The sequence below is a fragment of the Rhinolophus ferrumequinum genome, assembly GCF_004115265.2.
Source record: "Rhinolophus ferrumequinum isolate MPI-CBG mRhiFer1 chromosome 5 unlocalized genomic scaffold, mRhiFer1_v1.p scaffold_110_arrow_ctg1, whole genome shotgun sequence".
Classification (NCBI taxonomy): Eukaryota; Metazoa; Chordata; class Mammalia; order Chiroptera; family Rhinolophidae; genus Rhinolophus; species Rhinolophus ferrumequinum.
In genome coordinates, this window is record NW_022680355.1 from 14,984,352 (window position 1) to 15,056,440 (window position 72,089).

Below are 72,089 nucleotides of genomic sequence, written 5' to 3' on the forward strand. Positions count from 1 at the left end.
CCAATAGGGTGTATAACAACACCCTATAATGTACGTGAAAGTTGCAAAGAGACTAAATCTTAAGTGTCCTAATCATATACAAACAAAAGAGGAAATTATGTGATGTAATAGAGGTGTTAGCTAACGCAACAGTGTTAATCGCTTTGTAATATGTGAGTGCATCATTTCAACATGTATACCTTAAAATTACATAACGTTATATGTCAATTATATCTTGAAAAGGCAAGAAAAACATGAATAACAGACATTTTCTGTTACAAAGGCTAGTTCTCACTGTTAATTTGTTTGTGTTTGATTTTGCACCCTTTTTATGTTAGACCAACTTTTAGCTGTACTATTATTATCATGGTTTGATAGGGAAGCAAATCCACTATGAATGCTATGGGATGTTAGATTTAGTATAGGGAATAGGTCTTACAAAATTCTGAGAATTGGCCAAGAAATCAATGGAAAGCTGATTTATTTGCATCTGTAGAGTTGGTGTGATATAGCAGGGCTGGTGGTCAGGAAGAAAAGCTGGATGTGCATTTGCAGATGGTGAGAAGAAACTGAAACTCACAGGGACAAACTGGAACATCTGAGAGCTAACGGAGGCAACAAGAACAAACTGAAACCCATGTCTGTCTCCCACCACCTCCAAACCCAACAGATGCAGATGCCCAGCCAAGAAGCTGCCTGTGTACCTGTCCTGGGACTCGGGGAGGCTGCAGAAGACAATATGCAGGTGTGAGAGAAGCTGTGGGCCTGACTGACAAGGTAAGTGAGGCGAGTCACGGCATGCATGGATGTCATGCTGCCTTCAGAGCACCCTGGATGTTCCCTCACTTTCATCTGCCTAATCTTCTCCTAACTTTTCTTGTGGCCAGACCTAAGTCTGAACCATAAAGGGACAGAAATTCTGGAAACTATAATTTTAGCTTAGGTGAATTGACCTAGTACAAAGTCACAAGAGTCTATCACTTGTCAAAATGCCATCTATGCATACTTCATTTGAATGATACTTAACTTCCTAATAAAGGCAGTAGAAAAGCCATGATTCTGCCTAATATGACTCAACCACTCTTCATATAAATGAAACATACTAACTCACGCTGCAAAATGATTTACACACTCACATGTCTAATTTATCCACCTTTGAGTAATTTTTCTTTCTGTGATTTTTCTGAATCACATTCTCCTTATGATATCCTGTGACATAAATCCTGAGATGTAAAGTTAAATAATACCAATACACTTTATGTAAGAAGATAGGGGAATAGAGCTATTGAAAAAAAAAAAAAGAAAGAATTAGACGTACATACACAAAAATTTTGCACCCAAATATGAAGGCGATAAGCAACTTTATAGTCCTCATTTCTGCACTGATCACAAGGTCATAGCTGGTAGTTAAAACTCTCTTCTTCTACTGCCCATTCACGGTCCCCTTGCTTTTAGGAAGCAGCCACGTGGTCAAGGTTCCTTGTCTAGTAAGGTATTTCAAATCTTCATTTATGAAGGATCTGAACACCAGCAGTCCTTAGTTTTCCCATTAAGTTTTATCACAGGACATGGTGGGTGTCAAACTGTGACACAGAGGATCTTTTGCTTTTGATGCTAATCTTTCTCATACCCACCCACACTCACATTGTTTCAGAAAATCAATAATCTCTTCTCCACAGTAGGGACCAATCCCCCTAGTCATTAAAATAACCCTCTTCTTTCCCTGTGGTTTCACGGGCAAGAGGAGTCCAACATATTACGCTTCCACATTCTACCTCCCACTGGCTCCAGTTCCATGGAACCATTACTGTGTCCCTTCATGTTATTTTTTTCTCCCTTGGGAACTAAGATTTTTAGATGATAAGAGCACAGGTTTGTGAAGATAGATAGGAGAAAAAAAATGTAAGTGGATTTCTTGGAGTAATAGAGGAAACATTTCCATCTCTAACTCCTGATTACCCGGACCTATAACATTTTCTAACCCTGCACGATGTTGCCACTGAGATGGCTCATAGCTGGACCTTCAAAGGCCCTTCACACAATTCTATTAGCACGTTGCATCAGAGTAATGAAGAACCTAGTGAGACAAGGAAATTCTACCAGCATCAGCTCATTGCCAGACTTAATTTTCTTTAAAATAACTTTCCTTTTCTTAGTCAATGCTAGGAGGAATATTATGATGGTGAATAAAGCATTTACGAGTTCACAGATAATGGTGAAGAGAAATAATCTTGACAGAAAAATCAAATTTCTGTCTAGTGTAAGAGTAGTTCCAGTGAGAACAAAGTGTTCTCTTGAATGATGGGAGTGGTGCAAATAATCTATGTCACCCTAGCTACCCCACTAACATTTTTGTTTTCCTTTCTGTATCTAGAACCCGATGTTCTTACAATCTAAAAGTCTTACTCATGTAAGAACTGATACCCTTGAAAAAAGTCACTCACTTCAGAATCCTAAATTCTCTTCACATGTAAGAGAAGTGATGTGAACTCCAGGATCCAACTGTAGCTTTTGAATTTTCTTTAAGCACATTTTAATTCCTTGTCTTGTTTGATATTCTCCTTTTCTGATTCATGTAGTACATTAAAATATTAAAGTGTTTTCCTTTACAGATATATGTATTTTGTAAATATGTATATATTTAATTCCCAGATTTCTGTCATATTGAATCTGCTTATTTTTAGGCCGGGGACTACTAAGAAATCTACTTGCTCTGGCATAGCATCTCACCCACACCATCTATGATTTCTGAGATCAGGTATATCCCTTTATCTTATCTATTTTTCATCCTTTGAAAAATCTTTGGGAAATAGGGAACATGACCAAGCAGAAGAAGTTATATAAATTTTAGAGTTGGGAGGAAAGGAAATGTCAGTTCTGGCTAAAGAGTGATGATAAGAATTAATGATGCGCTGGACTTATAGTTCATTTATGCTGTGTGAGCTGAGAGACACTGACTCTTCATAAAAATTCCACCATCTGTGTGAAAACTTGAACATTTATTCATAGTCTTTTAAAGGGAATTGGACATTTTACGTAAGTATTGCCAATATTCCCTTCTCGTATCATGTTTCCCCGAAAATAAGATCGGGTCTTATATTAATTTTTGCTCCAAAAGATGCATTAGGGCTTATGTTCAGGGGATGTCATCCTGAAAAATCATGCTAGGGCTTATTTTCCAGTTAGGTCTTATTTTCGGGGAAACATGGTACTTCCACCCCCAACTACCTCATTTATTCTACACTCCCAAATGATGACCAAGCAAAGTTTTCTTTTAAGTACCAGTGTAAAAAATGATCAAAATTTTTCGAATAGCTCTACCAAGCTGTGGTTCTGTGGTATTATCACATCACACTCCTAAGTTTATTCAAATTTTTGACCAGCGTTTCTTGCTAAAATATTTACACTCTGTCATTAAAACAGAAGGTGTCCTGTATGCAAGGCGACTTTCCAGAAATGTGAAGAATCACTGTGGTTTCATATGGGGATTGCAGGACTTCATATCTTAACATCAGCTTTCACTGAGCCATCGCATATCAAATTTTAAAAGAATAAACAAGTTTTTCTGCCAGGTAGTAAGTTAGTCTATCAGAAGAAACAACTATCACACTGTAGCCTTCCATGAGATGCTACCTTTTGCCCCATGGTGCACGACTGAAGGTACTGCCATGGTCTCAGGGTGCAAGAGGACTAATCCCTGAGCCATTCTTTCTCCTTCCTGTGCTACAGTGGGAAATAACATCCCAAAATATATCTTGCCTGTGTTTACACAACCCCTTCCCTTATTTTCTTTGTTTAGATATTATAAAACAGGAAATTTTGTCACTGGTTTTAAAATCGGAATATTGTTAAGTCAAAATTTAATAATCACATTTTAATCATCAAATTTCTAAGTTCAGAACTTACTAGATCAGTCTCAGGAATAAACAGAGGAAATTGAGTCAAGGTTAAGAAGAGATAAGAAACTTTCCTTTTGCTCGATATATTTTCTCTTTATCCAGAAATTAGGTCTTAATAAAATGATTACAATTGCATATAAATATTTAAGTACTAATATGCTTATTATGGAATTCTGCATAAGGGTTAAAAATGTTTAAAACAAGCAACCTAAATATCTAATTAGTTATATGTGAGTAATACATATATAAGTGAGAGTGATATTGTAAAAGTGTATCTAATATCACTCTCACTTATATAAGTATTACTCACAGGAAAAATTATACTTTCTACAGTATTACTAACGTAGAACAACAACAAAAAAGGTTGTACACATTACAATCCCATTTACTATAAAACTACACCCACACATGCACACACCCTAACAAACATTTACGTATCTATTATCAGCAAGGATTTGCTACAAATTATTAAATTCACTAACAGCACATGGATTAGACTATGGAATAATTGTTTTTCCTTTTCCATATCTGCAATTATACTACTAGTACTAATAATGATCTTTTTTAAACTTTAATTTTGATACTTAATCTAGATATTTATCCAGATTCTAAGGACAAAGTCTAACATTCTTAGTGTCATGATGCCTTTATTGATGACACACAATTTTATAAATGGATCTCTTTTATGGCATAAAAGATAAATTGATCTCTAATATGGCATAAAAGATAACATCGGCACCTAAAATCAGTTCAGCTACATTCAATGGAAAACACAGTGTTATATTGAGAAGTTAATATTTATGCTCTCATTAAGAACAAGAAATGAAATAATATGACATCAAACGTTTAACATAGCAATGTTGTGTTACTTTAATATTTTCCTTTTATCACCAATTACTACAAATCTTGTACTTATTCGTGTCCACTAATCTCCAGTTCTCCCAAACAAATTCATAACATATTTAGTTAATGGTTACTAAGATTATCCTTCTTTCTAGAACTGAGAAATGTAAGATTTTTGGTGCTGTATGGCATGACCTAGTTCTGTGCAGAGAAGATCATTCTGCTTTATTTTATTTAAAAATCAGCATATAATTTGTTTAAGTTGTACATTCAAAAAACGTATTCTTCTTTAAAATTTTTAATTTTGGTTGTAATCCATGCTGCTACATTTATACTTTAGCAAATTCCAACACCTTTAAGAGGCTGTTGATTAAAATTGGTCCCATTTAAAAAATTAATTATATGACATTAACAATTAAATCTCATTTATAAGTTTAATATAGTCACTTTCGTTCTAAAGTTGGTACTTCAATGATCTGAGTGATAAAACTTCCAAAGTTCTTCAGTAATTCTTTTAGCCCCTAAAATTAAACTTAAATGTATGGAGAACCACTTGTATTAAGTGTTCAACACTATATTTCAACTTAAGATTTTCTACTTAAAATCACAAATTTAGATCAATTATTTTCTAACAACTTTAAACTGGAATCATGAAACTCCTTATAACTCTAGCAAGTTGAACTGATTTAAACACTATAAGTAAATAACATATAAATAAGCAATTAGTTTTATATTAAAGTATGCATTAACCATATGGATTTACTTCAAAATATTTCTGTACCAAATTATAAATCTTTCTTGGGTCATGGATCTTAAATCTCTATGAGGACAATTTCCTCTTACCTCTTGGCGGTTACTTATTAAACAAAATCTCTGATAAAGGCTATGGCTGGGTAATTCCTTTCATTTCACTTAATAGGCCACACTAAGCTATAGTCTATTACAAAAACTTCATAACTCAAAATGAGATTACTCTTGGGGATTTTGAAACACATAGCCCAGGCTCCTGGTCTGGTCATGGATGTTTACAAACTACCCAGGCTTCTACATTACTTTAATTTATTGTACCTTTCTTGGCAGTCAAAATATTTAATGATATTTAAACTAGACATAATCCTACATATTTTCATATTGTTCATGGCTGGTAGGATAACACAACAAAGATATTAAGTGACATTTAAATGAATTCTGAAAAAAAAAAACAAATTATGGGGATCTTAACAACTTTTATGGTTATATTTCTTGGCAAATACTTTAACTAGTAATTTAGTACTTAGACACAATGTCAAGAGAAAGGAGTAATGGCTTTCACCTAAGATGTGTAAAGTTGGAAAGACTATCACTCCCTGTAACAAGGAAAAGCCAGATGATTCAGAAAAAAACGTATATTTTCTTAAAATAAAGATTATCACAGGGCAACCAATGTCCCTGAAATCTGAGGGGAAAAAATAAACAAACAGGTGTTTGCAAGGGGCAATGAAGTATGAACACTGACTCACCTCTGGCAGAGCATGTGGAAAAATTGTAGCTGCCATAGAAACTGGCAAGAAGAACTTGGGTAAAATTGTTAATGATTATTAAAGGTTATCATGAAAGTATAGAATTCCTGGACGCTGTAGACACAAGGGTAATTTACAATCCACTTAGGTTTCCTTGTCTTCCCAGAACACACCAAGTGCTGCTGAGGAAGAGTGGGTATATAAAATTGGACACAAAAGCGACTTTACTTGTTGGTGCAGGATTCAAAGAAGGAAGCAAACACCACGATGTAAATGGCTCACAGCCAGAGCTCTCTCTGTCTCCCCTATGACACACAAGCAAGTCTTCATTCACTCCAAAAGGGACGAAAATCCCATGGTCTACCCAGAGGAAAGGTAAACCACTGTGGCTGGGGAAAGTGAAAAGAAAATAGACTATTATTGGAGGGGACCACGACAAGTTTCCAATGGTAGAGGGAGAAACACAACCACTGAAAAAGTCAGGAAACAATAAATAGCACGGAGCACTGAAGAACGGCAGAAAATATCAAATGATCTAACATACGTGTAATTGGAATCCAAGAAGAAGAAGAAGCGAGAGAGAATGAAACAGAAGAAATGTCTGAAGAGATAATAATTAAGAAGTTTCAGAAACTAGTGAAGACACAAAATCCCAGATCTAAAACATCAAAGAACCACATCTGGGAAAACATACACACAGGCACAAACCACACACAAACACACACTCACTCATAGTCTGATACACACAGACACGTGCACACACACCTGGACACATTATATTCCCAACTACTGAAAAGCAAAATTAGAAAATATTGAAAATAGTCAGAAAAAATAAATAAAATAAATACAGAGGAACAAAGAAAATATTTACAGTCCACTTCTTAATAGAAATTATGGGATCCAGAAGTCAAGTGCTGAAAGAAAAAAAATCTGTCCATACAGAGACCTTTTATTTGGTAAAAATATCTTTAAAAAATAATGGAGAAATAGAGACATTTTTAGGCAAACAAAACTGACAAAATGCATTCATAGTGTAGAATTGCACTATAAGAAATATTAAGATAAGTTTTTATGGCAGAACGAATATATGAAACATACACTACTACAAATAGATCTGCCTAAAGAAATGGCTATTCTTGGAAATGGTTAAAATGATGGTAAATATGACAGAATTTACTTATTGAAATTATTTTTAAAAATTGTCCTATCTAAAGCTGAAAAGGTATCAATGTACCAAAGCATAATTGATTAATAGCATATGGGAAAAAAAAATTAACGGCAAAAATGCCACTTAAGATCTAAGAAAAGAACTGAGATTAAACAATTATAAGGGTTTGAAACTGCATGTGATGCAGTATAATACTATTTGAAGTTACACTGTGATTGATTAAAGGTATATGCTGTAAATCATATAATGGACCATGAGTGGATTTGAGGTGGTAAAGGAAATCTTTATCTTAACTGTGGTAATGGCTACGGGATTTTGCCTCTGTGAAATTGATGGAACTGTGCACTCTGATGAGAGTATGTTTTACTATATGTAAATAATACCTCAATAAAATGAGAAAAAAGTAAAATTGGGAGGAACATGTCTGACTGTTACCCTATTGCAGGGTTTTATATCATCAGAGGGCTTAGAGCTACTTTGATAAGATCTGTGGTCTTTAGCTATGAAAGATTTCAAAGAATAGAACATTCTACCTGGAATGTGGATATTCCCAAGCTCCTTATCAGATACACTTAAAATGAGAAGGATCTGGTGGAGGGCCTCAGAGGATATGAGAAACCTTAAAGGACAGAAGTCAAATACTTTTTAATGCCCAGGAAAAATGTTTCTTTCATTTATGTAATATTAATGATTTTATGGGCCTGCAAAGTCATGATGGTACTAAAAATGTGCAGTTAGACTACAAAAAGGTTCTTATGACAAGTATGATCCTTTCAGATTCCCCATACTGTTTCTCCCAGCTCAGATGTAGATAGTGACAGAAAGCCTGCTCTTAAGAAAGAAAACAGGGGCTGCTGGATGGCTCAGTTGGTTAGAGCACAAGCTCTGAACAACAGGGCTGCCAGTTCAATTCCCACATGGGACAGTGAACAGCACCCTCCACAACTAGATTGAAGACAATGAGCTGCCAGCGAGCTTCCGGAGAGGTGGCCAGATGGCTCAGTTGGTTAGAGTGCGAGCTCTCAACAACAAGGTGCTGGTTCAAATCCCACATGGGATGGTGGGCTGCGCCCCTTGCAACTCAAGATTGAAAATGGTGACTGGACTTGGAGCTGAGCTGCACCCTCCACAACTAGATTGAAGGACAACAACTTGGAGCTGATGGGCCCTGGAAAAACACTGTTCCCCTAAATAAAAATTAACACAAACAAACAAACAAAAAACAGGAAAAGAAAGAAAGAATACAGAAATGAGGAAAATCTGAAAGGGGTGGGGTAGAAGAAGCTAATGGAACGGAATGGTTCTTAATTTTACTTTGACTCCTCTTACAAGCAACATGTTTATTCGAGAGGCACTGTGGGAACTCTGATGTTTAATTTCCTGACATTTCTGAGAATTACATCTCACAGGTACGGTTTGATTAACATAGCTTAGTAAGGATGTTGTTTTTTTGGTCTCTTCTGACATGGAAGAGGCCAAACTAATACTAAAATCTAAGCAGGTCTTTTGTTAAAACACATATTCTAAGCCAATCTTCCCGTAAGGGAACAAATCTCAGTTTAATCACTACAGTTGCTCCCCTTCCCTCCCACCCCAATCCATGGGGATAAGACCCCCAGTGGACGTCTGAAACCGTATGGATGGTACCAAACCCTACATGTACCATGTTTTCAAGATAAGCACTTAAATATATACAATTTTAACAAACCAAAGAAATCTACAACCATGTCCATCTATATGGCCTTATTGAGGTATACTACACATACCACCAAATCCACCCATTGTCAGGTACAATGCAATGTTTTTAGTAAACTTATAGATTTGTGAAACCATTATTTCAACCCAGATTTATGACTTGTCAATGAGCCCAAACATTGCCCTTGCACGGGTTTACAGTCTGCCCCCAACCCCACACCCCATATTAGGCCATCACTGATCTGGCCTCTATGAATGCGGAACATTTGACCTCCTTTTGGATCATTTTATATAAATAGAACTTCAGGGCTGTTTTGGAACAATCGTCTTACTGATAACTGTCTTAGTTGAGTCAGGAAATTTTGAAATCACTACCATGCTTAGCAGGCCACGGGAGAAACACAGGTCTGCAATTGGGCATGGGTGCTGCACCTTCCCTTTTATGCTTGTGGAAGGGCTGTCAAACCAGCTTCCTAGCTACTCTACCTGTGAGTGTGCCGACTAATTACTGCAGATAGACAGCTCCTGTTCCGCGCATGCTTCCTGTAATCTCAAACATACGCCTAAAGTATTTGAGATGCTATCTTTCTCTTTTCTGTTGGCAACTTTAGCAATCTCATCATGCTGAGTCAATCCATTGGAACCCAGAGAAAAATATGGGAAACAGTCTCCCGGAGGTTGTGCAGTTTCCGCAGAATGTACTTACTTAATGCTAGAGAGTGCTCTCTTTGAGTCTTTTAAAAAGCATTGATTACTCACACCCCCATACACTCACATACAGACATGAAAAGTCAAGTGCCACTTATGTAAGAATAGGGACTTACAGTTCACTTGGGATTAATTTTTCTTCTTTATTTTCCTTCCCTGCTAAATAAAAGCATGTGAGATTTGTCAAGCCAGTGTGCCCTACTGTGAGTTTCTTTGCATTATTTTTTAAAGCCTTTATGGGAATGAGGAGAAAGTCATGATTAGTGATTTGGGATTTAGTTCCATTCTGATCAGCAAGGATTTAAGCTGCAATTTTTGCCATTATGAATTAAATGTCACAGTTCACTAGAGTGGAGCCAATGCAGTCCATTTCAAGTTTATATCCATGTTTCTGATATTAAATCCTTTCCTCAAAATGTATTAACTTGGCATCAAGATGCCCCAAGTGTATCTTTTTTCAATTAAATAAAAAAACACCAGAGCAAAACTTCCTCAGTTGCATTAATGTCAAGACACACGTGTGAGCTAAAGAAGGAAAATGACCTATTGGCCTAATTCTAATGATTTTAGAAGTAACTCGAAATATAAAATTAAGAATTAGCAGACATAAGCCAGCTTTTGCTTGCACTTTTGCTTGTATTTTGTCCTATGAGTTAGGACAGATAAACTAATTTTCTGTGCCTCTCCAAACAGTCACTAATTTTATGGGGCTCTCCTATGTTCCCAAAGTTAAATGTAAACATAAGTCATATAAAATCATTTTAAAATATCTGATAATACAGTTAGGTGATTATTTATAACTGCATATTTTTCATGCAGTTATAATTTTATGCATAGGAAGAACACTTCCCACATTTTAAACTGGTTGGCTCGTACAGGTGCTTAATACATATTAGTTGAATACATTAGGAACTGTTCAGGATATATCACACTTCAGACCTTTAATGTGAAGCTACTTCTTAAAACTATGTAATTATTCTTTACATATTATACTTTAGTTATTAAATTATCACTATATATTACTCACTTAAGATTTGTCTTTCAGAATTTGTGTGAATATATGGGAATATAAAGTATTTAGTGACCTGAAAGATAATATAAAAATGCAATCATCTGATTTTAGAGAATAATTATTAAACCCATAAGAGACAATATTTAGGAAAAATTAATAATCTACTGATTGTGGTCATTTTGATCTTCACTTTAGGAAAACTCCTCAAAAGAATTTTTCTGTATTTACTTTCTTCAACATCTCATCTCATTTTCCCTCCTAAACTATTCAATCAGACGTTCATCTCAAATGCTTTTATCTAGCTTGCCAAAGTCCTCTCTTCTGGTCAATCCATAGGCAATTCCCAATTTCTCACAATTGATAACTTCCTCATACCTGAAACACTTTTTTTCTCCTGGTTTCCCGACACTCTCTCTTATTTTTCTTTTAACATTGTGGTCATCTCTTTTAAATAAAATTTGTGCTGCTTTGAGCATCTATTTCTGACCTATACATTTTGGTGTACCCATACCCAAGGGTTCCATTCTCAAATCCATCTCTGCTATAGTTTATGTCATTACCTAGATAATCTATCAAGTCGCATTGCCTCAAATGTAATCTCCATTAATACTACATTTTGGTATGGGTTAAATTTTATTCTCCCCAAATTCACACTGGGAAGTATATCATTTCAGATCAAATCTATATTTCTTTGCTAGGGCTGCCATACACTGGGTGGCTTGAACAACAGAAACATATTGTCTCATTTCTGGATGCTAGAATCTGACTTTATTTGAAAATGATTTTCTGTACCCTCCTCCGTCCCCCCCAAAAATGAGTTGCTACTTTTCTGGAGACCACGTGTTATTTTTAAATGTGTTGATTAAACTTTGTGGGGTCACTGCAGATGTAATTAAGTTATAAATGAGATCATGTTGAAGTGGTGTCCCTAATCCAATAACCAGTATCCTTATAAAAAGGGGAATTTTAGACACAGACATGCACATGGGGAGAAAACCAGAAAACCATATGAAGGTGAAAACAGCAATGGCGGGAGGCTTCTACAGGCCAAAGGATGCCAAAGATTTCCAGCAAACCAGCGGAAACTGGGGGAGAGGCATGAGACAGGTCCTTCCTCATGACCCTCCCAACTACCCTGCCAATGAAACATCGATTTTGGACTTCGGGCTTCCAAAACTGAGAGACAATTGTCAGACGATTGTGTGGAAGCCCCTCAGTTTGTGGTACTCTGTTATGGCTTCCCCAGCAAACAAATACAGATTTGATGTGAAATGATATACCAAAACTTTAACTCTCCAGCTCCATTACTCCCCTGAAATGTATAAGTGATTATCTAAGTGGATTTCTTATTGGCATCTCAAACTGATCTCCTGATTCCTCCACCCTCCTCCGATCTCGTTTTCCCCAGCTATTCCCATCTTAGTAAGTGATACTCAACTGTTGAGGTAGAAACCTCCGAGTCACACTTTCCCTCAGTACTCACATGCAAAGATGTCAAGAAGCCTTGCGGGCCGCAACTTCAAAAGATATTCTCACTTCAACCGTGTCCCACCATTGCACCGAGATCGTCACCTCTGCCAATGCAACTAAACGCCATCCTAGTCCACGTGCCATTTGGTTCATTTGGATTCCTAAAAAGAAAAAAAAAAAAGGAAAAAAAAAAAGAAACACTCTTTTAAATATTAAACTCGGTTTCCCAGTATTCATTTTCTGCACAGCAACTAAATTATCTTTTAAAAATTTTAAATGAGATTCCCCCCCACCTTTCTTTGCATAAAACCCATCAATAGTTTCCATTAAACTCTACGGCCTATCTTATAACACCCGAAAGCAGTGGTTCTCAACTCGGGGCAACTTTTATCCTACTGCCTCCTCCGAGGGGTGTTTCACAATGTCTGGAGACATTTTTGGTTGTCACAAGTTGAGCAAGGGGTGCTACTGACATATAGTGAGTAGAGACCAGGGATGAAGATAAATATCCTACAATACACCAGACAATACACCAGATAAGGACGTCATAGAGTGTCAATACTGCTGAAATTAGGAAATTCTGAGCTACAGAGTTTGATTCCTCTCTGACTCACAGCTTATCACTCTGTCCCTAATCACGCTCTCTAGACATGTGTCATTAGTTTTATAGCCACATTTTCAAAAATGACATATTCAGGTCACAGCGTTTTTGAACTTCCTGTTTCTTCTGCTGCGAGGCTCTTAACCTAGATTTCGTGTGGCTCACATTCTCACTTCATTCACTTTTCTGTTAAAAGTCACTTCTCCAGGAAGGCCTTCTCTGATGTCTCCATCTAAAACAGCACCTCCTGATCGTCTATCACTTATGCTGTTTTCGTTTTCTACCTATTATTATCTGGTATTTTCTTCTTATTTGGGTTGTTTATTATGTCAAACACCACCACTACCACAACCGCCACAACACCAAACTAGAATGTAAGCTCGGTAATTAATAGCACTAACTTTCTGTTTTTGCCTATCTCTCTACCCTCAGCACCTAGAATACTCAAAAACAAAACGAAAACAACGCAGAATTTGTGAAATGAATGGATGAATGTGTTAGTTGGCTAAGATTCCATGACCAGAAGCCCATACGGAACCCGTGTGTAGATATGTAAGCTTTTCCATCCATATATATATAATTCACAGCAGAAACATGGGAGAACCAGAACTTTGTGTGCAATTAACATGACTTCCAGCCTCCAGCCCCCAAAATATATAGCCGCAGATAATTAGACACCATTGGAACTAATCTCATCACAGTCACCCCAGGAAGCAAGGTCTCCTACAATATTGCTCACCACTCCGTATTCAAAAACTAAATTCAACCCAGGTTGAAAACCTAGGTTCAACCCCTTTGCTGACCCCATCTCCCACCCCTTTGCTGACCCCACCTCCCACTCCTCCACAGCTTCTGATGCCCTTCTACTGCACTTTCCGGACCTCACGGACAGTGATTAGCAAAATGTCCTATCCTTTTCTTTGAATATCCCTCCACATTCCCCAGCACTTCACTTTCATATGGTACTTTGTTGCAGTGAATATTTTCTTTTTCCTACTCTTCTCTTACCTCAGAGCTGGAGGGCACTGGATATCCTCCTTCCTCCATTTTGCCTCTTGCCTGACTTCCTCCTCCCAAAGCCAATTTGGAATTTTATGTCATCTAATTACATTGCACATTTGTGCCATCTTGATGCAGTGGTCTTCTAAGCTTTAGGGACTTGCCCCTCCTTTAAATAATTTAGCTCCTAATGCACTGTCACTTTCTTCGAAATACTTCATTTCACCATCCTCCATACTTTCAATCTTGCTGCAGATTATCCTCTCAATAACCCAGCCTTTCAGTTTCTTAACCTTCTTTCCTTTAATAATCTGTTCTCTATCCCAACTAGAGCATCCATTATCAAGTTCCTATGCAAACCTTACAATTGTGAAAACACAAAATTTTTGTAATCTCTCTTTCAAGCATTCTATTTTTCAAACAAATAGACAAAAATCTATTTTTGTCTCTACTACAACTTGATATTTTTAGTGACTTTGTCAAACAAATTTAGAGTAAAACTTAATTCTTTTTGGAACACCCCACAATTATATTTAGGATCTAACCACTGCTCACCATGTTCAACTCTAATCAATTGTTTAATTTTTATAGTTTTTATACTATAATTAAAAATGAAATCATTTATTTTGCACTGTGATAATCAAATGTTTAAAATATTAATTAGAAAAAAATATCATCCCCAGGCCATTTTGAATAAGAAAATAATGGTTACGTACTTGTATATGATGCATATAAACAAAAACATACCAGGAATGGAAACTTATCAGGTGAATATGTAGATTTATGAGTGCATAATGAAAAGAGTCTTGTTGGATAAACAGAATATGTTCAGGTTAGTGTCAGACAGAGCTACAAGGAGAAACAGATATTATGCTCAGAAGTTGGGTTGCTTTGAATGTAAGGGAAAGAAACAGAACTCATTTCTGAAGCAGAGGATCATTAATGAAGTTGACTTTCATTGTGTAACAAGGTCTAACCAAGATGTTATCAAAGTTTGTTCATTTTATTTTAAGTCATTGAAAAACATTTTTTTTATGGTTAATATCACAGAAACCAGCTGACAGTCACAATCCCACGTGACAAAGTTTTTCATTAACTAATGGATATAAACAGCAAGAAGATATAAACAATATTCTGAGAGTTTTGCTAGAAAATGACTGATTAAAAAAAAAATCACATCAATTTCTCCTAGTCAATAGAGTAAAACAAATGGTGACCTTTTCTTCATTTAACAGCTCAAAATTATTGGTTATATACTAAAAGAAACTCACTGGGAATGTGGCTTTATATTAATCTTATTTATAGTATCTATTTTAGAGCTTCAAAGCAATCATTAAAGGGTCAAAACATGTTTGAAAATCACTGGTAATTTTAAAATCAGATGATATGCTTGGCATTCCTTTCTTTATGTGTCTATAAGGTATTACGGGTGATTAATCTACATGGTTGGTCTTGCTTGTTTTAATGAGACTTATCAGAATGATGAGGTGTTAAAATATAAGAATCTAATTACTGTAATGACTACCTTCTATTTCTATGCAATTACTGTTTCAAATTATTTTTACATGCACAGCTCAACAAATTATCACTGAACAAATACATTTGAAATCCAGCATTCACATCAAGGAACCACATCCCAGAAGCCCCTTCATATACCTACCCAATGACTTTATGTTACTGCTACTCCAGATAACCACAGTGTGAATCACTTCTTAAATTTTCTTTATAGTCTTACCTGTTAACTTACATGTCGCAACACTACATGCTAGTTTTATCTGTTTAAAACTTCACAGAAATTGAATTATATAGAATGTAATTTTCAATATGGCTTGAAATTATATTTATGAAAATTATTCTTCACTTGGTAAGTCTGTTACTTTAATTGCTATGTAGTATTCTATTGTATGATTGCTTACAGAACAATTTATTTTTCTTTTTTACTGATGATATACATTTGGATTTGTATCAATCAAGACTGCATGTGCTATGCCAAGATTACAAAATTCCCAAAATCTCGGTGGTCTAAATCAACAGGATGATTTTTCATTCATGCTTCATGTCCACTGCACATTAGCTGGTGACTCATCACTTGAGTTGTCATCCTCACTCCAAGATATAGTCTGACAGCGCAGCTCCTATCTGGAGTGTTACCCAATGCAGAGATGGTGAGGAATGCAGACAAAATTGGCAAAGCACACACTAGCTTTTAAAGCTTCTACATGGAAATGACGTAAGTCACTTCTAATCAAATTTCATTGACCAAGACTGTCACACAACCTTGCATGATTTCAAAGAGCAAGGAAAGTAACATCTTCCTGAAATGAGGTGAACTGGATATTGGACAAGAGTAGTACAGTTTCCCAGAGGCCATACTTGATTTCTGAAAATACTTGGTTTATTCAACCTTACATAATCAGAACACATTTACTCTCACTCTAATGGAGACAATCAGAAAGTTTCAAATACAGACCCTACTTCGAACTCAAAGTACAGTTTTTCTGTATAATGTGAGTTAATCCCAATGTCAGGTCAGGATGTACCGTTGCTTGATCAAGATAACTAAAAAGAAGTTGTCTATCCATCCAAAAGCAGTGGAATACACAGTCTTCTCAAGCCAACATGAAACATTCTCCAGGATAGATCACAGAATAGGTCACAAAAAAGTACTAGTAAACTTAAGAAGATTAGAACCATACCAAGTACTTTTTCCATCCACAACCATATGAAACTAGAAGTTAACAGCAGGAGAAAAACTGGAAAAGTCACAACTATATTGGAATTAAACAACAAACTCATGAAAAACCAATGCATTAAAGAAGAAACTGAAAGAAAGGAAAAAATCTTGAAGTACATAGAAATGAAAATATGACATGCCAAAACTTATGGAATGCAGCAACTGCATTTCTAAGAGTACAGTGTATAAAGAGTACAGTGTATAGGAATAAATGTCTCCATTAAGGGAAAAAAGTCACAAACAATTTAACTTTATACCTCAAGAAACTGGAAAAAAGAAAAAAACGTAAGCCCAAAGGTAGAAGAAAGAAGAAAATAGCGAAGATCAGAGCATAAATAAATTAATTAGACCAGAAAACAATAGAAAAGATTAATGAAACTAAGAGCTGCTATTTTGAAAAGATAAACAAAATGGGCAAGTTTTATCTAGACTAAGAAAAAAGATGACAAATATTCAAATAAATAAAATCTGAAATTAAAGAGGAGATAATACATTTGATACCACAGAAATGTAAAATATCATAAGAATCTACTATAAACAATTATATGCCAATGAATTGAAACCTAGAAGAAATGGATAAATTCTTAGAAACAAACAATCTGCCCAGACTGAATCATGAGGAAATGGAAAATCTGAGCAGATTTATCAAATGAGAAAAGAAATGACTCAGTAATCAAAAATCTCCCAACAAAGAAAAGCCCAAGCCTAGATGGTTTTCCCGGTGAACTTGACCAAACATTTAAAGAATTAATGCCAATCCTTCTGAAACTCTTCCCAAAAATGGAAAAACAGAGAATACTCCCAATACAATTTTATTGTAATAATACTACAATAAAATTATAGACTTTATCTCTAACGAATATAGATGTAAAAATTCTCAAACAAAAGCTTAGCAAACTAAATTCAATAGCATATTAAAAGAATCATACACGATGATGAAAAGGATTTTTCCCTGTGATACAAGAATTGTTCGATATATGTATACAAATCAGTAAACGTGACACACATTAATAGAATGAAAGATAAAACATCTATAATCATGTATAATAGATGCAGAAAAAGCATTTAACAAATACATCTTTTCATGTAGGAAACACTCAACACTGGATATAGAAAGAACGTACCTCAATATAATTAAGAACATATGTGACAAGTCCACAGCTAACATCATCCTCAACGGTAAAAGGCTGAAAAGTTTTCCTCTAAGATCACTCTAACCACTCCTACCAACATTGTCTGGATGCCCTAGCCAGAGAAATCATGGAAGGAAACAAACACAAGCAGTCCAAATCAGACAGGAAGATGTACGTAAACTTGTCTTTGGTTGCAGATGGTATATTCTTATGCATAGAAAATCCTAAAGACTCTGGCACTCCATAAAACCAACTTGGTCAGATATAATTCCTATAACACGTAACAATAGTGACTTAAAACAACAGACATTTATGTAGGTTACACATTTTCTGAGTTGTTCTAATCTGGGATGGGTTTGGCTGATTTGAGCTAGACTCTCACGTGTCTGCAGGTAGTTTTTAATTGTCGGGGCTGTAGCTTCCTGAAAGACAATTGACTTGCTTTCAATGGGGACAATAGGTGACTTGGCAATTTGTAATTCATCATCCAGTAAATAAACACAGATTTGTTCAGGTAGCAGTAGGCTTGCAAGAGTAGCAAGATGCAATGCTCAAGGGCTTTGTAAGGTTCTGCTTGCATTATATTTGTCAATGTCTCAATGGCAAAGCAAGTTACATGGTCAACATGGTTTCAATGGGTGGGAAAATAGGCTCTGCCTCTTGATGGGAATTGCTGCAAAGTACTGTGATCATTTTTTGCAAACTACCACTTTATTTATAGTGCCAAAAACAATTTGATATTTGCTTAGGTATTTTGAGTGTAGGTTAATATAGAAGATAGGCTTGTATTAACTTATGAGTTACAGAATATTCCTAATTCTCTACTTCCTAAAACAGTTTATATAACATTTTTTCCTTAAACATTTGAATATATTTGCAGTTTGCTTTTTGTTACAGTTTGTATGTGGTACCTTTTCCCACTTTTTAATCTACGACTTTATGCATTATTTACTTTTAGATACATGTGTATAACTTGCAAATACCACAAATTGGGCTTTAAAAAAATTCATTCTCATTGTATGTATCTTTCATCTGGGACATTGATCCCTGTTACTTTTATATAATTACTGGCACTTTGTGCTTAAATTTTCTCTTTTCCTGTTTGATATGGATTTGTCTCATTGGTTCCATTTTTCTCATTTCTGGTCTTATGTTTAATTAGGTATTTTTCTTTCCCATTTTTTCCTATAATTACTTAGAAATTATACACTTTAACCATTTTAGTGGTTACCTAGAAGATCATAAGATGCATTTGTCGCTTATTAGTCTAAATGCAACCTGTAATTTATCTGTAATACTGTCTGTAAGCTGTAATATTGTCTATCCCTAGACAATGTAAAAATTTGGGATACTAATTCTATTTACCACTGCCCTGTTGCCCACTGTCTGATTTTATACGTTTGTAGTCCTGTATTTTAAAGTCATATTCATTTATATTTATGAACATACATGCCATTTATTGTTGTCCTCTATTCCTTCCTGCTTCTCTGAATTGCCACATGGGTCCATTCTTTCTGTATTTAAAAACCCTCTTTGCATTACCTTTACAGCATGTCTGCTAGGTATGATTTTCTAATTTTTGTCTAAAATGTCTATTTGACTTTCATTCTTGCAGAAATTATTACTGAGAATTATACTCTGTAAGTTATTTGCTTTATGTTCCCTACATCCATCATTATCTCTGTTGAGAAGTCAATTGCTAATTAAAATTGTTGCTCATTTAAAATTATCTGTTTCTCTAGCTGCTTTAAAGGTATTGCCTTGGCTTTAGCTTTGGACATTTTTACTATGATACGCTTAGTTGAAAATTTTGTTATTCCTCTTCTCTCCCTTCTTACTTCTTCTTGTCTTCCTCCCTTTTATAATTTTCTTGGAGATCAGAGAACATCTTAAATTTGTAACACGGAGTCTTTCATCAGTTTTGGAAAGTTAATAATCTTTATCTTGGTAAACATTACTCATATCCCATTTTTCTTCATCCTTTTCTAGAATCCAAATTATATAAATCTTAGAGATTCTCACTATACCCTTTTCATTTCCAACTCTATCACATTTTCCACTTTTGTGCCCTTTCAAATTTTATTCTGATTATTTTCTTCTGACCTATTCTTTGATTTTTCTCTTTCACTTTTTTCTAATCTGTTTATACTTATCCACTGACATTTTATTTTCATGATTCTATTTTTCATTTCCACAGTTATAATTTTGTTTTATAATTTTTACTTTTCCTCAAAAAATTAAGCTGTATCATTTGTCCTTTGAACATTGTAAGAATAACAATTTAAAGTCTGAATCTATCATTTCAATTTCTAGAACTCTAAAAGATCTATTTGCATTGTATATTGATTTTGCTATGTCTTCATGTTGTTTGTCTTCATGGGTACCTACCTGGTTATACGATAAAATTGTCATATATTTTATTTTAAACCTGTATCTAGCAATAACTTGAAAACTGGGATAATTTTTTTTTTTTTTTCTGGGTTCTCTCAGGTAGCTGGGAGCTAAAGAAATCCAGGTTATTGCAACTGTAGTTTAGAGAATGAAATGATTCACAGCAGAGTGGTACAGACTCCCATGTGTTACATGGTTCAATGTAACTTGTAATCAATATTGCAGGTATTCTTAAACCCTCATGAGAGGGTGAGTAGTTGAGATGTTCTGATAATTCACCTTCTTCCCCAAACAGAAATAGGATTGATGACTACACATCCTGGTTCTTCACTCTGGTTCCAATTTCCATTGCTCTTAAAAATATGGTTCTTTAAACACAACAAAGCAAAAAATATTCACTGTGGGAATTGAGCAGGAATGCCTCTGTAAGATTGCATTCTCCCTGCAGGAAAAATATTTGCTGTTCCATTGGTTCTCTGTGAGGTTCATTTAACACTGTGTATCAAATCTCTTTTTGTGCAGAAAAAAAATATGCAGAGCCCTAGGCATATTCCTTCATAGAAAGATTTATAATAGTTTAGGATTTGCAACTTAATGGAGTAAAACTTCTCCCACAATACCGTTAACTGAGAACCAAGTCTCCATTAAAATGGTTTTCTTAAAGGGTTCTTCATATATTAACAAGCTTCATTACTTCAGAAATTTGATTTAGGCAACTCAGAGAGGAAAACAAAAGACCACAAGCTATACTTAGCACTCTACTACTCAGTAAAATGAAGAGCAATGTCCGACCGAGGGATGTCCTTGTTACGAAAGACCAATTCATTATTGACTATTTCAGAGACGTATGAGCGCTTCAGGACCCAGGAGAGCAACAGGTTTCTTCATTTGGGGTCTCCATCCCCGGTACATAGCACATACTCAACACATATCAATGACTGGCAGGAATGTCTTACTGTTATCTTCTATCCATCAAGCAGAAGAGTAGCCTTCCCAACTCAAACAGAAGGCTGTCCATCTGATTTATACAGGCTTCCAGGAAAGGCACACCACCGCCACCCCTCAGAAACCTTGTCCGTATCTCCCAGAGTCCAGCTGGACTCCTGCATACAGTCTGTTCACCAGCTGCTACTGCTTCCCACTGATCTGGCCAGAAACTCACTGGCTAGTTTCCATTTCGGCAGGCTCATTCCTTAATCACTTCTAGAACATCAAGGAGGTGGGGGAGTTGAATATATCCTGTCTAAGCTTGTTGCAATATTTAAATGCACCTAATTCTAAGGCATTGCAAAGGTTAAAAAACAAACCATCCATAATACTACCCTTAAATAAATGTCACCTGATATATTTGGACAAATCTTATCATATTGAATATAAGGAGATGCAAATAGGATTCTCGTTTAATTTCCAGTCGGGCGTCAGATTTCACACTAGGATGAGCTTATTTCTGGCTTCAGATTTACTTCCCATGATTACTTCCTCAAAATATTCTTTCTTTTACTAAGGCAAAAGAAGTTTGTGGTTGGCATTTTAGAACTGAAATATAAGTATACTATTATTTAAGCTAATATAAGTGCTTAAAACTATCGTTTTGCTGTGTAAACCTTACTCTCCCCTGTCTCTGAAATTCTAAACGGCATCTCCAGGCATTTCCAGATAAATAAATAATGTGTATAGCATCTCCAAAAGACAAGGAGTGTTAAAACTCTGAGTTACAGATTTCACATTTATGAAATGTTAGATTTAACTGGTTATATAAATTTTTTTTATATATACTCAAAAGATACTGAGGCATGAGGAAGTTTTATCGGGGAATAAAATGATTAGTTTTAACATCTTTTTCAGTGTATTTTCTTTTTATTACAATATAAGGTTTATGAGTACAGGGTCTTTGGTTTGTTCAGTGATGTATCTCAAGCCGCTAGAACAATGCTGGGCATATCGTTAGTCACCATACATGCAGAACTCAGACTGTGTTTATCCATTTATTTCTCTAGTTACCAGGCTTAGGAAGCTATTTCCCTAAAATAAGGATCTGAGACATGTATCTTAGTTTAGCTCTACATGCGTCACACAATCTTACAACATTCTTAAACATTATTCTGCCAAGTAGCAGAAGGACTTCCTGGATATGGGGGTTTGCCTAGAACTATCAAGCATTGTACTTTCAAAGGCAATTGGCTTTGAAATGATGGTTCATACATCAATTAATTCCCTCATCTTAGATAATAAACTCTTAATGGGAAAATACTATTTCTTTATAACTGGTATGTTTGACTGCATAACCTGCAGAATATGATTAACGTAACTTTATTATCTATTTCTCCCACTATTTCTTTTAAATTTAGACTGTGGCGACAACATCTTTTGTCTTGGAATGCAAAATTGGGCAAAATCCTTAGTTCTTCTGTTTATTATTAAATAGATGTTATATAGCAAGCAATTCTACATCACAGAATATAGCTTGATCTACTAATTAGGAAAAAACCAATCTAGGCATTAACAGACATTTCAATCTTCATTCAAGGTTAAGATGTCTCTTCTGCCCCAGTACCAGCTTTATTTAGATTCAGACAAGAGAGACCCCTGTCCTGGATCTCATGCTTCACACATCACAAAAACATACTAACGAAAACATTTATTTAATAATATATGCGGGCAGGGGGAGCCCTGTGACTTGGAACCTGGCACTCAGGGCTGGCAAAGCACGATCCTTAACCCTAAACATCCACTCTTGTGATTAATACCATCCAGGCCACAGTGAAACACTTTTCCAACTCTCTTGTCCTGTGTTCTTGAAACAAAAGAATACTGTGTCTAAATAGCATGAAGATTTAAGGCCGTGCCATCGCTGAAGTCAGACAGACACTAGTTGGGATTGCTGGGATATTTAAGCAGCAGAAACGCAGGAGTAAATGAACTAATAATACAGATTAGGTACATCCTGCTGGAAGCATTTCGTAGACATGGGCTCCCCTACTAGCAAATGCTATTACTTTGTTGGCCAGACATCTGTCATTAGAGTGTTTACTAGAGATTTTATTTGAGTCATCTGCCTTCTACACCTCCAAACCCATCGCAGCCCTGAAAATGGAAAAGAAGCTGGTTGCAGGTCAGCCACCTAACCCTTTAACAATAAGAGACAAAACAACAAATTTGTCAATCTTCCTCAAGAAAGTATTAGCACAATAGTTTTGCATAATAAGGTCTTATTTTCTAGCTGTGCTAAATGTACATTTTCTAGCCTTTCTTTATGTTCCAATTGATGGTCCAGGAAGCACTTATAAATTAAAGTGACATTTGCAACAGTTATACATGATGACTGAGGAGTTCTTTGCAATAATAAACAGTTCAGAATATCTTAATACCGTGATAAAGATGACATATACATAGATAAATAACAGATAGATATAGATGGATCTAGAATTCTTGAAACGTGATATTGATTTTTCACAATATTGAACACATAAAGATATTACTTTGAGACTAAAAACTGATAATTTATATATTAAAACCGTGTTCCCCAAAAATAAGACCTAGACGGACAATCAGCTCTAATGCGTCTTTTGGAGCAAAAATATAAGACCCGGTATTATATTACATTATACTATGTTATATTATATTATACTATGTCATATCATATATTATATCATATCATATTATATTACATAAGACTTGGTCCAAAAGACACATTAGAGCTGATTGTGCAGCTAGGTCTTATTTTCGGGGAAATACGGAATATTTAAACTATTTTATATTTCTCATTATAGTAATTTATTACATCATCACAATACTTGAACATGACATGTATTATCATAATTTCATTCTTATAAAAATAATGCTTTAATAATTTTATCACCTTAAGTTGCTATAATCAGTTAAGTGATATTTCCCTGAATAGAAGTAATAATTTACAAACAAAAAAAATCTATTGTAACTCAGAAAGACTGTCTAATTTTGCATTACTGTCAACAGAGCATTTTATATGAAAAATGTGAAATATGATAAGATAATCAGTGATTCTGCTGAAATAAAGGCAATAAAATGCATTTTATGGAAAAATATCCTAATTTCTAGATCATGTTTTTTCGTTTATTGCTCATCCTAACTTTGCTGGCCCAACATCTGAATATCCTGTCATGGACACTAGTAACTAATTTTATCATCTTCGATATTGTCCCAACTTCTAGAAGAATACAATCATAAATTTAAACATATTTGTTCTGCATCATCATTTGGAACAACTTGTCAATGCAGAACAAGAGAAGAAATTTCACTTCACAGTTAACTTGATGTGTACGTCTGGCATTTGACCGTGGCATGTGGGCCTCCATTTGTGCTCTTGCCGTGGTCCCACATTAGGGACCACTCTCCTTCTCTGGGCTGAGGCAGCACTGGGTAACCATCTGCCTTGAGAAAGGCATAGTGGGCTTTGCTCCATTTCTGAGATAACTCCCTCCTCAGGAAAAGAGCTGCTCTATCAGTGTTTGTTTAGGGTCCCGGCTGGAAGCAAATGAGAGAAGGCATTTTATACTCCACATAGTGACTTTCTGTTCTCAGGTCCTGACATATTTGCCTGTCATGGGGTGTTCTCACCCATAATTCTCACACAGTAGCCAGACTTTCTGTTCCCTACCCTGGTTACTCTCCATTCAGATTCTCCAAAGACCCCTACACATAGAATCCCTTCACTCCTCAGATGGAATTCTCGGGTGGGTGTTTGAAATGCCTCTCCCTCCCTACACTATAGTCCACTCTTTTCTCCGACACATTTTGGAATGCAAGCTGATGCCAAGGCAGTATTACTTGCTGATGGCTGTCTCATCACGATGGCACACCTATTTCTTGCCCTCAACTCCTCAAACTATGGTGGCTCTGAGCAAGAGATCTTGCTGAAGTCTGTTCTTTCCTAGTTAAGGAACTCAGCTCATTGTTTCCCCATGGAAGGGAAGGTGATGTTGCTTGTAAAGCTGCTTTCTGTAAAAACAAACCAAACAAGCAAACATGATTTTTTCCTACAAATTTTCTCAAAATTTTAGAAAACACATTTTCCAAAAATTTCCCCAAACTCTAATTCTCTTCTACATCTTTGATCTAGCTGAGGGGTACGCCATGCACGTTTTGGTAACTATTATAGCAGTGATATATTACTGCTATACAACTGGATTTAAAATTCTGTGTTAGAAGTTAACCGTTATATTCACTTGATACCTTAATTGTTATTCTAATGTTAATGTGCCACATATAGAATCCTAAAAGATAATGCTAGAAAAGTGCTTTGAAAACAATTCAGCTTCTTAGTTAGCAGTGTACTGAGTAGAACGCATGACATCTTATAAAAACCCTTATGACCACGCCCTACCACTAGAAACTCTGACCCTGAAGTTCAGAAGGGGCCTACCTGTTTGCTGTTTGACAGCTGCATAATTGATTTAGATGCCATCCCACTTTAGAACTGCCAATCTAGTTTCACCTCATTTTACAAATAAATAAACAGAAGTCCAGAGAGATAAACAAAAAGAACTGAGTCAGAAGTGGGAAAGTTGGGGCTAGACACAGATTCCATCTCCTAGTCCTATTTCTTACCACTGTACCAAATGGTGATTTGCTATTATCACAGTCTTTTTGATAGTATATTGTTGTTTACCAATATAATTATGTCCCATGAAGCAGCAATTTTATCCGTAAGAAAATACTCCTGAAGTAGTGTTAGAGGAAATCAGTCTATTAGGAGAGAAGGATAGATTCACCATGTTGTTCTAAGATGGAAAAACAGGCATGTCCTGAAGAAATACAGGTAATACTTCCAATCTATAAAAAGGTACTACAGGCTGTCAGCATTTGCTGTATCACCAGATTAAGGAATTCTCCTAGATCATGGCTCATAAAACAAATAAACTGTTATACTCTACTAGTAAAGTAGTACCTAGATGCTAATCTGGGAAATTTGACTTGCAATTGGGTTGCATTCTTTGTATGTTTGTTTGTTTGTTTCTGGTCTCATAACAATGAATTTGTACATACCAGTATTACTGGGAGGACTTAAAATGCACCAAAGTCGGAGGAAACACTGACGTCCTTCAAACAAACAGGTCCTTGAAGTTGAACTATGTACTGTCTCTTTCGCAGCATTTCCTCAGGAAACTAACTCACACAGAATTATCAGGACTATTCTTAATGTCTTATAGGACAACCCAGGTATTTGGGATAATTCTAGAAGCACTAACATCTATCTGACAGTCGGAAATCACACAGTGGGCCTAGATTGTTTGGTAAAGTATATTTTTAAAAGGATACTGATAAATGGTCTTAATAAAATTTATCAAATTTCAAATTTGTTTATATGTAAATATTAAAATTGAGTTTCAGTACATGAAAAACAATTAAGGTCAATTGTCCCAGATTTCTTTGCTCTTCATGAATTAATGTATATTCAACCTGGTCAGACACTGTTAGTCCGGAACTTCCAAGTTTGAGAGAACTTTAGAGTCCATCTCTCCAACCTCCTATCCAGTGCGATAATGTGATGTATATGTTCCCTCCAAACTCTGATTTTCCGCAAAAGCGTGCATTAAAATAGTGTTGGGAGAAAATAGGTTAGACACAGACTGCTCGAACCTCGAGAAAGGCTAGGCTGCCGAGTAACGGACACAAGGGAAAAATGTACAAAGAACTGCAATGAGCTCTTCAAGGACAGAGCACGAAGCCATAGGTAGCTGAGGGGAACATCAAGAAAAAAAATGGACGACTTAGACAGCACTGCTTTCTTCTGTGGCTCAGGGGTTCAGTGACTGTCTCAGTTTACTTTGCAGAACTTGGAGGCGAAAACCACTAACACTGGAAAAAATCACACTGGGACCACTGCAATCTCCATATTACAATGTGGCCATTCCCCTCACATGGAAGGGAAAATTTACCATTTGCCATCCTTTTTTGTAGTACAGAAACATGTTACAGTGAAGAGTTGCATAGAAAATCATATCGTACGCTAAAAGTACTATTCAGCCTATTTAAACATTCCATATTTTTTTAGTCAGTTCTTCTCAATGATGATCAGCTTTAATTATTGGCATATTCTTCCCTTTTTGAGCCACGATGCTCCTTGTAATTGCTGGTTTTAAGTGTATCCTCTGCAGTAGCATAAACTGCTTTTCCCTTGAGAAAGACTTCCAATTATTTGAATAGAGCTTGCTCTCTGATACATTAGTGTGTGTGTGTGTGTGTGTGTGTGTGTGTGTGTGTGTGTGAGCTTTTAAATGTGTTTAACAGCTTTAGGTTGGTTATAAGCAAAATTAAATAAAATTATCATCTAGTCTATTATAATTCATACAAATTTGTGATTAGGATAACTTCTTTCTTTCAAGTCTAGGCTAAAATTTGTCTCATGCATCTCTCTTAAACGATGGAAAAAATCATTCCTAAGCAGTTGCTTGGGGCTCCTAAAAGGAATTCTAAGTGATTGAGGCATGTTATGTATCATACTCCTTACCGAAGTTCCTGCCTCTTCATACTACTTCCCTGAGATGTAGAGTTTCCTCTGCTTCACTCACAAATCTTACCACATAGGCAAGCCCTTCATGCTTCCTAATTCCTGAAAAGTTACCAGCACTTCTTTCCATTGTCCTAAGTGGGCTTAATCTCTCCTTTGACAAGAGCACCACCTTCTCGGTTTCAATAGATGGAAACAGTCTAAGTCATTCATTCATTCATTTAACAGATATTAATTGTGCACCTACTATGTACCAGGCACTGGGGATATAGAACTGAACAAAATGGGAAAAGGAAAAAAAAAGAAAACTCTTCTCATGAAGCTTATATTCTGGTGAAGGGAGTCACAACAAATAAATTAAAGAGAGCCGAAATAGTGCTATTTGCGTCAACATGGATGGATCTGAGATTATTATGCTAAACGAAATAAGTCAGACAGAAAAAGTTGAGAACCATATGATTTCACTGATATGTGGGATATAAAACTGAAAGCAACAAAAGAACAAGACAAACAAATAAAGAAACACAAACTCACAGACAGTAGTTTAGTAGTTACCAGAGGATAAGGGGGAAGGATGGTGGTAGATGAAGGTGAAGAGGATCAAATATATGGTGATGGAAGGAGAACTGACTCTGGGTGGTGAGCACACAGTGTGATATATAGATGATGTATTACAGAATTGTACACCTGAAACCTATGTAACTTTACTAACCATTGCCACCCCAATAAACTTTAATTAAAAAAGAAGAGAGAGAGCCTATGTGTTTCAACATATCTAAGACGCCATTGACTGTGAGGCATGTCACTATTTTATGTTTCTTATATGCAATTAAATTGTATGGCTTCATATATTGTAAGTCACATCCATTTTCAGAGGTGGTCAAGTATGAAAAAAAATTCCTTAGAATGAATGACATTATGATGGAGAAAATATGGCCGGGGCTTTGGGGAGTTTGAAGTTTTAAATAAGATGATCAGTCCTAAAGCCCAACAGTCTTCTGCAACTTTCACCTACCTATTAGGCTTTGCAGCCTAAAGATCATAAGGACATTCAACTCAGCACGTTCAAAACCTGCTCTCCAGTTAATACCCAATATCAGTGAATGACTTCACCATGGATCGCGTACACTTTTTTCACTCTCTCAGTTAATCAGCAAGTACTGTCAATTCAATCTCTAAAATGCTATCTCTACCATTTCTCCCACCAGTGCTCTGGTTTATGACTAATATACCCTACAAAGTCTGACAATTAAGTTTGCGAACTTGTTACAATGATGTTGCTAACCTTTTTTGATATCAGAGGGATTATTCATTAGGAATTTGTACCAACTGGACAAACAGTTAACCAAGTTTACTTTTTGGAAGTAAAACACCAAAGTTTGAAAGCTAATTCTTTTTCTCATATACATCCTGTTTAAATTATACTATGAAACGATTTGGAAAGGGGAGTTTAGTATACTGTATCTATATATCCAATAAATATTAAATAATTGGAATCTTTATTTCCATCATTTTATAAATCATGACGCATAACTGTAGGTTATGAGAATAGGACTAGGGACAGTATATTTCAATTGCAGGAGTAAAGCCACTGGGCATTTCCTTCAAAACTGATGCTGCTTAATAGGCAAGACCTTTTGCAAAACTCTTTAAACAGATGTCTCTTCCATTTCAGACCTAACCAGAACTCCTGCAATGCTGTGGGTTCAATTTTTCTGCTTCTTCTCTATAGTATCCTCCGATCCTCACTAAGACATCCTAGAGCTATTCTGGTACAAATATTTCAAAAACCCTGGATTATTTTCATCCCTATTTGGGAATTACAAAAGTCTAGTGGGCCCATGTTACTATGTTAGTGTCTCAGCAATCCATTGTCTTCTACCATAATATCTGAACTGTTCCCTAAGGATAACAGGGGAATGAATGGATAAAGAGAAAAAAAACAAAACAACGATTTCCTGAAAACATTAAAAAAAAAAAAAAAAAAGTACATGTGTCTGATTTACTATGCACCGCACTGGGGAGTCTATTAAAACATATATTCCCTTAGCTTTCAGAAAGGTGGTTTAAATAGTCCATATAACAATAGAATTGCAACATAACTTTAAAAAAATAAATATCTTACTAAAAGTATTTTATGTCTCCTCAATATTTTCCCCAAATGGCACTGTGTATTATTAATATTTAAATTCTTAGAATAACTCTTAGAAATACTAATGTTTTATTTCCAAGTAATTTTAAACCGTAGTTATGGAGATTGCCTGAGATTTTTTTTTTCTATTTAATGCTAACCATTTTGAAAGATATATTTTTGTCACTCTCTCTAGCTTTAAAGAGTAAAAGGGTAGAGTAGGAAAGGCATGTTTTGAAATTTGCCTATAGGGCATAAAACTAATGATTCAATATCTTTTCTTAATTCTTAGTGAATACAGTGTATGTGATATTTCTTCACGAAAAATAATAAACTTAACAATTTTGTTTCTTGCCTCTGCTTTTATTGTAAAATGTGAAATACATTTGTTCTTTTTATTTCTCTACTACAAAAATAACCGCATATATTTAACATTTTTGAGTGTCATTAAAAAATAAGAGAAATTAAATCATTTACTAAATTTAAACTCAGCTTCAAGACACTGGCCAAATGGATAACATGCATTATGTATGTGTGCCTTTATATATATAAAAACTGCATGGCAGTTTGGATAATAAAAACAAGAAAACTTGTAATGATGAAATATCATAATTTATACTCAAATGTTTGTTAAAAATATGAAGAAAATCTGAAATATATCTGAAATTGTATCTTCTTTGTTAACTCCTAGATACATTGTTTTCTTTTTCTAATAGACATTATATATTTACCAGTAGATAGGTAAACAGATCTGGCTTCATAAACATGGGGGGATTTTCAGAGTGATGGTACCTTTGATCCCAGTTTCCCCATCTATAAATGAGATGGTAAGATAGTCAGCTGTAGATGTAGCTATGATAATATATTTGTTATTGACTAGACTTCTTAGAAGTATCAGATTTTTACATCCACATTGATCCACATAGCATCCCTAGAGGATTGGCCATCTTTTATAATCTCACCACTAAAATATATACATATATTAACAACACGCTAAATAGAAATAAGCTATTTTTGAAAACATTACTTATTGGAATCTCAGAGAAAACCTGATTTTCAGATTAAACAATGTATCAACAAAATAAAATAAGGTCCACTTGTCACAAAATAGGAAGCATCGATATCTGTTTCCTTGCCTCAAATATGTAGATTTCCATCCGTAAGGTATTTCTGCTTTAACATCATTTATTCATAAATGCATAAATGCAAATATATTGTTTTATGTAACAAATATCTAATGTAAACCTATCACTTTGTCGCCAGAGTGCATGTTGTTGGAAATGCACCTATTTTCATGGTGCTTACAATATATTGCATGAGATAGATATGAATTCATTAATCAGAGGTCAGATGTATTATGTGAGATATGAGCCATGATGGAAGGGAAACTCATTCTTTGAGGTTATAGAAAAAAAGAAACTAATCTAGACTAGGGATCAACCAAGGCTTCTCCAAAAAAGGAAAACTCAACCTGAGCTCTGAAGTACAAATCACTGTTAGATAGGAAAAGAGAGATCACAGGGACAACATTCCAGACAGAAGTGGAACAAGAAGAGTCCAGAGCTTAGGGAAGGGGAGACCATAGTGAATTTAAGACTGTCTGAAAGAAGTTCGTTAGAGCTGAGCATAGAGAATCATGGGAAAAAAGGGAGCCAATTAAGGCAAAAGAGGAAGGCAGGAGCCAGGCTATGCAGACCCCTATAACCATTATGAGGATTTTGTTCCATTCTTATAGTGGAGAAGCCATTGAACAATTTATTCAGATATGGGCTTCAAAAGGATCCGAAAACAGCAGGCAAATTTTTGTTGTAGGCTAGTAAGAAATGATGGTAGCTTTAGATCTGGTGATGGTTGTGGAGATAGTAAAAAGGAACAAAACAGATAAAGAAACAACAACTTATAGACACAGACAACAGTTTACTGGTTACCAGAGGGTAAGGGGTGGGGGGGGTAGTAGAAGAGGGAAAAAAGGGTCAAATATATAGATAATGTATTTATTTTAGAAATGTATACTTGAAACCTATATAATTTTACCAACCAATGTCACCCCAATAAATTTAATAAATTAAATATTAATGATACTGTAATCACTGTATATGGTGTCCAATGGGTAGTAGACTTCTTGCGGTGATCACTTCATAAGTTTTATAAATGTCTAATCACTATGTTGTACACCTAAAACTAATATAATATTGTAGGTCAACTGTAATTGAAAATTTTAGAAAAACACACTTAAAAAAGGTAGAAGAAGGTAACATTGAGAGGATTTGCTGATGGATTGTATGTAAAGATGTGAGGAGAGAAGGTCAAGGTGCATTCTAGATCCATACTTGCACAACTGTATGAGTGAGAATGCCATTCACTGAGACAAAGAACGATGACAGAGGGGCAGGGTTTTCAGGACAGTTCATGAGTTAGAAACACTGCGTTTGAAGGGCTTTAAGCATCGGTATTAGTTAAAATCCATTTAAGAGACAGAAATCATACCAGTAGTTTCAACAGAAGATAATTTAATATAAAAAAAAATGTTGAACTAGGTATAAAATTACTAACTAATGAAAGCATTAAGAAAAAAAATTAAGACATCACAGAGTAGAAAGATACAGAAATGACTACCATCCTTCTGGCTGACGGAATAAAGGGAATGCTGAGAACAATGTAGACCTCTTAGGAGAGTCTTGGCACATCTGAACTTCATATCTCTGAGCAGGAAGGACCTCAATTGGCCTAGAGCAGGGGTGTCCAAACTGCGGCCCGCGGGCCAACTGTGGCCCATGATCCATTGTTAATTGGCCCGCAGCAAATTCCAAAAATATGTTTAGCTTACTTAAATAAACCAGGTGAGGCAATACGTACTTCACCGCGAGTGAGTGGCCCGGCTGTGTGTGTATTTTACCGCATATGGCCCTTGGTGAAAAACGTTGAAAAAAGTTTGGACACCCCTGGCCTAGAGTGTGTGTTTCTGAACTAAAAGATGGGGCCCCTAAAGTCCAGGGAATACACCTCTTAGAAACAGGAACTGGCAGCTGGTTCTCGTGTCTCTGAGTTGAAGCTCTTTCCGCAAGTGTTGGAAAATATGTAAATTGGGTATGGTTACTGTTACAGGAAAGAAACTCTGTTGCTGAAGTAAAGCAATAACACTGAGAGTAACCTCAAACCAGGAGTAGGTTGTCCATCAGAAGCCAAAACATACAAAGAGACAAAAGAGACTGACACTTCTCTCAGCCTTCAGTCTTCCCGTAAGATCCCTATTTGTAGAAGCTAAGTGGATTCCACTTAACCAAGAAGTGCAGTTTCAGAGTCCCAGTCAGATTATCACTAAGTACAGCATGGAAGAGTGAGTTTAGAGCTGAGAGGCAATAATATAACGCTTGATATCACATGAGAGAAAGTGACATCAGGCCAGTGGATATATGATCCCGGAATCCCACTGATGTCTGATGTATATGTTCCGCACACTGAAATCATGATGACTGTGGGGTAAGACTGACTGGGGAGGAAGAATGACCGGCTGTGTCTTGAAGAGTTTGATGTGTGAACAGCTGAGGAAAATGGTCCAATGAAAATTGTGAAGGAGTAACCACAGTTGTTAAGAGAAAACAGAGCCGAAGAATATTATGTCAAATTAAAAACATGATGGAAAATACCATTTAAAGACACAGCGAGTGTTCAACATTGCTAAATGCTGCTGAAAAGTCAATTGAAATGATGAAAGAAAAATGGCCTTTAGATCTTTTTTTTTAACCTTGTAGCTGCAGGAAGGAGCCACTGGTCCCCAGGATGTGTGTGAGAGCCTGGGTGTTTGTTTTGTTTTGTATTTTGTATTTGTGTGTGAAGCAGTGTGTGCGTGTGTATGTTTGCATGAGTTTGTTTCCTTTTTTACTCTTCTACTGTGTGAAGTGCAATACTTGACTGGCTGGCTCTTTTTGGACACAGTCTCCAGGATGGGTGTGGCTATGGTGCCTGAGGACCAGCTGTAGTCTGTATACTTGTTAATATACCCTGGGTTCCGGGAAGGAGGGCCATTATTCCCCTTGGGTTCAACTTGTGCTGACAAGGCCATCTTGCCCAGACCTAGTTGTGAGAATGTCTACTCTGCCCTAGTTCGGGACTCCGAGCACTTGTTTTGAAAGGCTGGTGTGTGCCAGTGCAATGTAGGTGCCCCGTGGACTACAGAGACCGAGATTTGGTGAGGTTCTTTCTCTAGGGCAGCCAGCTGGAGTCCTACCCCCTGTGGGCCCTTCATCGGCTTGTACCTAGGCAATAGCAAAGCTGTGGTGTCTTGCTCCTGTAGCTACAGGAGGCCCTCGGCAGGTGAGGGTGACACGGTCTGGGGTTGGCATGGACATAGAAGCAAGTGGTTTTCGGAGAGCGTTGTACTCACGTCTGCAGGAAGAGAACGAGGAGGATGGCTGTGGATGGGTGGCGGGAGGTGGCCCAAACCCATAGCCCCAGGTGTTGAGTGAGGCTCTCGGTCAGGTCCTCTGCCGGCATGGCACACTTTATGTTCTACTTTCCGAATGGAACAGCGCGTTGAGGTGGCTGCGGACTTGGACCTTGACAGGCATCAGACTGAGGCCCCAGAACACCGTTCTGGAAGCCTGCGTGGCCGCCCGGGGCCCCTGGAGGTCCCAGGTGGCTAGTCTTGGGGCCCCGCATGCGCAGTTCACTCGCCCATTACGGCTTCCCGCGGTCCCTCCGGTGCCCAGCGTTTGCGCCAGAGCCCTCCCCTCCGCACCTGGCCGGGCTCCTGGACCAGGTGCTGCCACACTGTGGCTGACTGCGGGGTACCCAGCAGCCCAGGAGCTTTGGGGTTTGCCTGATACTTGGTGTGAGCCCAGCTCCTTTGGAGGAGCCTGGGAGAGTGGCCTCCCGGCGCAAGGCACGACCTGTTTCTCAGGCCGGGATTCCACTGCCTGCCTCGGTGGATCTCCCAGATCCCGCGAGATCCGGCTTCCTCGAGGATTGCGGTCTGGTCCGCAGGCGTGATTCCCGCTCTCTGGCAAGCACCTGAGGCTCCGCGTGTCCCTCTCCCGGACCTTCGCTGGCAGCTTCAGAAGAACTGTTTTGGTGCGGATGTGAGCAGAGGCTGACTGAAGTGAGTTGAGAGGTGAGTAGCAAGAAGTGACAAAGCTTTTTATTAACTGCTGTTGTGAATGAAAAGGACAAAGTGATAGCTGATGGAGTCAGAATGTCAGGTCTCCGAATGTTAGGTCTCGGAGACCTTGACTTACAGACGGAGCCATGTCTGCAAGAAAACAACGAAATGTCTGTTGGCCTGCACCTGCACACAGAGCCAAACTTGCCATAACAGAAAAGTCACAAAACAGCTACTGGCTTGCAGGCAGTCAACATTTTCTGTTCAAACAATGCTACCCTGTCAGCACAGCCCTTATAAATCCCTCCTCAGTCCCTACCTCGCTGCTGCAAGTCTCCTTTAGACACAGCCCTGCTGTAGTGGTCTTTGCTCAGGCCCATAGACTTTCTCTTAATAATCTTGCTTAACTTGCCTGTGTGCACTGGGTCAACCTATCAGAGAGGTTTCTTGCTTTGATTTTTAAAATGTGATAAACTTGACTAAATGTATCCATTCGATGAAATTATCCAAATGAGAAGTGGTTACATATAGAAAAAAAGGAAGAGATAATTAATTGGTTATGGAAGGCACCTGAGAAGGTAGGTGGACCTAGAAATGGAAGGCACAATAGGAAAGACGGATATTAAAAAACAAACAAACAAAAAACTACTTCTATTGTTACTAAAAACATTAAACAGTTGTTTTTTAATCAATTAAGAGAAGAAAGGAGAAGACATATACATTAATACTATATTTTATAATTACATAATTACCTTTACTGTGCTCTGTGTGTGATTTTTGTTTTTTTTATTTTGTTTGTTTTCCACATGGATTAAAATTAACATCAGGGGTCACTTGCTTTTAGCCTATGAACTTCCTTTCATATTTCTTATAAGGGATATCGGGTATCAACAAATTCTCTCAGTTTTTGTTTATCTGGGAATGTATTTCGAAAGATGTAGGATTTTATTTCTATGGGTACAGTAGGTAGGATTCTTGGTTAACAGTTGTTTTCTTTGAGCACTTTATGGTATCCAACTGTGTAGTGTCTGATGAGAACTCAGTTGTTGAAATTAAATATTCTGAACCTTATTAAAAGATTTCACATAACCTTTCATGTTAATTTTAAAATTAGTGTTGAAAATAGGAAGTGCTTTTTCCTTTTAAATTTTATATAAACTGCAAGGCAGGCTACAGATCAAGCAAAAGAGTATTAACATCTTAAAAATACATATATTTATTCAAACTTCTCCCATTAGCCAAAGGTACAAATTTAGCTTTTTAGATTTTTTGCAGGTCATGTTTGTCCATGAGAAAGACACACACACACACACACACACAATTCTCACAAAACAATAGAAAATGTTGAATGACATTATTGAAAATGGTTCAGCAATATAGATACATAAGCATACAAGGTGTGTGTGGGGACAGAGTCAGGACAGCAATTTCCAGGCTCTTGGCCTCATGTGGAAAGGTGCTGGCTCGGGTAGTAGATGGCCATCAGCTGTTACCGGTTAGCCATTAGCCACTAATATAACTGCCGTGGCTATGTTGGTTGATCGGTTGGTTGGTTGGCAGAGAAGCGGCCTGCAGGTGAGACTCCTGCTTCCTGTGTCTCGAACCCAGCTGCCAGCGAGAATATAGTGGTATGACTCCCCTATCTATGGCTTCATTGGTGTTCCTTTTTGGCCTCACCATATTCTGTGTTGTTGTGCAAGGAACAGGCCTAGAGTCCCTGCAAGACAGTGTGATCACAAAATAAGGTGAATGTTTAAATTAAAAAAAAAATTATTATAGTAAAAGACACATTGCCATTAATCCTCCCTCAAAGTACCCCGTCCCCGTGGCTTTGAGCACATTTATCCCATTGTCCTTGCTACTTTCTGAAGCAGTTCTGGAAGTCCTCTTTCATGAGTGTCTTTAGTTGCGCTGTCATGGCTGCCTCGATGTTCTGAATTGATTCAAAATGTTTACCTTTCATTGTCTTGTTGACTTTGGGGAAGAGCCAGAAGTTGCACAGTGCCAGATCTGGTGAATAAGGTGGATGAGGGCACACTAATGTTTTATTTGACAGAAATTGCTGTACCGGAAACGATGTGTGACATGGAGGGTGAAGTAAAGACACTCACAAAAGAGGACTTCCATAACTGCTTCAGAAAGTGGCAAGCAAGATCCATGGCAATGCAAGGGGGAGTATTTTGAGGATGATTGATAGCAATATGTCTTTTACTGTAATTTTTTTTTGTTTTTTTCATTTTTTTTTACATTTAAACATCCATTGTATTTTTGGATCACTTCATATGTCAATACTGTTTCCTAAAATTTGTTTCATGGAAGATCAGTGCTTCAAAAACTTTGAGATAATTACTGGTTAAATGCATTTCAAAAATTCTATTTCTGCAATCTCCTTTGAAAGTTTGAAATTTCCATATTAAAGCTCCTGCAAAGTATTACAGTAATAATTGTATTTAACTTTAACTACCCTAAAAATTTAAGAAACCCATTTGGGTAAAGAATACTTTTTCGTGGAGTATAATAATATCCTGTGAGCTAGCGTTCTGTGGACCACACTTTGGAAACGGTGGCCTGAGGGAATAGTGAGTTAACAAGCTGTAGATTGGATATCTTATCATTCATTTCATCTGAAAAATAAGATTCTTTCCATGTGCTTGGTTTCACAAATTTTTCTTACTAGGACATATGGAAAATTTTCTCTAAATCACTTCTCCATTTTACTTCTAGTCTGATAATTCATCTATAATTAGAGACAAATATAAATATGCTCAAAATTTACATAGATTATTTGGAGTTTTTTGGTATGAGTCCCAGATTTTATACTTCATATCATCTCATCCTTTTTCTCCCTCACTCTTCTTTTGCCATAATGATTTCTGAGTAAAATAAGATAAATGAAGCTAATTCTACTTGAAAATAAAACTATTGCCTTGTGTATGTTACCTTTTCCTGGGTACTTAGGCATTCCACGAGGAGTAATTCTTCTTCTATATAAATGATTACCCTCCCTCCTCCCTGCAAATAAAGGCAATAGATTTTACTTACACAAAGTCACAAGATCATTCTTCCCCTAACTTCCTAAAGCTCCACTCATCAATGACAATTCTTTGCCTCTTATTTGGTCCACTTGTACTAAAGGTAGTCATACTGTTTGTTCTACCCGTTTCATTATGTCTAAGTTGTCTTCCAAAATCACCAATTATTTCATAACAATAAAACCAATTATAAAAATGGATATTTCACCTTTACCTCCAATTGTAATAGGCTGTAGAGATGCATGAAATTTGCAGATTCCAAATACAGTGATTTCTTCTTTTTGGCACAATGCAATTTACACAATTAATCAGCTACTATATTGCAGTGTGATACAGGCTTGGCCCACACTTCTGCTGGCAATGCAGGAGTAGTCTCCTTTTGTACCCCCTTTCAAGATGTTTTATTATTTCAGCCAAAAGAATGGTCACTCAGAGGATGCTCTTGGCAAGTCCATGACACAGATTTTGGGCTCTCATGTTTATCTTTTTTTCAACAGGAGCAATATGGAAGTAAGTGCCTAATTTCTTGGCGGGGAGCCAGTTAAGCTTTTTACTAGGCATACTTGGTAGACTGTGGTAGTTACATGTTAAATGGTTGACTATCACTTCTGATTATTTTTGACGATGGGCTTCTTGCAGTGATTTTATTTAAAAATATTTATTTCATTGGATAATCCCAATTCTTCATCCATTTTACACTGTAGCCTACAATTTATGGTATTTATGTCCCTAAATTCTGCCACCTTTAAGAAGTAATGAATTAAACATAAATAGAGAACTAAAATTTGCAAATTTTAGAATTTTTTTCTCATCTAATGAATTGAATATAATTAATTTATTTAAATTAATTTATTCATTCAAAAGTCTATATACTCTTTGGTATAATAATGAGACATGGCCTTTGGCATGAAATATCATTCAGGCCAATTAAAAAAACAAAAGGGAGATACAGAAACACATTATTACCAAAAATGTCCAGTTTCCATACCAGATCCTGATATTAGAATAAACGAATGTGTAAAATCTGAAATGGTGACTCAAGAAGAAAAGCAACTAATTTGAAGGTTTTACCATTTGGGCTGTGAAAAAGTATATCAGCTAGAGAAAGTGGTGAAGATAGATATTTACTGGGTGGAGAGTGTGGGAATGTCGGATTATATTTTTTGATAGGCCACTCAGGTTTGAAAAGGTCTCATAAGCCTTCCTGAGCAACGTGCATTTTGTGATGATCTTGTAAGCAGTAGAAACTGCTGTAAGTTGTGACAATAATGTTCATGTACATATTTTAAAAAACAAATTTGGGAGTTTGGGAGACAGATTGGATGTAGGGGATACAAGCAGGAGATACTCCAGTTGAGAAATGACTTCAGCATTCCAAGATAGAGCTAATAAGGGTTTGTTTCAGTTAAGACAACAGTAGCGGAAGGGGTGATAATTAGCAGGGTTTCCAAAAATATTTCAGGGAGGAAAACATGTATCTCTGAGGATAGCTTGCTGAATTCATTTTGTGACACCTTTTTTCTCCGAAGTCCATGCTAGAACAACTTGAAACATAATGTGATGAGACGCAGGAATAAATTAGTATTTCTGAGGCCTTGAATTATCTAGAGGAGAGAGCAGTGAAAGCGTTCTGTTGCCTGGGAATCCTGTTCGAGAACGGGAAGGCTGCTTGAGACTGCTGACAGCAGTGTCAACAGAGGAAGAGTGCACTGTGTACGGCTGGTGCCCTAAAAGAAGCCTGTCCTCACTCCCATCCCCAACCCTTTATAGCAGGAAACCCTGAGACTCGGGGGCCAAAAAGGAAGGGGAGATTTGAATTTGGAAATAAGCCTCTTTCAGTTGGCTCCCTGGAACAATCATTAATAGTAATCTTTGTGGCTTTATCATGGTGGCAAAAAGCACCATTAGCTTTGCCTCCTAAAAAAAAAACAAAACAAAACAAAACAAAAAACTCTTGAATCAAAGTGAAAATAAAAACTATAATTTATTAAAACACTAAGTGAAAACCTGACCCATATCAAAATATATGGTATAGAGGTAAAGCTGTGTTAAGAGAACTTTACTGACAGACCTTGTTTTATTATTATAAAAGAAAGACAAACAGTGATGTAAATATATAACTGAGAACAATGTTATTATGTAAAAATAAACAAAAGATGAAAGAGTAAAGTAGTAAAGTACTATGGGGTGAAATAAAAGAAGATAAACTAGTAAGAGAATAAATGAAACCAAATTTTCGCTCTTTGTAAACAAAATAGAAAAGCACATGGCAAGCCTGATAAAGCAAAACAAACAAACAAACAAAATAAACAAAAAAAAAGTTTCGGAATATAAATTGATTTATAATCACAGATACAGTATTTGTTTAAAGTATCAACAAAGAAGATAGCACAACTTGATGGCAATAATTTTGAAAATCTAGATGAAAGGCAAAATTTTCTTGTAAAATATCATTAGCAAAATTTACCCCCAAACAGTGAGAAAATGTGACAAACCAAGTATATTAGAAATTGAGAAGATTGATAAAAATATAATGAAAATAGAAAGGTACAATGCTCACATAGTTTTGTAGCTAGTGTTTCAACTTAAATAATGAATATATCTATGTGTTTTAAACTATTAGAAGCCTCACAGAAAAATGACAGCTTCCCAACTCATTTTAAAACCCATCATAACCTCTAAATTCTAGCCATGTTAAACATACATAAAATATATATAATTTCATTTGTAAATATAAAGATGAAACTTCTAAATAAAATTTGAACAAATAAAGTTCAATAAATATAGCAATATGCCATGAATGGCCAGGTGAAGTATTCTAGCAATGAAGATTTTTAACATTAAGAAACATAGCTTGTTATGTTTGTTTATGTATTAATTATACTGAAAAGTTAAAAAATAAAATATAACTTCAAAATATTTAGGTATTTCCTAAAACTCAGCTACAGTTCTTCCTGTGTTTTTCAAGTAAAATGGGAAGAGAAGCCTACCTAGTTTTGAAAGTATTTTCCAAAAATATCTTAAATACCATATAAAATTGCAACTACTAGACTATTTCTCTTCAAATAAGTAATGAGAGAGCAGCACACATATGATTATAGACCTAGAAAACTCAAGATACATAATTAAAATCTAATAGTCACCATTTAGAATTAGGAAAAGACTTTGCTAAGGTACTTAAATATACCTAATAAATATGTAAAAGTCTATAGTCTCTATATTAGCAACCAATACTTTGAAATGGAGAAGTAATAAGAGACCTTAGCTCAATAACACCAAAACAAACAAACAAACAAACAAAAATCAGAATAAATAAAAGAAAGGTAGGAGGTCTAATATTAAGATAATCACCAAACTTTATTGAGCAGTAAAAAAGGGCTGAGTAGTTAAAGAGAAATATCTTTCTGGAAAGAACTCATGTTATTAAAAATGCCAGTCCTACACAAATTCTACACACACACACTCCTAAATTGTGATGTAACTGAACAGAATGACTTTTAAGTTCACATGGCAAACTGTACGAATTTCACAGAATAATTGGGAAAATAAATGATAGTAAATGCAGGATTTCCCTGACGGATACTTAAGTTTATAGATTTCAATCAGGTCTTGTAGTTACAAGCTACAAAAGCCAATTCTGGCAAATATAAACAGGAAATTAATTCACTAATGATACTGGGGAGCACATACCATCTTACAGAAGAGAATAGGTTTGGAGGCCCTGTGGCCAGGATCATCTGCCAAAACGATTATGTGTAGGGGTCCTATTAGGTGACCACTGCTACTATAGCAGGAACAGACACACCACAGCCAACATAGAAGTCAGGGGACAGAAATTTGTGAGGACCCACAGAGACCTGGATTGGGATACCATATGATAGTTATAAAAATATTTTCCAGAAATAGACAAACCCTTGAGAATAATGAAGCCTTTGAATCATTATAGTCCCTAAAGATAGCCAGTGTCCCCAGATGCCTGCCAGAATTGTAAATAATTTATGTCTCTGTGGAGAAACATATCTTCCTAGGACCCAAAATATTTCTCCACTTATTCATATGCTATTTCTAATATCCAATAAAAACTAATAATTATATAAAAAAACAAGACAAATATATAACTGAAAACCAAGAGAAAATAACAGGCAATAAGAACAGTTCTACGAGGGGATAATACTTTGAAATAACTATGTATAATGTATATTCAAGAAAATAAGACAAAAGATTAAAACTTTTGGCAGAGAACTGGACACAACCAAACAAAATAACAATGTCAATTTTAAAATGTGTATCTTACAAAGCTAAACTCATAGACACGTGGAGAATGGTGGTTGTCAGGGGATGCAGGGTTGGGAAAATGGGGACATGTTGGTTAAAGGATACAAACTTTCAGTATAAGATGAATAAGTTCAGGGGCCTTATATACAGCATGGTGATTAGTTAATATACTATATTTTATATACTTAAAAGTTGCTAATGTTCTCACCACAAATAACAAATGGCAATTATGTGACATGATGGAGGTGTTAGCTAATGCTATGGTGGTGAGCATTTTGCAATATATAAGTGTGTGTGTCAAATCGACACTTTTTAAATCTTACCATTATACTATGTTATATGTATCAATTGTATCTCAGTAAAGCTGGAAAAATACAGTAACCAAAATTAAAAATTTAAGGGGTGAATTTAGTAGTATTTAGAAATAACTGAATTAATGACTGAAAGAGAAGTCAGAATAAAATATCCAAAAATAAAGTACAGAGAAATGGGAAGGAAAGGAAAGAAATGAGGGTCAAAAGTATAGGAGCAGAGAACATCTAACAGTTGTGTAATTAGTCTTCCCAAAGGAAAAGAGAATGAGGCAAAAGCAATATATGAAGAAGTCATGTTTTCATTTCCCCCCAACAGACAAATGATATGAAGTCACAGATTCAACAAATTGCTATAAATAGCAATTAGGGTGTTAAAAATTATTTATATGCTACTTAAACCATTGAAGCTAGACAAAGGGGTGATCTTAGAACAGCCAGAAATATGAAGACAGATTACCTTCAAAGAGCAACATAAACACTGATAAATTTTTCACATGAAAAAGTGGAAGTCAAAAGACAACAAAATGATAAGCCTGAAAAAAACAAAACAAAAACTGTCCACCAAGAAGTCTAGATCAGGAAAAATACATTCCCTCAAGGTAAAATAAAGAAAAATTTAGACAAACCTAAACAGAAAACTTTTTCCACCAGCAAACCTATATTAAAGGAAATATTGAGGAGTGTTTTCCAAAAAGAAAGAAATGATCCCAGATAGAAATTCAATGATGTAAGAGAAATAAAGAACAACAAAATGGATATGTAGGTAATCTACATAAATATTAACTATATAAAGCAATAATAGTAATGTTTTTTTGAAATCTGTATAAGTTAAAATATAAAAATAACAATAGCACAATTTCTTAGTATATGAAACAGCAGTTAAAATGTTCTTGCGTTACCTAGCAAGAGACAAAAGAGCTAGTTTATATCAGATTTTGATAAGGACAATATTTATTCTTTAGGGTAATCACTAACAGAATAATAAAATATAAAACTACCAACCTAATAGGGAAAAAATGAATATTAAAAAAAAAATCTTTAGTTGATCAATGGGAAAGAAATAGGAGAAAAGAACATAGAATAGGTAGGACAAATAGAAATCTAATTATGAGATAGTAGATTCAAATCCAAATATACCAGTAATTACATTAACTGTAAGCGAAAGACTGCCCTAATTAAAGGATAATCATTAGGCTGCATAAAAACTCAAAATCCATACATATATCAGTGAAATCATATGGTTCCCGACTTTTTCTGTCTGACTTATTTTGCTTAGCATAATAATCTCCAGATCCATCCATTTTGTCGCAAATGGCACTATTTCATCTTTTCTTATGGCAGAGTAGTAGTATTTTAAAAACTTGCAAATGTTTCTGCAGAATAATCTTTAATGATCTTCAAGAGCATTAAGATCTTTAAGAGCATTAAGATTTCATGGTGTGTATATACTGCATCTTTTTTATCCAATCATCTGTTGAAGGACACTTTGGTTTCCGTGTCTCACTGATATGTGGTATATAAAACTCAAAGGAACAAAGGAACAAGACAAATAAAGAAACAAAAACTCATAGACATAGGCAATAGTCTAGTGGTTACCAGAGGGTAAGGCAAAAGGGGTGGTAGATGAGGGTAAAGGGGATCAAATATATGATGATGGAAGGAGAACTGACTCTGGGTGGTGAACACGCAATGGGATTTATAGATGATGTATTACAGAATTGTAACTTGAAACCTGTGTAATTTTACTAACCATTTTCACCACAATAAACTTTAATAAAAAAAAAAATCACAACCCATCATGAGTTTCTTGGAAGTAAAACATCTAAAATTAAAAACACAGACATAAAGTAAAATTATGGAAAAATTATGCTTTGCAAACATTGACCAAAGAAATTATTTTAACTATATTAATACCAGATAATGGAGATTCAAGGCAAAAATTACTTGAGATATAGAGGGACATTTCACAAGAATGAAATTTCATTTTGCCAATTCCAGCTTTTTATTTAAACTTCCAGCTTTTTTTATTACAAAAATTTCAGCTTTTTATTTGCCTAAAATATAGCATGTAACATATAAAACAAATATTAATATCTAGGAGAAACAGACTAATTCATAATGATGAAAGGTTTTAGCACAACTCCTATGCAGACAGAAAAAACTGACAAAATAAATCAATAGTGATATATAGAAGTTTTAAACAACACAATAAACTTTACCTATTGGATATGTGTAGACCACTGTATCCAGCAACAAACAATCTAAAACAATACACATTTCATTCAAGTGAACTTAAAATATTTTCAATTTATTGGTGACGTGCTGTGTCACAAAGCAAATCTCAACAAATTTCAAATGATTTAAACATTCATAGTATGTTTTTAACCATTGATAAGCTAGAATTTAACCGTAAAAAGATAACTAAAAAACTTCATATGTTGGGAAATTCAAAAACAAAATTACACTACTAAATTATCCATGGTTAAAGCAGGAAATAAAATAGAAATCATAAAGTATTTCTAAATGAGTGATAATGAATATAGTTTATATTAAAAGCTCCTTAGTGCAACTAAAGCTTTTCTCTGAGAAAAATTTATAGTCTTAAATGTATACATTAAGAAAAAATGAAGGCTGAAATTAATTATTAAAAAAATCTAAGAAAGTAGAGATGAATAACAAATTAAAATAGAGTGGTACAAGTAGTAAAATAATAGAAAAAACAGACATGAATAAAATATAAGCAGTAAAAAGGATTAGCAGAGTTAAAATTGGTTTATAGAAAAGTCTGACAAAATATAAAATTCTCTGAAAGACTAAATAAAAAGTGAGTTTTGAAAAGATAAAAAGGGGGTGGCAGGTTAGCTCAGTTGGTTAGAGGGTGGTGCTGATAACACCACGGTTGCCGGTTCAATCCCTGCGTGGGCCACTGTGAGCTGCACCCTCCTTAAAAAAAAAGGAAAAAAATGTGGGTTTTTTTGTTTGTTTGTTTAAAAGAACAAAAGGAGTTATCTACTTGCTCATAGAGAAATTAACAGAAAAAAATAATGGATATACTGAAAAAATTATACCAATAAACTTGAAAACTAGATGAAAAACTAATTCACCTCCTAAGAAATACAAGTTATTATAATTGACCAAAAAAGTTAATAGAAAATGTGGACACTGCAATAAATACTGCATAAATTCTCAAATAAAAACCATCCATAAAAGAAAGCTTCGCCTTATGTGTCTTCATCAGTGAATACTTATGGAAAAAATAATGCCTAATTGACAAGAACAAGAGACATGAAATGGTAACGATTATATAAAAGCATGATAAGTATATAATGAGAAAAGAAAATTATAGATCAATCCAAATACTGAAATAGATTGAACTATTCTAAACAAAATATTACCAAATTAAACCAAGAAATATATGAAGAACATAATTATATACTCAGCAAACAGATTTATCCAAGAAATGCAAATTTTATCTAACATCCTAAACTCAATTAACATAATACTGCACCAAAACAATTCTGAGAGTACAGTCTGTGGAGACTTTTGAGTGCCAGTACGGAACAGGGCTGGTATGCTAGGAGTTTTGGCTTTGGAGGGTAGTGAGCTCTAACATTGGTACCTTCAGCACCTGATGTCCATAAAGTAGGTCCACCTTTCAGATGCCTCCTGAGATGAACAAACGTCCCAGGGTAAAAACCAAAGCTGTAGGTTATACTCTAGGTGAATGATTAAAACAGAGAAGGGCGGTATACAGATTCTTAGCCCCTAAAAGCTTAGGGACTTGGACCCCTGCCCCATTAACAGCAAGGTGCTGAGACTCTTGGCTGTCTTTCTCTACTGGCATACTCTGGGATCGGAAATACTGAGTCTCCTTTTTGAGCTCTTATCACCTATGAACTTCTGCCTGACTCTGTCACTATTTTGTTAGCCCATGAATACTGCTTAGTAATATGATTTTTATTCATTCAGGCTTTTTTTATTGTGTATAGCAAGAGAAGTAGTTATTATTACCTAATAATCTTTTATCAAGAAACTGGAAATGCCTTCAATATCTTATTCTCTCCTGTATAAGCAATCCTGTCTTTCCTTTTCATCCCTAATACTGATAAATTCCATTCTTTTTTTTTTTTTTCCTTTTCAGTCTCACTGGAGGCTTATCTATTCTGTTAGTCTTTATAAAATACCAACTGTTTACTCTGTTAATCAGTGCTAATGTATGTTTACCGTATTTTGCTGTGTATAATGTGCTCCCATGTATACTGTGCACCCACACTCTTGGCCCCAACTTTCAGGGAGAAAAATATTTTGTTTTAATTTTTTAATTCAAATTTTTGTTTATATTTAGCTCTTCTTTTTGTATTATAAAGGAATTTTAGCTTTTATTTTGTAACATATTATGGTACAAGAAATTTTATGTAACAAACAATTACAAAACACAAGAACAGATACAAGTTACAAAAATTTTATGTACCAGTAACAAATCTACGATATTTACACATCATAGAAGGCCAAGAACTCTTCATCGTTGCAAGTTCGTAGTAAGTTCAACAAAACTGATGATCATATTCCAGGATATTATTTTGCATATGGATATCATTATTGATTTCTAGAGTTACACTTTTACTCAAAAGCATAAATAAAACAATTAAAAATATTTGTATAGATATGGAATTAGCACTAGCCATGTATAATGCACATCTTCATTTTTCCCTCACAAATTTGGGCAAAAAAAGTGCGCATTATACATGGTAAAATACGCCGTTTATTTTTTCTTATTTTTATTTCTTCCTCCTTCCATTATCATTATATTTGTTCTAATGAAGTACTAATTTTATAATGTTTATTTTCAGTCTTCATTTCTTTCCATTGTACACATTTTAAATTCTAAATGTTCTTTGAAATTCTGTTTTGACTTCATTTTAAGTTTGATCTGAACTATTTTTATTATAATTAAAGTTGAAATTATTTTAAAATGTATTTTTGATTGTTTCTTTTACTCATTGGTTATTTATGTGTTCTAAAGTCCTTAAATCTATGCTTTTATAAAGTGTTCCTTTTGTTATTTATTTCCAACTTAGTTGCAATACATCACACGTATTTATTCTTTTGAAATCTTTTGACTTGCTCTATGGCCATGTAACTGGTCATTTGAAAAATATCCAACTGTGCTTGGGAAGAATATATATAATTGGATACAGGGTTATAAATATATACATAAGGTCATTCATATTATGCTTTTCAAATAAATGTATAGCATCACTTTACATTTATTTGCTTTACTTACCAATATATGTTCAAAGAATGTTGAAATCTCTCACTATGGTGATGGTTTGTTTTGTCCTTTTCTTCCTACATTTATATCAGTTTTTGTTGTATCAAGTTTTATACTACTTTAGGTGCTTGAAACTTAAAAGAGTTAAAATGATTAACATGAGCTTTTTTCCCTAATAATAGACTTTGTATTTAAACTTTCTTTGGGTTGGTATTGTCTTTTTAAATTTGTTGTCCATCTATATTTACTCTTTATGTTTCCTTGTAATTTAGTTGTGTCTCTTGCAAAGAACATATTGTTGAGTTTTGTTCTTGTTTTATTTCACTGTATTTATTTTGTATATTTTTCTTTTCCATTCTGTTGTTTTGTTTACGCTTTGGCCTTTGGAGAGTTCTCTTCCTACCAATTCTGCAGTACAGTAATACATATGTTTTATGTAAGCCCTGGTTGCATTATTGCAGCCACAGTCTTCCACCTGTTCCTGAAAATGTTTTTTCAAATCATATGTGCCTCTCCAGGGAGGATGTTTTCTATCTACTATGTTCCACCTCTTTATATTGAAGTTATCTAGGGTTGGTTTCAGATGTCTGTTCTCACATATTTGAACCACATAACTGTACCGCCTGTCTGTGCCATGCAAAGCACTGGGGGGGGGGGGGGGTAAACTCTGTAGAGCAGGATGCTTTTTAGATATGAAGCTTATCCTAAGCTATCTGCTTGAAATTTTCTTTTGCAATATATACGAGTATAACAGGCTCCTGGGTCTAATTAGCACTGTACACTTTGACATTAGTAAGCTTTTTCATTACAATTGCTTTTTATTTAATTAAAGTTTATTGGGATGACAATCGTTCATAAAATTACATAGATTTCAGGTGTACAATTCTGTAATACATCATCTATATATCACATTGTGTGTTCACCACCCAGAGTCAGTTCTCTTTCCATCACCATGTATTTGATCCTGATTGTTTTTTCGTTTGTTTTTTGTTAGTGAAATGAGGTAATTTCTTGATATGCCATTGTGTGAACATGTCTTTGTTCTGTAATGTAATATCTCATAATTCACATGAGTTTAACCATGCCAATACACAATATCTCAAACTGAAATTCTCCATGTAACATGTATTTATATGTACATTATATATGGATTAAATATATATTAAATAATATATATTATATATAATATAATATATACAATATATATCATAATTGTATATTATATAATCATATGTATTATATATAATTATATAATGTGTATGATTATATATACACACACATATATATATATATATGTGTGTATATATATATATTTGATTTCCTTTGCATCTTCCAGTCTTTAGTAAAAGAATGCAAACAACTTACAGGGAAATGCTAACACAGGCATTCATTATTAACGTATGTATAGATTTGGAAGGGAAACAATCTCATCAGAAAAGATGCCCATTATTGTTCTAATCTAGCTGATCTAGGATTTCCAGAAAGGGAATAGTGAAGGAAGTCACTTCAAGTAGTTATTTACAAGCACACTTTAAGATTGGGAAGAAGTCATTTAAGCACAAAGCAATGGAAAACTTCATTTTGCATCTCTTGTATGTACTTTGGAAATGTTCAGTTCAGACTCAAATTACTAATGAAAATTTAGACCGTACATGCCCTGATAAATTTTCTGAATCCCTTATGAATTTGCATAAAATTAGTAAATTGGGCACTCTAGATATTAATTCTTTTAAATAGACTCTCCAATTAAAAGTGCCATCCCTGTAGGATAGTTTGCATTATGTAGCATCTAACCTTCTCCACCATTCAAACGTCTTAGAAATAGTGGACTTCTCAGGAACCACTGTTCACGCATTTGTGGGACCCTATCAAAATTTTTTCCAGGAAAGTATCAAAGATCAGGGGCCTAGTCTCTTTTCAAGTCTTTTCAGTCTAATGATGAGACTCCTATAAGAACAGTCTAGGATATAAATCTTGCTCTGTGGTTATATATGGCATCATTTTTTTCCAACAAAAATGAGTATAGGTGCAGTTCAGTTGGTTATAAGCTCTATTCATTTTCTGAAGGGAGGGGAACTATCAGAAAGACAAGTTTATCTACCCACTGTGAAAATACCCTGTATTTTAACCTTCACAAACACTTGTTCTTATTGGATATATATTGTTGGCTGCATATCTTTAAAAAGTCAAAATAAAGCAGGAAAACAAACAAAACATCAAAGGAACAACCAAAAAATAAAATCTTAGTTCTCCCCCACATATCCCCCTTCTTATATTTGGCTTCTCATTCCCCTAATACCTGGTCAGCACAGGAAATATGGCTACATTTCGTTGACATTAGATAACCCAAGAGAGTGGTATAATTGGGACAACTCTAATATATACTCACACCTAATTCTTCTATTTTATCCTATGATTCCAGTTAAAAAGACAATAGTAAAAGAGAAATCATAAACAGTGAAGCTATCCAAAGAGTTTAACTATCATGAGAGAAAGTTATCGAGTTTATTATTGCTGTTTAAAGGGAAACATGTCTAACCAATAAAAATTGAAATATATAGAAGACTAATTAAGAGTATAGTCAATAACTTATACACCCAAAGAAAATCTGTGTTAACACTTTGTTGTAATTTTTTCCAGAATTTCCAGTCTTCATATTTTTTATAGTATCTAAAAATGTCTTCATATTTTTATAGCATTACGAGAAAATCCATTTGTTAATAGTAAGGTGAGATATAGCGATCCTTTTATATTTCCAGATTTTACCGTGTTAAATTCTTAGTTTCAATTCAGCTCTCATTTGAGTAGAGTGCATCTTCACTTGTTGTTGTTGTTGTTTTCCAATACCATTACTCAAACACTGTATTTTCGTGTATACTCAGGAGCCAGAATGCCTCGAATACTCGTAAATCCCAGTTCCTGTATAGTTAGTTATCTGTGTGATCTTAGTTATCTTTTCTTGGTTTTAGACTAACCTTTTAAATTAGAATAAAAATAATATTTCATAGGTTTGTTGTAAGAATTGAATGAGTCAATACATATAAACTTTGTCAAACAGGGACTAATGCACATTGAGTTCTATTTAAGTATTAGATTTTGTATTATTAAGATTAAAATGTCATTTTACTATTTTCAGTTAATTTTAAACATAAATGACTCCTTAGCGTAACATTCAATTCTTATATCACTATCTTGCTAGTTCATGGAGTTTGAACCGAACATAGAAAAAGTAAATCAAGTCCTAAAGCCTGTGTGAACTCTGAATTCAGTTGTGTTTGAATCCATCCCTCCCTAAGTCTGCTCATTATAAGAAACAATCAACTACCTCTTTCTTCAGCAAGTATTGATTATATTTACTGTTTTGTATGAACTATCTTAACTGATATAGTCTACTCAGGCTATGGCAAAAGAAATATAAACCAATAAGAAAAAGACAAATTTTCCTAATTGAGGATTGTAACATATAGTTCATATCATATAGTATATAACTGTATTCTCCATCTTGTGTAGACCTCACCTGTGTAAGTTAATAGATTAGCCTTGAATTAGCATATTTTCCCTGTCTAACCATTTTAAGCCTTTTAAGTTGGGGCTATACATACTATAATCTGGCAAGGACAGAACCCAGGAGTGCATGAGTGCTTAAGTAACAGACAAAGGAGAAATATTCAGTGAAATAGGCTTGGGGAGAAAAGCAGCTATAGACTTACTTTAAGAGCCAGGAGACAGAACTTCCATGAAATAGTCTTTGGTTGTGAGGGCGATCTGACCAAAATACCCATCATCCCATTGACTCTGATTTAGATGACAAAGCAATTTTCCTTATTCTACCAGTTTTCCGTGTGGGTCCCTTCTAAAAACGACATGCTTTCAAGGCTAATTCAATATTCTGTAACAAAATGTGTACCATATTAAACAGAATCGATACGTTTGTAAAAATAAATAAATAAATAAATAAATAAATAAATACATAAATAAATAAAAACGACATGCTTTCTTGATAAGGATGGTAGTTTTAGGATTATAAAACATGGAATATTGGAATATGCATGCTTACCCTTTAACCATCTTTTCTCTACTCCCTTCTCTCTCCCTTAGAAAAAGACTTACCTAAATCAGCATTCTGTTAAGCTCCTAAAATCAAATTGGTTATTACTTTAAATTTCACTGCAGTAAGGATTATTATAAATATGGCTGGAACTTACAGTATATAATTTTCTTCTTTAATCTAAATAAGAGAAAGACATTACCCTGGTGAAGCAAAGGGAAGAAAAAATCAGCTTGGGTTACCATAATCACATACCGTAGACTAGATGGCTTAAACAACAAAAATTTATTTCTCATAGTTCTGAAGGCTGGGAAATCTAAGATCAGTGTACCAACCTTCTTGGTTTCTGGTGACAACTCTTCCTGGCTTGCAGATGGCCACCTTCTAGCTATGTTCTGACATGGTAAAGTGCAAGCAAGACAGAAGCTCTCTGTAGTACCTTTTTATAAAGACTCTATCCCATCCTTAAGACCCCACTATCATGACCTTATGTAACCCTAATTTACTCCCAAAGGCCCGATCTCCATATGTCATCACACTGGGGTTTAGAATTTCAACATATGGATTCAGGGGGTACAGAAACATTCAGCCCATAACAGCATTTAAATAATATTTTATAGAAGACTCCAGAGTGAAATATTGAGTAGAAACAGCAATTCATAGGTATTTTTGGCCTTGTAGGCCATCATTAGACAAGTCTCCAAATCACTACAGTTATCGGAATGATTCTGATGCTTAACAGAATGAAACAATTGCCTTTGGAGCCTGTGTTTGAGCTATTAGGTTCCCAGTTCCATTTATTCAAACTTTTTTGAGCTTCTTCGGTCTACAGAGTTCTAGAGAGTATATTTGGCTGGCAGTCTAATTGTCTAAGTATCTTTACATAGGTCGAAAGCTCCAAGCACAGATGAGGAAACTGGGGAGATCATTGTTTCCCCAAACCTTTTAAATATTTATTCTGTGATTGACTTATATAGATAATGAATGATTCATGGATAACTTAAAAAAAGAAACAAAACAAACAAAAAAAAAAGCAACAGAAATTTAAGGGAAATGATACCCTATGTTTCATTTAGACATTCTTTGCATTTTGATTCTCAAAGAAGTATGTGAAGCTCAGGATGAGAGGGAGTTTTAGGATTTTATCAATTTTTAAGATGTGCACTTTCTTTCTCTTAGAAAAATTGGCAAATGTTCTGTAATATACACGTACTACTCACCCCCTGAACAACCAGCCTGAACAGTGTTCCACAGAGCAAAAAGGAACACATTGGAATCCAGGAGTAAATGACAGGGCGTGTGGGAAGAGAGAGTGTTCTCATTGTATTATTCTCTACTTCATACTTTTTTTCTCTTTAACTCTATTTAATTTCAAATAATTTATCATTTGTTAACATGTAGAAAAAAATCAGTAAAATGCAATGGAAAGAAGAAGAATATATGTAACATTTTTCTCTCAGCAGCATCAGTAAAAGGCCTAAACATGAGAAATATGCTTTCATATAGATACTTCAGTAAAATTTTTAACTTACACTTCAATAGGCTTTGAAGAGTACCTGTCCCCTTTTGATCTTTTGGCATTTAAAAGGTATGAAATAACATGAAATATGTTTTCTTTCCTGTTTTTTCAAAACATACAGTGTTCAGAAAATGTATTTTCTATTCAACATATGGGGTACATTTTTCTGATTAAGACTAATAGAATTTCTCAGGCTCAAGTTATGCCTGTTGAATCAAGAATGCTGGAAAAGTCCTGAGAAATTTAGGTTTTAAGAAGGCTTCTTCTGCCTAAGGTACTCTTTTATTGCAAAATCTAACTTTATAAAAATTGTTTTAATCTGGCAGATCTGACTGGACATTCATGTAACAATTTAAAAAGGTAGTTGGGACATTTTGAAAGAAAATTATGCAAGGTTTGATAAATATTTAGGAAGATGAACCTTTAAATATATCATCAAAATTGATTCTCACATCAATCCTCAAGTTACAGAAATATTTTAAAGTTGGCTTAATGTGAACTCCACTCTAAACTACAGAAATAAATATCATATGGAATTATGTTATACGTACTGACAGACCCTCCCTAAATATCCCATTTGGGACTAAATGTCTTTGTCTGCTTTCAGGAGTTTCAGCATATTTTCATTTCAAAATCATGGATTTTTCATTAAAAAAAATTGATGGTCATCAGTATGCCAACACATAAAATTTACTGAAAAATGCCATGACTAGCCTAAAATCTGTCAATTCTCAAGGGCAATGTATTGAAAGATTCTTAGAAGTAATTTGATGAATGTGAACTTTTATTTGGGTGAAGATAAATGTTCTTATTCTATGGCAGGCTTAGTCCTTGGTAGCATCCTTTTAAAAGATTATTCAGAGAACATGAATCCATGTAACATCAACAAATACCAGTTAAAAACTGAACATTTAATATAGTCCATGAATTCCTACCTACTAGACCAGAAGCCACTCTTTTTAATATAAAAGTTCAAATTTTGAAATGTAGACTGCTGGGTTAAATAAGTGTGTTTGTGTCTCTGTGTGTGTTTGCACACATATGTCTACATGCATACATACATATCAACATGTAATTGTGTATGTATATGTCAATACATGCATATGTGTTACTACCTATATGTGGATGTGTACATGTGAATACACACACATTGTATCAGTTGTGGTTCTCGGGGAAACCTACGCCAAGATGGAATTAGCAGGATAAGAGATTATTTGGGGTGAACGTTTTTGAAGGCTAAAGGAGAGAAGGAACAGGGGTGGGCAAGGGAGAACGGAGTGGTAGGGCTAGTCCGACATCTGTGAGAGGAGAAAAGGCAGAAAGGATGGAGTAAAAAGAGGCAAAACTATAGCACAACTCTGGGAATTCTCAGCCAGACTGACGGAAAGTTCCAGAGGAAAGACTGCACATTACTAGGGTTCTGCTGACTCCAGCACTCTTGCCAAGTCCAGTTATTGGCTAGGATTAGCCTGGGGAGACTGAGGCCCCGGGGGAGATCCTGGGTACAGCAGCAGAGATCTGTCGGGTAACTGCTCTTTTTGCAGCAGGTTCTGTCTTGAAGGGAGACCTGAGCAGTGCAAACCCAAGGCTGGCACACACGTGCATTCGTGAATATAGTTTGTAGATTCCTCAGTCTTTCTGAACCTGAGATCGATTATTTGTGGCCTTCACGACTTTGTATCTCTTCCCCAGGATTCTGTAATGATTAAATGGATATTGGAAGAGTGATTATGTATTTTGAAGGGAGGAGTTATGTATAACTAAAAATACTTCACATTCTTATGCAATTTGTATAAAATAGAGGTTATTTTATTTAATTACTGACATATTTCCAAGTTGGCTTATAGTTCCATCATCCCTCTTGCCAACAGATGAATTATTCTTGAAATCCTCCTCCATACTGTTGAGTATTGTTAATAGTCCATTAACCATCAGAACACAAAGGAGTGCTGCTGATGCGGTGCTCAGAGCTGCTTAGACTAGAGTCCCAGATTTCAAAAATGTAAACTTACTTGTGATTCAAGCCTCCTTCCAACTGCCTTGCTCCGAAGAGAAAAAGGGTGGGTGCAGATCCAGCAGATATATTTGGTTGGCATCAGAACTAGAATATACAAATTTGCTGCAGGATAGCTCTACCTGAAAGGTCAGAAGGAAGCAGAACAAAAATAGCCCTTGTTATGGAGTGAATGTTTATGTCCCCCCCAAAGTACATATCTATGCTGAAGTCCTAACCTCCTATGTGATGGTATTGGGACGGGGAGCCTTTGGGATTAATTAGGTTTAGATGAGGTCATGAGGGTGAGGCCCCCATGATGGGACCTGTGTCCTTGTAGGAAAAGGAACAGCCCAGAGCTGGCCTTCCTTCTGCCATGTGAGACCGCACCCAGAAGGTGGCCACCTGCAAGCCAGGAAGAGAGTTCTCACCAGAACCCTACCATGTTGGCACCCTGATCTCACTTCCAGCCTCCAGAACTGTGAGAAACACATTTCTGTTGTTTAAGCCCCCCAGTCTATGGTATTTGGATGTAGTATCTTGAGCTAATACAACCCTGTATCAGAGACGTGAGAGCAACAAAGGTGAATCAAACATTTCGATTTATGGGTGACTCAAACCATCCCTTGCAGAATGGAGACACAGAAGCTTCCTGAGCCTGACTGGGTCCCAGGAAGGGGAGGGAACCCAGAGCACGACAGTGCGGAGAGCCATGGTGACATGTGTTTGAGCACCTCTTTCTTCTCACTCAGTCTACTGGGACACAGAAGAACCTGAGTATGAGTGTGGGTCCAGGAAATGTGCTGGGAGGAGGGCACTCTATTGCGCTTATGTTTTTCTTGTCCACTTGGTGTTGTTTTTCACACACTCCCCATTGTTCTTACCCGATGTCACAATTGTTTAAAGCTGAAACTTCCCAGAGCTTGTGTCATTGAGATTCTTTCTTTTGTCAAAGTGAACTGCTGAGAATTTCTCCTTAAATGTTATCAAAACCTCTGAAAAGGAAGACTAGTCGTTTGTTAGATATCATTAAAGGCAAGGGTCCGTTTAGCATATAGTAATTTCATTTTGCAGACTATGGGCTTTCAGTGTGCTTCCTTACATATTTAAAGCTAAATATATATATATATATATATATATATATATATATATATATATATATATTTAGAAAATAATTATAAGATGATGCTATTTGGGGTTAGGAAACCATGTTTTTGCTTTTGAATGGCAAAATTACAAAACATAAATATGAAATGGCAATCCATTGGAAGCTTTAAAAAAATATCTCACAGTGATTTCAATATAAAAAAAAAATTTCTTCTGTCGATCAATATATTGATTGGTGTTATTTCATCTTACACAGATAAGAGTATTTCTAAAACCTCATACAACAGCCCTTCAAGAAGTTCAGAAAAAAATAAAAATAAAAATTCCCAGCCTTGTACTGTGGAACTAAGAAATCTGGATCATTCAGATAAAGTTCAGATAAGCATCTGAATGTCAAGTTCTTATCCCACTGAACCTATTGAAATTCACCAATCTCTTCTGCATGTCTGATGCAATATGAAATGTGCCTAGGGTGAACTTTGAGCACTGAATAATTCTTTTCACTCTGGTCTTCAGTGCTGACTAGTTCTTTCTATTCTGGCTTGTTCATACAAAGGATGCCTTGACATTCAAGAGCCTGGAAATATCTAGAAAAAAAATAAAAGTATACAGTTAAAGAAACAGATTTTCATTAGCATACTCTGTCTATACATAAACCCATATATAGTCCCAAGGAATGGATGATATATTTAACTATGTGAGTTAGTTCATTTTAATTAAAGGGAATGTAGCCTTTTGATCTATGGAATAAACAATCTAACAATAGGAAAAATGCAATCTGTCGAGACATATTTGAGTTATTTTGCAGTAATTGGCTTGGCAGCAGCTTCAGTCACAGATTTCTGTTTCACAGATTGTCCCCAAATGAATAAAGGTTTGCTTTGAAATGTAATTAATATTACGTTCAGCTACAAGACATTCTCAGGTTGTCAAAGGAATTTGAAGGAGGTAGCTACAAAAAGTGAACAAAATAAAAGTGAAACTGAAAAGTAAATTAAGTCAAATTAGTGAACACAAAGTAAACTGGACCGATACAAAATATCAGTGTCATGAACTAGATTTTACCTTCAGTTACGTCTCCTACAGACGTGAAAATTATGAATACGGATAAATAATTCACAGATTATGTGTTTATTGACAATGATTGCCTCATTTTATCATTTAAACATGAATGAGTATAGGGAATGGGAAAGCTATTCTATTGTTTAACGAGATGAAGCAGATCTGAAGGCACACAGGCTACCCGTGGGAGCTAAGTCCCCTGAATTCAACAACATTGGCTGGTATGACTTCCTTCACTATAATAATTAATCGTCTGCTTGCCTCATGCCTTTATGTAAGTTTTTAATTTTACTGGTGAAGGGCATAAAGCCTAGTTACATATATTCAATTACTAATGCTTTGATTATAGGGTATTTCCATATTTCTCGTAAGCCCAGCTATTCTGTTTTAGGGGATATGAGCCTATACAAAACACCAGATAAATGTGCACATTGTTGCAGTTAATCATCCTTAAACACGTCCTACTATCCCTTATATTTTAAACACCAAGGCCCATGATATACCCACAATTAAATATAAGTAATAGTAATTGCACATACTAGTGGAACCTTAAATATCTTTTCTCCCCCTTTTTGATTAGGGAATCTGTAAACACATTTGTACCTATTAGTCTTTAAAAAATTGAATGCAGTAGTTCATAACAGAAAAAATATTGCCATTTACAAATAAGAACATATGGTTTATTAAAGAATAGGCTTAATGTTTGTTTGGTTTGTTTTTTCAATCTGGTCTACTGGCATTTTTTAGAAAGACAGTTTCTCCTCAGCCTTACAAAATATCCTATAAAGGTATGACTGTTTTACAAATCCACAGAAATTTGGTGGTTTTGCGTAGTAGAGTTTTTATTGGAAAATCATTCTATGTTCAAATATCTAGAGTGTTTTCTATTAAAAATTAACCCTGTGTCTTGATGACATATTTATCACTATTATTATGTGGCCTATAATTAGTTTCAACCTGTGACACCTGCAGAATTTGACAACACAAAAGTTTGGGAAGGATATTTGGAAAGGAAAGAAAAGAGGGAAGATTGGAAATGTGGCTTTACTGTATATCCTAAATCTGGCTGGAAGACCAGCTTTTGAACAAGCTGTTATGTTCCACATGGGAGTAGCATTGCTACAGTAAAATGCCAGATTTCATCCATCATAATGTCACGGCTCATATTAAAATGTCTTCAGGGACTGAAGGGAGGGATGGGCAAAAGACATCAAATCAGTTTTCAGGCAATTGCTATGGTTTTCAGAAACTAAGCCCTATGCGATAAGCGTTATGGCTGCACAAAGGGAGGCTATAAATAAGGGCCATACATCAAGGGAGGAAGTAATTTAGAAAAAGAAAGCTGATCTGACTTTTGTGTGAGTCGGAACATATGGTTAGGGCACAGCTGGGTTATCATTCTATACGTTCTTACAAGAGAAAATAACCCAATCAACACTTCAGAGAAATTAGCCCATCACCAGGCTTGAAACCATCTATCTCTTGGCTCAGCTGATAAGCACTCAAGATGATTTTGCATTTGTTTAAGTTATTATTTAATTACAAGAAAATCTGGTCAAGCATCATTATTTGGTGACCTTGTTAGCCAAGAACTAACCTCCAGATGGAAGGTCTTTTCTGTGGAGGGTGGGGGAAAAGGAATTGGCCCAATTAAGAGACCTGGAATGCATAAAGCCTTTTATGCATAAGATTTCTTCCTTATTTTGAGCAGTTTATTGTTAAATTTATAAGATGTACAGGGTTGCAGCCTATATTTGGCATTACTCCCTCTACTCTGTAAACTGTGTCTTTCAAGGACTTAATCATCACTAAATAAGCCTTGCATGGAAAAATGGGGCAGAGGTGGATGGGAGAGAACCATGTGGTGTTTCCATGCATTAATATAACAAAACAACAAAAAAAGAACGAATAATGTAACATGATCTTTCCAGCAGATTAATATTAAAATCTAAGTATTTGTGATACTCTCATCTCCTATAGAGACTTTAATTATGACAAGATAGAAGATATCGTCTATATTACGACAATATAGAAGATATAAACTGTGGAATCACAGAAAATCAGCATATACAACAAAAATGCTTCCATCAGTGTTCCTAATGCATAATTTTGTCATCTAATTTGAGGAAATACAGTTTTGTAAAAGTACTAATCTTTAAATGCTCCAATTGTTACACGTTGGAAGAAGCCGTGTTTCAGTTTCCTAATTATAAAAGTAAGTTAGTACACATCCTTGCCCCACTGAAGGAGATACTGTGGTGACACGTTGATGACCTATTAGTGGGTACACAACACCGCATAGGGTGATGGAAGACAGAGTGTGAAAACATGGCACACTCTTCAAACTATAATATGTGTAGAGATGATTCATAAGGAGCCTAATTTGGGGGAGTGACAAACTACCCAAAGACTGAGAAAATAAACTGCCTCAAACTTTAGCAATAAACAGCTCAGTTGGAAATTATTTTAATATTCAGCTGTGCTAGAACAAAAAAAGATGTTTGTTTTGAATGTTCAGTTATGCTTTGTTCACATGCAAATCAGGACTTGTATAGACTCTTAGAGGTCAAAATCAGTCAAGAAAGTCCAAATAGTTCTAAGTCAATGCAGATGTCTCATTTAACTGGATATAAACAAAGTTCTATTATTTACCAAAAATGACTGTTTGATGCACCCTTAACATTAAAGCCGTTTTTGCTGGGTTTAACTATGGAGTCGTTTGCAGTTTGATTTTCAATTTTAGTAGATTAATGCACTATAATTTCAGTTTTGTGTTCAACAGAATAGATTCATTCAAAATGCATTCACTGCATGTATGTTTATTAGGAATACGACACACTGCGTCAGCTGAGCTTAAGCTAGCCAGTGGTTTGTGAAAAAAGGGAATGGGAAAGAACAGAGCAATTTTCTAGCAGCTTTTGATACAACTCTCTGACCAAAGTGAAAACAGATCAACCAAGGACCTGATTATTGATGTATAATTTTATTACAGTATTCATGATAAGTTTCTATAGTAGCAGGAAACTGATAGATTATTGGAGTTACCAACATCTCACACATTCATTGTCTGCCAATTAGGGGTGTGTTAAACCCAAAATTATGACAGGGTAATGTTTTGTAGGTATTTAAATTCCAAAAATGATGTAAGTTGAAAATATTTCTGTTTTTACATTGTATCGTTATTTGATTGTTTTTAATTAATAATATATATGACAGTAATATAATGTTTGTTTTCAAATCATATGATTAATTCATTTAGCAAACAATTATTGAGAGTTTGCTGTGCAAGATGCTATACTATATTAAGTCCTGGGGCTACCATAAGAATAAGGGGTATTATCATTACAGCTGTAATTTATTGAGCATACCAAATATTTTACTGCCAAATTCAGTTCATGCTCATAACAATACTAAGGCTTAGTAACTGTCAATGTCCCCATTTTACAAATGGGGACAGTAAGCCTAGGAGAGCTTAAAGGACCTCGCCTAAGGATACAAAGACAGTAACTGGGAATGTAAATCCAGGACTTCCTGACTCTGAATGCTTGGCCATCCCAGCTCTCCAGGAGCCATGTGTAATGAGATAAGAGTTATAAAAAGAATATATAATTCAAACTGGAGCATCTTGGTAGACTTACTGAAAAGAAATCACATTGAAAGTGGGTCATGAACTTTTGAGGAAGTTTTCATAACACTGCCACTGACATACCTTTGAGAAAACTACACAAATCTTTGTTTCTGTTTTTCTTTTTTCACCTGATATATGGAAATGTTTCTTCCATATCTTTATTGCTGAGAAAAATGTGGAATGGTTGGCTGAAATCTCTCAAGAGTCTTTCTTTATGATAAATCAAGAACAGCTGTAATTCCTGGCATAAGAATGATCCTCCTGCCAGAGTCCCGTTTGAGCTTCAGGACTTTGCAATATCTTTATGCTTATTAAATAGTATGCAAAAGACACCCACCTGTGTGGAGACGTGCTGGGTCTTGCACATGACTTCTCTCTGAGAGTATAAAGTAGCACCTCCTTATTACGCCAGGACATGGTTTGCTGCCAACGATTTGCTTTTCATAAGCATGTGTTCCAGTGAACAGTAATATGGCCATTGGAATAAAAATCTTTCAGTTGGAAATCAACACCAAATGAAACTAGACAAGTTGCACAAGCCATGAACTGAATCAAACACTGTATTACTCTTTGATAGATTAAAACAAAGGTAGGTGGTTGGTTTATTTTAATGATTTGGGATGTGAGAGAATGTAACGAAGCAGTTAAGAAGACAGAGAATCTGGTATCAGATTATCTGGTTTGGATTTTGACTTCACTGTTGGCTATCTAGGTAATCTTGGAAAATTGTTTAATCATTCTAACCTCAAATTCTTCAATATACAATATAGGAAGAACAGTCTCTCCCTCACGGTTTGCTGTGAGGATTGAACAAAATAATATACAGAAACCTTTACGATGAGTGTCCAGAACTCAGTTAACGCTTAAACATAGGAAAAAGCTAGTATGGATCAGCAATTTAAGTGAGACGTTGTAATAGGTAGGCTTAGCCCGCTGAATATGCTCACAGAGGGTGGCTGTGCCTGAGAAGCAGGGCACACAGTATGGGCAGAAGAAGGAGTGAGGGCCGTGGATTCAGGCTGTCATGAGAAATCGTTTGTGCCAGTTCAGAATTGGAGCATTAAATGGTGTTCCCCTCTGAAAATTTTCTATTTTGTTTTGTCTCTTCTATACTTTTTTCTTTATTAGGGTTTTCCCTACTCCCATTTTCGCATATCTTGTCTCTGACCGTTTTTGTGTGTTCCCATCGCTTTTGGCATCTTCTCTCCCTTCTTTTTCATCCCTTGTTTTTACTTTCTCTTTTTGACTGTTTCTTAATATCACTACATTCTTCTTTCTTGTATTCTCGTTCTGTTTTGCTTTATCTCCTCTCTTGTTTTTTTCCCCTTTTTCTCACCTCTCCATTCTTGCTTTATTCTTCTGTAATATCTTCTTCATCTAATTCCTTTACTACTTCCCTGCATTCACACATGTGCTCAACCATAGAAAGGACTTTGCTACTCTGGGGAAAGGGTAATACTTTGAATTATTAACTATCCATTAATGTCACCTTATCTCTTTATTCATTTGCATCCTGAGAGTTTCCTTCCCTCTTAGGCACTATAGATTGAAAGACCCCAAATAATGACAAAGTTTGTACTTTTAGTCAATACTTACATTTAGCAGTAAAAGACGGACGAGCTGATATATATCACCTTTGAGTTCTAGACGAGAAGCTCCATGCTGGGCAGGAGAGTAATAGAAAAGAAACAAGAAAGCTGGAAGCTAGTGTGGCTGATTAAGGGAATTCTGCCATTCCCCCGTCTTTTTGATCTAGGAGAAGACTGAAATGGATGATAGATATTCCTTAAAATATTCAGAGCCAAGAGTAGAAGAGATTAATTTGCTTCCTGTTTGGAACCTGGGAGGCAGCCACTTTTCCCACGTGTCCTAGACGGTAAGAACATGGCTCACAGTAGGGAACAAATCACTACCTTGATTTTGGAGATGGGAAGGCGTCGAGGAGCCCCATCGTACCAGCTCAGTATTGTCAAGCAGCTAAAAATGTGTAGTGTTCAGAAAGACAAGAGATAGATAGATAGCAAGGAAAGGGCTGTGGATCCAGAGGGTTATCACATCTGTGAAGAGACGCTATTAAAGAGTAGGCTGTCCGTTCAGTGGGCACGGCAGGATTGGCGAATCTTAGACACTGGATATTGGTGCTAATAAACAAAGACCATAAGGGAACACATTATACATCTCAGTGAATGCTAACATATGAGGGCTCAACGTCGAACAGTTGTGTTGGTTTTGTTTTTTTGTGTTTTGTTTTATTTTGTTTTTTTTTCCCCATGAATGTTTACACACTGCACAAACCCGTGAGGTTAGAGTTACCCAAGGAGAAATAAATGCAGGAGGAACATTGCTGAATCTGACAGCGCATACCAAGAAGTGCCCAGATAAAGTTTTAGATGTGCAACTGAATGGAAATTAATACAGTTGGAGTCACATCAAGATTTGTGACTTTAGAAAAGCAAGACAGCTACATGACAGTCTCCTATTTTCCTATGCCTACATTCATTCACAGCATTTCTAGCATAAACCTTAGAGTAGATGTTTACAATATTCATCCATTTCACATGGACTTTGGAATCAGACCTGGCTTCAAATATCCATTCTACTGCTTGCCAGTTCATGACCTTTGGACACTCACTTATTTTTTTTCAAACTCCACCTTCCTTCTTTAGAAATTAGAGACAACAGTAAGTAGCTAGCTTAACGATGTAATATGGGCAAGGCACACAAATCGTAGCATTTTTACTCATATTAATTGTATTATAAACATTTTTAATTTGCCATTTTCCAGATTGATAAAGCCATATCATAAATCTATTTTTTTTCAATTTATCGGGGTAACTTTGCTTCATCACATTATATAAGTTTCAGATGTACAATTCTATGATGTATCACCTTTGTCAGCCTAAATAGCACTGAACTTTGTGATGCTCACAAACGTTTATGATAGAAATTAGAGTTATACCCAGATCATATTTTTCATGCAATTCCCCTATTTCAGAAAGTGAACAATGTTAATAATTACAGCAGAACTATAGGAACATTTCGGACACATCAAGATGTGTGTTCATCCTTTGTTTAAGAAATGTTTACACCATGGGAAATGTATAGTGATGTTTCAGACACAAAAATAAATAGTTGTTGGCATCAAGGAATTAAAATCAAACTTTTGATAGAAAATTTTTAAAAATTTGCATATTGTTTATACAAAATAATTTTTTCTTCATCTTTTATTATTTTAAGGCTGTAAGATTTAACTTAAAAAATTGTAAGGAAGTTAACTTAATTTTTAATCTATATTAAAAGGTATTGTACTAAGAGAGGTGTATATAGGATTTAAAAAAAAACTTTCTAGTTCAAAATAATTTCACCCTTCTTAATGAAGAAACATTTTTACTTAATTGTCCGAAATAACAAGTGTCTATTTTTCTATGTTTTATGTGTGTGCCTCTGTAGTTTGTTGCAGTTTTTAAATACAGTTTTATATTACTAATATTTACTCTGTAAGAGATATTTGAAATCCAGTGCAATATTTAAGTCTTTGAGTCTTTTTTTCTTTCTTTCTTTTTTTTTTTAATTAAAGTTTATTGTGGTGACAATTGTTAGTAAAGTTACATAGATTTCAGGTGTACAATTCTGTATTACATCATTTATAAATCCCATTGTGTGTTCACCACCCAGAATCAGTTCTCCTTCCATCACTATATATTTGATCCCCTTTACCCTCATGTACCATCCCCTCCCTCCCTTACCCTCTGGTAACCACTAACTATTGTCTGTGTCTATGAGATTTTATTTCTCATTTGTTTGTCTTGTTCTTTTGTTGTTTTTGGTTTATTTACCACATATCAGTGAAATCATATGGTTCTTTGCTTTTCTGTCTGATTTATTTCACTTAGCATTATAACCTCAAGATCCATCCATTTTGTCACAAATTGTCCTATTTCATCTTTTCTTACCACCGAATAGTGAAACCATCAACAAAATAAAGAGGCAACCAACTGAATGGGAGAAGATTTTTGCAAACAATGCCTCCGATAAGAGGCTAATATCCAAAATATGCAAGGAACTCATGAAACTAAACAACAAAAAAACAACCCAGTTTAAACATGGGTAGAGGACCTGAAGAAACATTTCTCCAAAGAGGACATACAAATGGCAAATAGACATATGAAAAAATGCTCAACATCACTAATCATCAGAGAAATGCAAATAAAAACCACAATGAGTTATCACCTCACCCCAGTTTGAATGGCTATCATCAACAAGACAAATAGTAACAAGTGTTGGAGAGGCTGTGGAGAAAAAGGAACCCTCAGACACTGTTGGTGGGAATGCAGACTGATGCAGCTGCTGTGGAAGGCAGTGTGGAGGTTCCTCAAAAAATTACGAATAGAATTACCATATGACCCAGCAATCCCTCTCCTGGGTATCTACCAAAAAAATCTGTACATAAAGACAAGTGTACTCCAATGTTCATTGCAGCTGTATTTACGGTGGCCAAGGCATGGAAATAACTAAAATGTACTTCAATAGAAGAATGGATAAAGAAGTTGTGATATATATACACAATGGAAGTCTTTGAGTCTTACAGATTTTTTTTTAGATCAAAGAGAAATTTATTTCAGCTTTAAATCAAATCACTGTTTGAAACTACTCTACCTGAATGGAGTAATAGGTAAAGCATTTCAGTCTTCTCTATACTGAATAGGTCACCATAGTTTTCATCTACACATTGTAACTGTATCTTATTTTTAGGTTTTGACTAATATAGCCCCCATGTATATCTTTGTTCCAGTCCTAGAAAGGATTGATTTCTGAAAGATTTGAATGCATCTTTCATCATTATTAGCAACACATTGGTTGCTGTGATAATAAGCATTTTAGGGTGGAAGGTGTCTTATGTTGAAAATGTAGCAGTTTTTCTCTTTGTACTAAAAGTCCCACTTACAAGCACTGGGATGTGTTTTGCAATATAACTTTCTTAAGAATCTATGAAGAAGCAAGAAAATACACGTATCATTTACATTCTCCCCAACAAACTTCAAATGTCTATTTAATACAGAGAATTTATAGAGGACACTTTCCAGATATTGTATTTCATAAGGACTGATAAGTCAGACATGGCTTAGAAAGAGGAGATTGATGGTTTCTCTTGGCTTATTGGTCATTGTCTTAAAAGCTATGTTTGTAGGTGGAAGCAAATTTAAAGTATTTAAATGGGATCACGCTGGGAAATCGCATTAGGATTTGCATTTCACAACAGCAGTCTCCCTTCTTTCCTCCCTCAGAATCACACAGCCATTGGGTTCTCCTCAGCTTGATGACCCCTCTGCCCTCTGACCTGCCCAACAGCACCTGGGAGGTGGCCTGCTCCCTGCTAGCAGTTAGCTCTCACCATTCCTGTTATTAGGCAGAGTTGTTTCAGGTGGTCTCCTCCTCCTACCTAATAGTCCATTTACTTACCCTTCAAAGGCTTCTGCATACTCACTGGTTAGGACTGTACTTGGCTGTCCAGTTTGGAAAATGTTATTTTCCCCATCCTACTGTCATGACCATGACTTAGTGTGCAAGACAGAGTGTAGCCCTGAAGCTTTTACCATAGGCTTCTTAGCAGCATTCCTGCGGATTAAAAATGAGCAAACGTGCCTTAAAAATGGGTTGACTTTCAACATGTTTAATTTTGAGCAGCCAACTCTGATCCTGCACAAAGCTATGTTATCAACAATAAATACAAGACTTAGGTATTTTCTGTGTATTGTTTGTTTACCACGTAAAATGTAGCCAATTTAAGAATGAAGTAACTGAGCATAAGGAGCATCCCAAAAATAGAAGCATTTCGTTGGAATTTGGTTAAAAATATAATTTGCAAATGTAAAGGTAAATTTCGTAACTTAGTATATGAAATGCGAGTGTGTACGTGCCTATATCCACACAGGGAAAGTGAATGCGTTCACTGACTCCCTACACTCTGCCTAAGACCAACTGCGCATGGATCGCAGGTCTCTGATGTAGGATGAAGAACTCTGATAGGAAACCTCACCTCTTCTTTACCGTTCACTGTTTATTTCAGAGCTCAAAAAAAAGCCAAGCTTGTCTACCTATGCTTGCAGTTGCTGAATGGAAGTCAGTGGGGATAAAGAGGCTTCAGCACATGCAGTTGTAGTTTCTGGGCAAATTTTTCAGAAGATACCCTCATGTATTTGTCTGGTAGGGAAGGAGAACATGAGTTAAGCAAGAAAACAGAAGAGGATCGCCGGGCAGCAGAATGAGAGTGATGGGTTGGGAGATAGGAAATGGGGGAACCAGGTCGCTGTATGGTTGTGAGGTCACTCCAGTAGCTCTCAGCCAGCTCACTTAGGACAGTAAGAGGGTTTGGGGGAGACCGCAGAGCTCTCCCAAATTGCCTGAATGTTGCTACTGGAGATGCTACTGTTAGCTCTGTCTTGTAAAAGGCTGACTCTTGTAATTAGCCCTCATGTTAAACTTTGAGGACTTTATGGGCTTCAAACATCTTATCTCCACAACCATGGTCTCTGCTAGAGCAGCAAAACCTCGTGCAGGACCTCCAGGGAGCAGTTCATGACTCAAATCTATCTTAAAAATTTGCCAAGATCCTGACAGATGGGACTGAAAAGGAGTGAAATCTTTCAAATACAGTGGTACCTCGGTTTTCTGACGTAATCTGTTCCGGAAGACCTTTCGAGTTCTGAAACATTTGAAAACCAAGGTGCGGTTTCCTCCTAGAAAATAATGCAAAATGGATTAATCCGTTCCAGACCTTAAAATCAACCCCTAAAACTGCAAATTTAGCATGAATTTTACTATTTAACAATACCATAGATCTATAAAATTTATGGCGTTCATAAACCGAAATGTTTGTCAACAGACGTTCGAAAACAGAGGTACCACTGTATATGAAATGAATCTCTTATTAAATTCTCTGTTGTCACTATGTTGGGGCTTAATACTTCACTTTAAACAATGTACAATTTTGAAAGACTCAGTGATAACTGTATGTTTGGCAAAAAGCTATATTTAATTTTACACAACAGGTGTGTGTCTTCTTTGAAAAGGCACAGCAAAAAAAGATTATTTTAGGTTGAATAACGATTGGAAAATGAAGCTGGAAGTGCATCTTGTTGTGAAGAAAAGACCCCTTTGTAATGAAAACAAACCATCCTGAGCCACTTACTCCAATATGGATCCAAGAAGCATTTACTAGCTCAGTGGTTCGTAACTCGGTTGCAAGGAGCTTTTTTAAAATACTTATTTCCAGGTCTCACCCCAGGCCAATTAATTTGGACTCCCCTGATGTGGATCCCAAGAAATAGTATTTTAAAAAAGCTCTTCAGTAGTTCTAATGCACAGCCTGACTTGAGAAGAATTGATCAGACCCTTTTCTAATCTATACCTTTCAAAGGAATAGGATTCCAGAAGTTTGCGTTTAGGAATACATTTTCTCAAATGAACAATGTTGTACACTGTGGTTAATTCCCTAGGCTTTTCCATAAAAGCCTAATTAAGCCCGATGTGTCTGAAGCTTAGTGCTCTGCTAATGGAATTAGAGAACTTAATCAACGTGTATACTGATGTTCCTGCAAAAATAGGCTCCAAAGTCTAAGAGGTGGGGGAAGAAGAGCAAACATGTCACTGCCTCCTCCCACAAAGAGTCCCACTCTACTCACCCGCTCCATCCCTTACCCTCCCTGCCTGCCATTGTAGCCTCTACTTATGAGGGGAGTTGAGGACCCGGAAAAGTTTGACTCTCTAGTCCCTGCTTTTCCTCCATCAGGCAAAAATGAATCTGCCAGCTTCCCTCCCACAGCAATAGCCATGCTTCTTCTGGCCAGGATTTCCTTCCTTCTCAGCATACAGATATAGGACAGAGTCCCCTTCCTGAGAGAGGGGGAGAGAGAGAAAAAAGAGAGAGAGAGAGAAAGAGAGAGAGAGAGGAGAAAGTTGTTTCTTCCTCTTCTACACTTCCTCACTGCCTTTTTATAAAGTGATAGAGTTGTTTTGTTTTGTTTTTTTCTAGCAATGTGAAACAGACAAGAGATAAAATGATTTTTTCCTATGCTCATTCCTCCCCATCACATTTCTTACACATAGACCTTAGAAGCTCAACAGTCATACATATAATTTGTCTTCCAAAATAGAACACTTCTGAAAATAAAAAGAGTACTAAATAACTGCTCTGGGACAAGAGAAGTAAACTAGGACAGCCCTAGGAATATTTATTCCCCCTAAAAGTGGCCTTTTGGCCACTTTGAAGATTAAGACAAATTTATTTGCATTTCCTCACAGACAGTAAATGCTGGCAAGGTCTTTAAAATAAAGCATAGGCTGAGTATTTATCCAAAGAAACCCACAATGCTACTTCAAGAAGGCATCCCTTGCAGCATCGTTTACAATGGCCAAGATGTGGAGGCAGCCTGGCTGCCTATTGATGGATGAATGGATAAAGAGGACGTGGTACATATATGCAATGGAATATTGCTTGGCCAGGGAAGGGAACGGGTTCTTGCCATCTGCAGCAGCATGGATGGAGCTGGAGGGTATTGTGCTGAGTGAAGTGTCAGACAGAGAAAGACAGATGCAATGCAATGTTGCTTATATGTGGAATCTGATAGACAAATAAACAGAACAGAAACAAACTCATAGATACAGAGAACATTTTGCTGGCTATCAGATGGGAGGGTGTGGGGATGAGGGGAGGGGTGAAAAAGGGATAAGAGTTAAAATGTATAAATTGATTGTTACACAGTTGACATCGGGATGTAGGATATAGCATAAAGAATATAGTGAACAATATTGTAATAACTATGTATGATGTCAGATGGGTACTAGATTTTTTGGGGTGATAGATGGAGGGCAGGGTGCAAAAGGTGAGGGAATTAAGAAGTACAAATTGGTAGTTACAGCATAGTCATGGGGATGGAAAGAAAGCATAGGAATACAGTCAATAGTGTGGTAATAACTATGTATAGCGCCAGGTGGGTACTAGACTAGTCAGGGGGATCACTTCTTATATAAGTGTTTAACCATATGCTGTATACCTGAAATTAATATAAAGTAGTACTGAGTGTCCACTTTAATTGAAAAATTAAACGGGGGGTGTGAAGGGGAATAAGACGTCCAAATTTCCAAGCATAAAACAAATAAGTCATGGGGATGTAATGTACAGAATAGGCAATCTAGTCAATATTATTGTGATAGCATGATAAGATGTCAGATGGTGGCTGGACGTATCATGGTGGTCATTTCTTTAGAATATAAATGTTGAATAACTATGGTGAACATTTGAAACTAATATAGTATTTTATGTTAGGTATATTTTAATAAAAATCATAAAAAGAACAACAACAACAAAAAAAGACATCCATTGGGAACCTAATCTTTCATTCTCTTTGTGAATTCTGGATCTAAAAATGATTCAGGTATGGAAATATGACAAAATATCTTGAATTGAAGCAGCTGTCTTTCGCCTTCTGATCGTTAGTCCTTGAGTATTTTGATTGTATAGGCTGAGCAATATCATTGTCTGCTGTCTATCACTTTTGTTCCGTAAACCATTTCTTTTTAATTTTACATCTTTATATTTTTCCAGCTTTATTGAGATATAATTAACATGTAACACTATGTAAGTTTAAGATGTACAATGCAATGATTTGATACATGTATATATTATGAATTGATTACCACAAAAGTTAGTTAACATCTGCATAAAAATAATAAAGCATAAGAATGAAGTTGAGTGGGGAGTATTTATCAAGGAAGGTATTATATTGGGCAATAATCCCATTTTTATTTTTCTCTTTGTCACCAAATTGCCACATTGGTCCAGCAGCCCTGGTGCAGGGTGACAATTCAGCAGTGAGATGCGGTGAGTGGATGGGTAAGTGGCGAAGGAGAAAACCCTATCCAACAGTAGTCTTGAGTGAAAGAAAATGAAGAAGAAAGTGTCCAGAGGAGTTATGAGAGACAAAAAGTGAATTTTTGTAATCATTGAAAAATATGTCGATTATTTTAGGGGTGGGGCTTTCTTTTGTAAAGGATAAAAGTGGGTTAGAGAAATCAAAATGAGTACTCTTCATAGAACCTGAATGTTAAAAGTGAATAAATAAAACATAAGCCTGGGGACTCAAGAACATTTTGTACCATTGACCTTTGTTCAAAACCACTAAATATTATTAAGCTGTTTTTGCTTTCTCCTATCCACATGTCTTCCCATGCCACCTCAATTGTATGCTATTGGTTGGCATCTAGTTAGTTAAACCAAGATGTCAGTATCTGGTGCCCCCAACTTGACTGGGAGAGAGTCCATATCTTTATGTGGACATCTGTCAGAGGACATTTCTACTCCCTTCTGTATAGCAAGGATGGGAAAAAAAGAAAAAAAAAAGATTTATGGAAATCAGTATGTGAAATTTCAACCTCATGGCACATTGATTTCTTTTTGGATTTCTTTTTCCCTCTGGGAGTCTCATACGTAGGCCACATGGCACAATTACGTATCCAACCTTTTGTACTGGGATTTGGAATGCCTTCCATTCTTGAACAGACAGCCAATATGTCCAATATGATTGATCTTGTCATCATTTGCTTTCTGTTTCAATTTAAGATCTCATGATCGATTTGATCCCTAGGGAACATTTGAAATTGAATTCATTCACTCCATTTTTTGGTCCCATTTCCTCACAATACTCTCACTATTTCTAAGATACCTGACAACCAAATCAAGTCCTTTGGTCTACACAAAAATTATAGGTACTGGGATGAGCAGATACTATGATTTAATATGATTAGACATAATCTATCTTAAAAACCCTTAAGAGTTTTCATATTATATCAATTGTGTTAGATTTCTAATAAAAATATGTTGATTGAATATAAACATCCCAATTGATAAATGCACAACAATTGTTGAATAATAGTCTTTAAGCCCATCTTATTTGCTATGCCCTTTAAGCTGTATAGATATTTTGTTCTATCT